The 55,980-nt window shown below is 34.2% G+C and overlaps 1 protein-coding gene across 1 annotated transcript; it reads left to right on the top strand.

Moving 5' to 3' along the window:
• Positions 1–25,739: 25,739 nt before the first annotated feature.
• LOC128982800 (uncharacterized) lies at positions 25,740–55,593 on the top strand. The gene is made up of 4 exons (XM_054401817.1): positions 25,740–25,827; positions 29,065–29,102; positions 49,994–50,291; positions 55,517–55,593. Coding segments are annotated over exons 1-3 (306 nt in total). The 5' UTR covers positions 25,740–25,826; the 3' UTR covers positions 50,261–50,291; positions 55,517–55,593.
• Positions 55,594–55,980: the final 387 nt, after the last annotated feature.

The raw sequence follows: 55,980 nt of genomic DNA, 5'->3' as shown, positions 1-55,980 counted from the left end.
AGTCATCGGTACAGGGCTTACAACAGTAAACAATAGCATATACAACAGGTTATTAAGTGATTATCAGAACGAGATTGAGCACAACTAGAATGCAGCAGTTTAAATTTAATTAATAATTTTAGAAAACCTGAAGTAATCTGATTCAGAATAATTAAGTATAGTTATGGTTTGGTTCCAACTACCAACTTTATGTTTACACAAAATATCACTATAAGATTAACGTATGTCACCTTCTTAAAATCTAATTTAAAAAATTAACTACGGATTTTTCAAAAATATTTGAAAAGGGAGTGTGGGATACGAAGTCTCCAGCTTCGGTATGAGTAGGAGGGGTTTGGTTCGCAAAATATCCACAAATATTCGGACTGCATGCTAGCTTTCCCTTTAAAAAGTTTGCAATTCATTTCTTTATGTCCACTGGCGAAAGAAGTTGCAATTCATTGATTAAAATGACCACTGGCATAGACCCAAACAAAACAACTAAATCCAGCTCAATAGCTAACAATATTTTCAGTCCAGCTAACTTAATTGGTAACACACGTAAAAACCAATAGATCACAAAATCACGTGTTATGTGAGATTCATTTCCCACAAAATTTAAAACACTGTTGCCTTTGTATTTTATTATGTACAACTCAAACATCAAGTTGTGTAGTTTATTTTATAGGTTAAGTAACCCTTTTTTTAATTAATCGCAATAAAATGTAAGCGCGAGAATACACAGTAAAAGAGCTTCCACAAAATTACTGTTTGCTTCAACAATAATATCAATACAGTTTACTGCAAATTGAATTCAGTTTTAGTTTACTCTTCAGTTCGAAAATTTATTCGGTCAAGTTTTTACCAACTGAGTTCAGGTGACTATCGATAGGCTACGCAACCATAACTTTACAGACATGGAGGATTAGTGCATTAGACTTGTATTACTCCATTTTAAGCTCAAACGTACACAATCCTATAAACAGTGACGGTGCGTAGATAGATTTTCTGCTTTAACGACGAAAATGTCCAAGATCGTGAATCCATTTATTGTTGTGCATGTAACTTCTGCAGATAAATTATATGGCTTATAAATTAAAAAAAAAACATTTCGTAAAACTAAATTTTTATTGTAATTTGAACACTCACAATAACATTAAGAATGTTCGAACGAACGTGAATGGAATAGTCTTCACTTTATATAATAGAAAATCTTTACATATTCTGATGAACTTGAAAAATATGGAGCATCGCAAAATCCGGTACTTCAGTATTAAACGGAGGCCACATTTTGTCAGCGCGCTGCGGCGGTTATGTTAGGTTGGGTTATCATAATAGAAAGTATCGTTCGATTCATAACGAAGCGAGGAAAGTCCTACACACATAATATTTACGATAACCCAACCTAACATAACCGCCGCAGCGCGCTGACAAAATGTGGCCTCCGTTTAATACTGAAGTACCCAAAATCCTATAACGTATACATTTTTATTTTATACGCTCATACACTTTGATAACCAATTTGCAATCAATAGTGATGTACAGGGAGACATTACAATCCATTACAGGAGACATATACAAGTCTTCAGACGACTATATAGCTTTAAAACGAAAGAGTTATTACAACCAAATTTGGCATGTCATAACTGGTGATAGTAAGCTACTTTTTTGTGTAAATGGTGATCGGATGTCACCCATGGGGGACGGCCCAAAGAGAGTAAGTTGAAAATCTTAAAAGGTACGATCAGGTTTTGTTGAACGAAAAACAATTACGCAAACCGGAACTCAAATAGACAATCGAGTCAAAAATGGCAGCTGTACAATGATTTCTTGAATCTGCCATTTTGAATATCCAAACGGCTGCCATTTTTACTCATTTGTTCATTTGAGCTCAAATTTGCGGCATTGTATTATGCTCATAAAGACCTTTAGTTTGATGTGCACCTTAAACATTAAGGTATAAACACCTATTATTAATACATATGCTTATGTTTATGATTTTCTTCCTTTTTTAGCAGGCTCCGCCCTGAGGAGGTAGTGTATATGTATTACCATTGAATATATAACCCTATAGTGTTATATATTCTATGGTATTACGAGCTCGAATATTGCAAATTCAATGAATCATTGAACAGCTGTCATTTTTGACTCGATTGTCCTTTTGAGGTGCGGTTTGTGGCTTTGTTTTAAGTTCAACAAGACCTTTGAACATATTAACCTATGCTTAACTTTACGATTTTCAGCTTACTCCCTAGGTGACATCCAATCACCATTACACAAAAAACTAGCTTTCTAATACCAGTAATGATATGTCAAATTTGGTTGGGATATCTCTTTTAGTTTTAAAGTTATACGTCCTAAGACTAAATTGTCAACCTGTATATGCCTAATTAGGAAACATGATACACTATTGCTACTGCAATAGTGTATCATGTTTCGGATCTAGGGTTTCCTAGTCATCATGTATCTTACTAGATACATAGATTTCATCACTACGCGGTGACAAGATTATTTCCTTAGGAAAACTAAAAAAAATAAATGTTATCAAATGGTTAACATTTATCATGCTGCGCAAAATCAAGTATGGATCAATAACGGTGCTAGAAATCTCACCAACTAACCTTAATATACCAACAAAATATATAGTAGTTGTGCTGTGCACATATGATTATATAAATTACCTAAAGAGGGATACAATGTTAAGATTCTGAGTTCGCAAGCTAACAAAGGCCACAACAATAACACATATCAAATTCTCTGGAATCATAAATGGTGTATACAAATTGCGCTTATACTGAATTAATTAGTAAATGTTTTTTTCTGAGTTTACATGTTTCATAAACATTTTTGCCTCTCAATGTAATTTATTTGGTTTGACAACGTTTAAAACAGTCTATAAATACGACGATCAACAATGTACAGAGGTAATTTAGGTCTGAACAGTCAATATATTTTCCATAAATAAACGTCAATTAATCATATGATATTCATTTTTAACAAGCTACAGTTTATTGAACAATTCTACAGTTTAAAACAGTGAAATAAATTGGAAATTGGTTTTCATTCTCGGAAAAAAGGCATGTCGATATAATGGAAAATTTAGTCTGTAAACTCAGGGATGATGTTTTGCAACGTGAATCGCTCATATAATATATTTTCTTTTTATTTAACAAAATCTAACGAATACCTTTTAATTTCACTTGCATCAAGTCACTAACCTTTGAAAACACGTGGGCATAAAAACGTATATAGGCCTGGGGTTTTTAGTCTATATTTGGCATTTAATAGTATATATTTACGATTGTAAGTATGTAATAGAAACAAATGGTGAATTTGGTGTAATGGCCATTATAGAGTGTAAATAGTCCAATTTGTTGACTTGAACCAGTCAACTTCCGGTGTCATGGTGGTGGATGACCCATGTGGGATGGGCCAAAAATTAGTTGTAGACAGTGGCGGATCTAGAACAGTCACAAGGGGGGGGGGGGTGAACCAGGGGTTCTGGGGGGTTCAGGGGTACCCCCCGAAAACTTTGTGTAAACTAAGTCTCCAAAATTGCAGTTTACAGCGATGTTGCAATGCAATGTGATGGTTTCTGTGATATCACAGATCCTGTTTGAATATAAATAAGTGTAAATATAACGCTATCAAGAAGTTGGAGGAGACTAGTGCGGTTTTGTGTGCTGTGCAGCCAGAAGTTTGAGAACCTCAAGAAGTCGTGGACAAACTGTGACGAGATCATCAATATACAGATAAAATGCTTGATTTATTGCAAATGCCGTGACAAGAAATTTAATGGGAGTGCTAATGATAATTGATCTGTGGAAAATTCTAATATTAAAAACCCTTTGAGAAACGAGGTTAATAAAACTGAAGATGACAATGACTTCACACATGACGTCGGACTTGGTAGTGAAGACGCGCATTTGCTCTCTCAGGTCGACAACGTGACGGACCTTAATGTACCCAAAATGGCGCTACAAAACCTGGTATGAGACGGCTGACATTCACTTCAATGAAGCAAAACCCTGGTATGAGACGGCTGATAAATTAAAACTGAATTAAGACAGACGCAGAGACTTATTTGTACTCTCAGTCATCAAGCCCAAACGTTGTATAGCCAGTGCAAATCTTCTTGGTTTTTCAATTGATCCAAAACTTGCTTGGGATAAACACATCCAATCAGTTTGTAAAAGACTGTCCATGGTCTTGGTCCATCTACTTCGGAAGTTGACTAGGCTTGTCAGTAAATCTTATTTGCTTGTAATATACCACGCTCTTTTCCATAGTAATTTAAGCTATGGTCTCCTACTCTGGGGCCATGCACCAACAGGTCAAGAAATTCTCAAATTACAGAAAAAAGCAGTACGTATTTTAACTTTTAGTAAAAGATTTGACCATTGTAAACCTCTGTTTTTCAGCAACGGAATTGTAACAATCTACAGTCAATACATTTTTGAGTCAGCTGCCCATGTGAAGGAAAATCTACACAAATTCTCTACAATAAATAATGTACATAGCCATAGTACAAGACATCGCTCTGACCTGGACATACCCTTCTGCAGGCTGTCAAAAACAAACAAACTCATCCCCAACGTTTGCCCTGAGGATTTACAATCATCTGCCTACTTCAATCAAAAATCAAGAAGAAATAGCCTTTCGTACTGCCCTGAAGAATTTATTGAGAGAAAAGCCATACAAGATTATCTAAATGAAAAATGTCAGTTAAGCCTACGGCAAAGTCATCCACCGCCAAAGTACTTATTAGCAAGTTTTCTAATTCCAATCTATGGAAGTTTTAGTGTATATACTGTGAATATTGTAAATTGACGCAACCTATCCGGCTCTGCTTGTCTCGGTCAAGGAGGAGGTAAATACAGTTACCCGCCTAATACAGTTATCTACTCTTTAATCTATGGTATTAACGCTCACCTATGCTACCTACAGTAAACTTTTATTTAAAGCTTTTCAAATAAAATGCTGCATTTTTCAATTAAATCCACGTTTCGTATTTACTATTGCTTGATAATGTTAACAGCCCTTAGCCCTGCGATGGAAGTGAGGTGGGATAGTGGTAGTGGAGTTACCGCACGATCATTCAACGGTTTCAACAATTGACCCAGCTGTCTCTACTAAGATTAGGAAATATAATTTCAGTGAGCAAATTCCTGGCCTAATATTAACTCTGTAATTTTCTTACAACTACATTTTGCACTTTAACACACAAATTAAATATTTATTGTAATATAGCATAACAACAAACATTTCCTCTATAAAAAATATCATGGCACCTTTGAACACCTGTGGAAAGGAGGGGGTGTAAAAGTGGTACATGACAGGATTTTTCAAATATTCAACAAATTCACTAATAATAAGTGGGTGAAGTTTCGTTGGTATACGACGATGCTGTAATTATAAGAAATCAGCACTACCAAATTTATATTCATATATAAATCCCAAAGTACCCATGAACTTTTGAGAAAACTACAAGTCACACCCCCATAAACCATATACTTAAGATGTTCGTAATGACGATAAACCTTGCGCAAAACTATCCATTATTTCACGAATTGCCCTTTAAGGTCGTAATTCCTTTCTAAAGGGAACTTTCTATGTACCTAATGTTAATACCTCAGCTGTACTTATTTGTTTGTTGTTCTTTCAAGGTGTGATTATTTGTTTGTATTACTGTATTCTGTTTTGTTTATTTCAGCTTAACACGTTCTCTACCGACCGTCACACTCCTCTGTAACTGAGGGATGAGTATAGTTGGTAGCTAATGTGTTAACTTAATCAATCAATATTTTTATTAATACTTTGAATTCAAACGGGGTGAAGCTCGTGGGTAACAGCTAGTAGCATATAAATAACGTTCTTTACAGAATGTTGTCACAACTACAGAAATATGTTAAAGTTGGTATGGTATTAACAAGATTTACCAATTAAGTGTCACTTTGTCTGTTTAGTTAAACAAATATTTAAGTTAGACAGTGTTTTATAAAAAAAATATTAACGAAAAACCTTTCAATGTAACTTTTAATATTAAATGCGACCATTGGTTTGATTCGAAATGCAAGGGATTTAATTTTAAAATAATACATTTATTATTGATGTAGGCAATATGACTCGATGTAATATGCTTACTCTATCATGAGAATTTGAATTCATTAGATATTTTTCAAATATAGTCTGTATTGGTGTAGTTAATATTTTCAATCAATCATGTCGTCACTAAGATGGCTGAACACCAATACCTATTGGTTCACCTTTTAGTTTAACGAGAAAACAAGAAACGTGTACGTAAACTTAAATGAAAAGCGGGAAAATGGTCTTGTGAACTTTGAGTGGTGGGTGACGTGGGAAAAGCTGATTTTTACCATCAGAACAATCGAGCACTAAATGAAGGTCGTCGAGAGATTAGGACCCTTCTAAAATTATTCGTCTATTGTGCAATCAGGTGTCAGCCATATAATATGATTACACACATATGATTATTATGTTGTGAATATGAATTGATTATTTGATTAGCTTTTTTAAATACATTCTGCATTGGCGTGCTTAAAATTTTTTAATCCATAACGTTGTTAACAAGATAGCTAAACACCAATCCCTACTTGTTTCAGCTTTATTTGAACGAGAAGGCGTAAATGGTACGTAAACTCCAATGAAACATACGCTTTGACCATCAGTATAATCGGGCACTATTGTTATTATAAATGGCGGTCGAGTCGCGAGGCGAGGGCCTTTGTAAATTTCTTTGCCCATCGGTGTAATCGGGTGTCAGCCAGAGGTAGAACGCGGGACTTCGGTCCCCGAGGCCCCGTGTTCAAATCCTGTCTATAATCAATGGGGTTATCTAAGTGATAATGCCGCAACCTTTAGTCCTAGCCTGGAGTAGTGTGAAAAACGACCCGGCCTGGAGCCTGGCGTTCTAGGATGTGAAGATAAGATTATTATTTAGGGACTATTGTTAATTATTTTTTAATATCATGCTTTGTAACTATTAACAAGTGCTGCTCTGTAAACTAGTTCTAAGCTTACGATGTCTTTAAAACTATGACATTTAATTGTTTGATTTATTTTATTTAATCTACATTTCAAACTTTCTCTGCTATAACCCCCTGAATCATCCAATTATTTGATATTATTATTTATGTTGTATATTGTTTAAAGTACTCATTTCAGTAATTTTAATTAAATTTAACTGAATAATATTAAAATGGAATTTATATTTGTATTTGGGGGGGGGCAGCGTCCGAGAGTCCTTATGGGCTAGCCGCCACTGCTACAGACAGACAAACACACTTAAAGGGACCATTAGCTTGCTATTGAGCTTGACCTTCGTAGATTTTACTCACGGTGAACACAAAACAAAAAGGAGATTACGAGTTGCTATAAAACTTCCAGCCTCTACAGCTGGACACGTGTGTCACGAACTTAATTAGTTTGTGAGGAGGTTCGACGTGAGTGCGACAAACAAGTAGTATCAGCAGCTCAACATAGAACCAGTTTCCGTTAGATGGAGCGAAATTTGATACGGAATCATGTTATTACAAAAACACCATACAACGTCTATGATGCTAAAATTAATCTTATTAGTCTTATTTATAAAATTTCTAGAAAATGTTCTATAATCCTCAATCAATTATCTTTGACAAATTCAGAGACCTAGACTCCAACCGTATAAAGTCAAATAAAAATATAATTTTATAAAAACCTTATTCAAGAAATATAGATTAATTTCATAATAAAATATCGAACAATAAGGATTTTTTTCTGAATGGACAAAAGCCTGTATTAAGGAAGCCCCTTGAATGCAGATAATACAGGATGTGTAATAATAGCTCTTTATGATTGTTGTAGCACAATTCTCCATCTAATTGGTCAAACACTTGTGCACAAAGCCGGGTTGGAAAGCAAATAAAAGTCTAAAAGCCCAAGTTTAAGGACCTAAAATCATCCCTAATCTGTTATAATGACAAATGTACACATAAAAAAAGCCAAAGTTTAAAATTCCTAAAGTAAAGTTTTATATAATTCCTGGCTGAATAATATAAACCTGTTGTATTACAATATAAGAAATATGATAATCCACACACAAAAAGAGATTTTGTGTTAGCTATGCCAATGTCATTTTTTACGTTTTGAAAGGGAACTTAACAAACCATATATGTAGCCAAACTATATTCTTATTTCAAACTGTAATAATTCAACCACAGCTATTTTCCTCGCCAGCCGAACCAGGAATAAGAGAGTTTTGAATAAATTGTATCTATCTTTTAGAAGAAGGAAATATTAAATTACGTGACTACAGCCTGGGTTCGGCCAAAGGCCCCACCAAATTGTGTGGGGTTTGTTTATACAAATATACAACGCATTGGGATCTGGCCAAAGAGTGCTACTGACAGATTTAACTGACACATCTGTTACCTCCAATTGAATAATATGTTAAATGTCCGGTTTATTTAGTGGCAGAAAACTCCAATCACATATACCCCCATTAATTTAATTAATTTAGCACATAGCAGTCAAATTTAATGGTTTTTTTTAGAATAGTAGCACCCTACTTAGGTTTTGAGAGTAAATAGAATAACTTCTTCATCAGAATTGTACGTGTTATACAATTATTTCCATTATAATAATACCCATCTAGAAATTGGAATGTCACCGGTTAAATCTAAATCCTGAGAAGAGTCAGTAGCATTTTGATAGTTCGATACCAGACCAACAGACCTTATTCCTTGAGCTTTTAAACCTGGTAAACGTATATTACTTAACGTATGTGTTTGATTAATCCTGTCTAAATTAATAGATGATCTTAGTCAGTAAAATACCCCCGCCGCAGCAAACCTGCCGACTAAGCGAATTTCCATTTGTCTGAATTGATTTTCAGTTAAATATATTTTAATAACATTAGGTTTAACGAGTACCTAGGTTTGCTGCTACAAGGAAACTAATAAAGTGTGTTTTTGAGTAAAATATTGATAGCTTAGTACAAAATAAATAAATTTGCCAAGTTTGATCAAAATATATTCATAAACAAGCAAACTACAACATTTGACAATATTCTCCATAAGAATAACATGGGAATTTAAAATTTAAAATTTTTTTAATTTTCTCCGTTACTAATAATTGAACAAAAATACTTTTATATACAAAATTATTTGTTTTTTTAAGCTCTTTAAAAAGGCCTAAAGAGAAATTGGGAAATTTTGTGTTTTGAGGGTCAAAAGTGAGAAAAACCTATTTTTACCCCATAAAACCCCCCGTAAAGCCCCGTTCTCATGGTCCGATCGTGCTGGTTCGCGAACTCATTCAAGTTTATCCCGCTTTACACCTTTAAACCAAATTTCATCAAAATCGGACAAAAATTACTCAAGTTATCGCGTTCACGGACGTATATATATATATATATATATATGTATATATATATATATATATACATATATAAAAATTTGAACGAATAGTGTTTTTGGCCTCTGGGGACATCAAAATGAAAAAGTAAATCGGTCCCGGGTCTAGGTCTTACCGTGCCACCTACGGTAATAGCTACTTCCCTATAGGGAAATTCGCTAAAAGCTATACGGATAATATCAATTCATTCCACCCTCACTCTGTATTCGTATTCAGTTTTAGATACGAACAAAAAGTACGTTAAGGTTTTCATAACGTGATTAAGTAACTCTTTATTGGCCAAAGTTTTATAAACATATTTGAACATCCCTTTGAAAAATGCGTAACATTTTCTGGAAAAACTAGTTTCTGAAATAGTATGAACCATATTGGGTGTTTTAGTGTAAAACTTACAACCACGTGTATTCAATGACATGCTGGGCGCTTTTTCTTTTAACTATAGATACGTACAGAAGGAGCTGCAAAAAATAAGGACACACTTTTCAACATAAAACTAAATAAAACCCTAATTCGTAGCCTTATTTCATACAGGATGTACCTATCAAAATAACTGATTTAGAAGTTAAGTAATCCTATAGACAACCAGCAAATATAGGTATTCTGAAAATTATTTGTCTTACATCCACCATTGCTTGGATGTTTTTTTATGCATTCTACCACGTCGGGCATCTTGCGTGGTATCGCAGACTCTCCCTGTATTCTGTCTCTTTGGAGGAGTACAGAGAACTGTTGGAGCGACAGAGAGACTTTTCATACGCAAATTTACGATGAAGACATGGATATAGGTACCAATTTTGAGTATGGACAAAATATTTTGTTCATTATGGTTATCATCAATTTATGATACAGTATGTATTCATTATGATAAAAATATTTTATAATTGCTAGATAAACATTCTAGAATACATGCGATATATTTTGAGGTTTATTTCAATATGAAACTAATATTATTTGTTCCTTAACTTAACATGAGACAACTTATTTTAACTTTTACTTAAAACTAGCTGTGTTCCCTTTCTACGGACGTTGAAACCTCAGAACAGCAGTTGGTTTGCATATTTAGTGTGCATTTTTCCAGATATGCAGGCAAAACTATTACAGGAATACACATAAACCTTCGAAAATACAGACAGTTTCAAGCCAAAACAAATGCTTAGCAATTAATATCATCCGGATATAAATCTTGTTAGTCTATATTTTATATCCAATGATAAAAAAATATAGATCTATGATGCATAACCCTAAAGTAAAATTGAAAACTACTTCCCACACTGAGTAAAGTAGTTAAAATACTACCTCACAATTGCACACTTTATTCCGGTTGACATAAATAAAGGTGTTCTTGTCTTTTCCGCAATACACGGAGAAATCAGCACTCTAATGCGTAAACACACACATACACACAAAAGACAGAATTTAATTAGGACATTTAATATGCTTTAACCAAAGTAAACTGAAGTATTTGCAATCTTAGTTAGTGTCATCAAATGTTATCATAACTTATTTACTTATTGTGCAGTGATAAAAACCGTCTGAAATAACGATTTATGTTGCCATAATCCTATGATGACTCGAAACAATGTCAAAATGACTGCGTACTATATGAAATAAAGAACTAAAAATGATTTAAATTGGTAATTTACAATAAACAGGCCACGAACTTTTGATAGGCTACGTAAACAACGTAAAGCGTAAATAATTCATGATGGTTTGCTCAAAAATGTTTTTGTCAAATGTGTTTTCATAGCATGAAATAACATTTTGGAATCCAGACAGAAAACGAAAAACTTATGCAGTAAGACATTGATTAAATTTAATATGACTGTAAGAAATAAGATGCAACAACAACGATAACTAAGTTGTAAATAGTGATGTGTTGCTACCTAAAAATTGTTCTCGCTGTCACCGGTTCCAAGGAAAAGTAACAGTACCAAAAACCAACGTCAAAATATGGTTTCGGACAATTGGGTAGGCCTGCGCACCCTTAGGAGATGAGCATAGACATATTGGCGGTGGTACAATGTAATGGCAGTCCAATAGCGGTGAGTAGAAACCGAAAGTAACACGTTGGAGTAAACTTCTGTTACGATCACAACGAAATCGTAATGATCTTCTGAGATCGCAGCAATATGTGTGATCAAACTGCTGTTATGATTTTTTTTTTACTTCACACAACAGTCATCGAAGCACTGTCAATCAGTGTAAACCTCGTTTGTAAGCTATTCAAAAATGTTTATCTTCAGGCCAGAGACATAATGTGTTTATGTTTATGATCCATACCGTTTCTACTTTAATATTCGTATATATTACCCAAGGTTGGTTTGGATTGTAATATTTTAGCTAAACCAATTGGTGAGATAAAAAAAAAATATTTTCTACCTAAAAGGAAATCGATTAAATTTAAAACGGATGTAAGAAAAAAAACAACACCAACGATAACTAAGATTTAAAGTAGTGGTGTGTTGTGTTGCAAAAGTGACACTCGCTAACACTGGTTCTTAGGAAAAGTACCGGTACTAAAAATCATGGTCGAAATGTGATTACTGTATGTGTAATCGTGTAGGCCTACGCACCAATATGATATGGCTAATAGGCTTGTTGGCCTAATGATGGCAGCGCCCTAGCGTTGAGCAGAAACTGAAAGTGACATATTCTAAAAGCGAGTTAAGCAGAAAAACACTGTAACGATCACAACGAAATCGTACAGGTCTTCCGGGATCGCAGCGCAGTTGTGATTATTTACATGATACAACTGCCATCAAAACCCAGTGAATGAGTGGAAACCTCGATTGTAGACTATTGATGACGATGATTTAAAAATGTAAATTTTCCAGTCTTATACAACACTGATTTATGGTATTATTCCCGGTTATCGTCACTTCCCCCCTTCACACTCACTACCGGTACCTCGGTTGTGTAGCATTAGTTTTTAAATTACTTTGTTATCATACTTCATAAAATTATAAGTAAGACAGAGGAAATGTTGAAAATGATAGTCTAGAAGTTCATTGTATGTAGTAATAATAAATAAATAAATGTAAATAAATAAAATAATTCTTGATTCGATATTTTTCGTACACATAGAGCTGAATATGAACATTTTGTATACTTTTTTTCATGATGTTTTTGAGAATCGAGTATATTTTACGTATATTAATTCATATTGAAACCTTATTAAGTATAATTAACGACCTTATTGAAGATTTATATTATTTCAACAATGTTGGGGATAGCATTTTATACAAAAAGTTACATTTACATTTAGAGTAATTTATAGGGTAGCTCAATGTAGATTTAGGGTAATTTAATTTTAGCCCACCTAATGGTAAAATCACCATAATGAGGTGACAACACTACTATAGGATTGAGAGTTTTAAGCCAATCATCGGTCTCAGGTAAGAGACACGACTCTCGGCTTTTTAAATAATAAAATATCAACGTGAGTCCAAAGCAAAGATAAAACAAAACAATTGGGATTGGGGAGGTCATGTACCAGCTACTACAAAATCAATGTGAGAGTCTGCAAGTAAAAACGCGTATTAAGCATACTAACACTGGTTTAAATGTAAAAAACGTGATTCGTTTTGAATATATGTTGGGTTATTTGTTTGGGAAGGTTCAGCTTTTTGTTTCACCTTATAGAATTGATAATATAGATAAATAAATCAAACGACGGTGGGTTAAAACTGGAAATTCAACTCAAGAGACACCTAGCGGCAGTTAGACGAACTGTTGCGAACGTCAAAGTGAGAGCGCACATTGTGGCGGAGGCGATGGGCGATGGCCGATAGCGGCTGGCGAGGCAATAACTGACTATATCAACTGTTCAACTGTTGTTGCCACTTTTAGGGTAATTACCCCTTTTAGGGAAATTTACTGGTCTTAGGGTAGAGTTTATGGTAATGGCGAATTTAGGGTAAAATCACAAGTTGCCAAAACAATGAAAATTCAACTAAAAACATTAAAAATTAGTTAAAAATCAAAGATTACTGTCATTAATAATCTATTTCTATGATGAATTTCCCGTATTATTCGAACTTAGCTATAGCTATAGTTTGCGAATTGTTATCGATTCGGTTGTATTCGATTCTACAACAGGTTTTAATACAACCTCTTATTATTCATAACTTCTTGCTATTTTTATCACGGTTTTAGGTCGATTACAATAAAGGCGGGATTATTTTACTATGATTGTGAATTACCATTGATGAAAGCATTATAAAATCATAAGATTGTTAAACTGTTCAAGGAAAAGTAGTTATAGATCGATACTTTTGACTACCAATGCGATACAAATGAAAAAAAATGACGATAGTTTTGATTTTATATTTTTTGTTTTGTGATGGTCGAATTAGAATATCGATTAAGTTTAGTTCGTTTTTAGGTCGTCTTCTAATTATTTTTACATGTTATACTCTTAGGCTACAGCCAAAAGATTTTAAGCAGTCAAGTCTCTAAACAACTTTAACTATTGCAGCATGCTGACCCGATGCCACAAAATGTTATGTACTTTTTGAATTCCTTTTAGTATTGGTGGGTGGGTTTAAGGGTAAATAGTACTTCCATTTATTGATTTCATCAATACTAACTTCTATCAACTTTATTTTAGGGCATAGTGGTTGAACTTTTTCAATCAGATCGTGAGCATTTGTAACATCAACATCCTGACCGTGAAGAACGACAGAATCGGCCGTTCTTTTTATTGTGCCACCGATTCCGTCCATCGGACCCTTATCATGTCCGGAAACAGAAATATTCCAGGTTTACATCTTAATGTTTGGGAAAAACTCAGGTAATTTATGAATTAAGAGAAACAAATTGCTCTTATTTTTGTACTGATGAGCTTGGCCAACGTGCTTAGATCAAGTATCAGTTTTGACGTGCATTTTACACACTTTCTAAACATACACTTCTGGTATTGTGTCCTGCAACAGGCCATGTTCAACAGTTTTGACTACGAATTACTTGGTAGAACTTTCAGGAAATATAGCTTGTCTATAACAAGTTTCATATTAGCATGTTCAATGCAAAGGCATGTCTCTCTATCTGATAGTCTTGGCTTAAAATGTGAAACGGCCTTAGTTTCCTAAATAAATCGTGCGAAATTTGAAATTTATAATCCCTCAAAAACTTGAGATGCAAGTTTTTCATTGTGTCCAATAAAACTCTTTTTTGGACTTAGATTTTTTTCTCGGGTGACTGTCTTTCTTGCCAGGACACACATTCGGCTGTTATCGTCCTGTTCTAAAAATACCCTCACAAGCATGGCGTGGTTCACTTTTTTCAAACAACATTCAATGTAAAAATATCAGTGACAGCTAGAAGTGAGAATCTTAATCCAAACAGCTGTTCGTTATTTCATAAATTACGTATGTGGTAAACATTGGGAGATAACTTGAAAAAATTGCACAAAATTGGGTTTTTGATTGTTTGTTATTTTATTTCTAATATTTTAATAGCCAAAGACACTTTCACCAATCCAGTGATACAGAAAAATGATTTTAATCTTGATCGGTACTCTAGTTTTCTAGGAGTAGGCCGCGTAAATTGACATTTTCGCGTTAAAGACAGAATGGCAGGGAGAGACAGACAGAAAGACAGACAGAGACAGACAGAAAGACAGGCAGACAGAAATTAATTGAGATAAGACTCGTTTCGGGTTTCTTAGGCTATGAAACGTAAAAATAACCAAAAAACTGCATAATTCTACGCAATGTACAGACAAAGCTGTAATTTTATTTATATAGATAAGAAATTGTCTCGATCCCAGTTTAATAAGTTAATTCAACTTAGATTATAGTTGCATGTAAGCTTTTTGCACGTTTAACAATATAATGTATATATTCCAAAGTTTACTTGTATTTGTTGTTCATATGGTACGATTTTTAACAATCTGCCATTAAATGACCAGTACGAAATCAAAATTGTGTTTTATGTGGTTTTGAGTACTACGATGTTAAAAGATATTTTAGAGCCTTTTCATAAACAAGGCATGTTGTATATAACTTTTAATTATTTGTTTGAAATTGCTGATTGTTATAATTTTCTTGGAATCTCGTAATGAACCTAAAAGTAACAGATATCTAATTATAACAGCTGAAGGGATACAATTGTATGTTACTAATACCCAAACCGAAATGTTTGGATATTTCATTTTCGGCCCAGCTTACATTTTAACTACATAATTATATATACTCTTATTATGATGATAATTTTCATTTTTTTCAGTCTGTTTTGAATACCGTGGTTTTTTCATAAATGCGATAAGCGTGTATATTAAAATAATTAAAATAACGTTAATTACCTAAATTTGTATATATAGTTTTACGTTACACATATTAATAAAATGTGAAATATAATGTTATTAATGTGATTCAGATAAGCTCTTCGAATGGACATGACGGTGGACAATATCACTATAATAATTAACATGTTGAGAATATTCCATCGATGTATATAACCTATACATCGATGGAATATCCTACCTCTTTAGACAGTAAACCCATAAAAAGTTGATTTAATGTTTCTAGATGGATAATTAAGGATAATGGATTCTAATGCAGCTAATGGATTAGTGAAGAAGAATGGATTCTAATGGATAACTAGATGGTTAATTCTCTCACTCTAAATCAGTCTTTGCTGTACAAGCTTTGTAATCTTGTGTATGATGCCGTATTAAAAATCATGACTAATATAGTTTAATGAATACGAGTAGTATTTGCAGAAATAGTTATGGGAAGATGTGTTAAATGCAACTAGTCCACGGAATTAAATCAATTGTAATGTTGTTATTGGTTGTTTAAATAAACTTACATGTTGGTTATTAGGCTTGCGTATTTTGAACTGAAAGGGAGAGTGATATCTACTAATAACCAATTCATAAATTTTTTGTCACTTAAATAAACTTAAACTTCCACCGTCAACTCTTATTTCGATTGTGTTTGTAATTTGTTGATTTAGAAGGGATGGCCAAAGTGGTACTAACGATTGACTAACTCTACAACAATGTAAAATTACATATACATTTTAGGTTAGGCCAGTGCTATTGGCCATTTGATTTATCGTTTCCTATAATTAAAACAGGAATTAACCAATAATACATTTAAGGTTTCAAAATATTCCGAAATTGTTTTACCTGGATATAACATCCAGATTTAATTTCTTTATAGAATAGTAGGTTTTGGATTCAATAGAATTATCTTATAATACAGAAGTTATATAACTTCTCCAATAGCTTTTTAGGGGTTTGTATTAGCCAATTTCCCATACAGGGAATAAGCTATTACCGCGGGTCTCATGGTTAGACCTACAGGACCGATTGCATTTTAATTTTGATTACCATAAAGACCAAAAGCGGCATTCATGACAACAAATATATATTTTTATTTATTTATGTGGCCGTTAGCTTGAAAACTCGAGCAAATGATCCGATTTGACGAAATTTGGCACAAATGTGTGAACCTACGTTTTCCTTACGAGTGCGCGAACAAGTATGATCGGACTATGGGAACTAGGTTGTATCGGGTGTATATGGTAAACATTAGGAGCACTGTACCCGTTTCACAATTTCAAGGACTTTACATTTACACTCTCATCACTGATTATAGTTGTACCGTAAGTTAAAATTATGGCTTCGAAATTCGCCTAGTCTGCAGGTTTGCTGCGGTGGTGGTATTATCTCTTATATAAATATGATCAATTACCCATTCCAACACTTTTCGATGTATCAACTACTGTGATTATAAAAAAAACTGTAAACTTCGAGTAAAATATGTTAGATTATAAGATCGATTTCGGTCTGAAACATTGGTTAACTCTGCATCAGGCAGCTACAAATCTCTGTACTGGCAGTCCATTTTTTATTGTATGTATATAGGTTACTTTAGAGCTGTATAAATTATTTTCTACCATATAAAAGTATATACTATTATATTTTTTTTCAGGACATTAAAGGAACAAATTTAAATCATTGAAAGATCGCAAATTTTGTTTTTAGAACTGTTTACTTGTAAGAACAAAAAAGGAAAATGGGCCTGTAACATTTTTCCAAAGTAGAGGCTTGGGAAAATACAAAATATGTTTTATTACAAACACAAGATATAAAAAAAAACTTTTAGAAAATGGTTCTATACATGACAAAAGTAAAAAATCATATTTATTATTATTTTAATAAAGAATGTTACGTCCCCCCACGCTAAACACACAGTAAAGCATTCTACGTTTTTACTCTCAACTTTCAAAATATTGTTACATCACGGTAACTAAACAAACCATAAATAAAAACAAATGTAAAAATCTCTTGTGTAAAAGCGTATATAATACAGTGATGTTTTCTTCAGCAGTTAAAGAAATTGATGTTCAAACGATTAGTGACTAGTCGTTTGCCAGTGGAGGAACCAGTTATATTGCTCGATCACATTAGAAATGATTGATAACTAAGTAAATTGTTCATCTTTTTGTAAGCACGACCACAGTGGCGTCATTTCACCAAATCCTTGGGGCGGGGCAAACACCGGGGGGAATGGGGGGTATGGAATACCCCCCAGCAAACAGGGGGTGTCCGGGGGTCCCCCCCGGAAAATTTTGCAGTTTTGAAACAAAAAAGAGGGGTTTAAGCTTATTTTAATTGTCAAAAGCACTTCAAATAAAAATAAAAAAAATTATGAGTAAAATTTATTTAAATTTAGGCAGAAAGTTAATGAAACTAAGAATTTTTGACAACAGACGGAAACACAATAATTTTATGTTGGTAAGTTAGTCATCTAAGAAACGTGATCAATAGTTCTATGATGTATTAATATTATGTTTGTTATTAGATTCATGACCAATTTCTCTTGTACAACATTTAGCAATGAATACGGTTGTGTATAGCCTATAGTTTATAACAGTTTATTTTGGTTTTTAAATAAAATACAAGTATATAAGAACTTAAAAGCAAATCAAATTGTATCACCAATAAAATAATTTGACACAAAAGTACAAAAGGTTCTATTTAACTATATTAAATTGGTAGTCTACAATGTTCAAAATAAATTACGTAAAATTTATACACATGTATAATTTTAATGTTTGAATAATTCATAAAAGTAAATGACAAAGCAATGCTTCTAAAAATCTAAATTTTTATGTATATATATATATATAAACTAGAAGTAAGTAGTTTATCGTACAGCACCAAACAGAAAAGTAAATGAATAACAAAACTACTAATCTATGTAAACTCAAAATGTGCTAAGACAATAAAACAATAATAATTTTTGTTTCAAATTACTGTACAAGAATATAAAAATTTTTGTCTGCTGTGCTTTTTAGGATTTGACAGGAGAAAATATTTGTATATTAGCTAGTATAGCATATTTTTTTCTCTAGCCCAGGATCCAGGGGGGGCAAATGCCCCCCTGTCCCCCCCAAATGACGCCCCTGCACGACCACCACGTCTCTAATTGGGTTTGACTTTAAGATTTCACGTTCAAGATCATTATATGAAATACGTCTATTTATCTAACTAATTTATGTCAACAAACTATATAGTGAAAAAAATTTAATTTTTGGGTTAAAAATGTGGTATGCGTATGGAATGTGGCAACATGGGGAGGTGTATGTGCGTAGGCCTGGTTGTTAACTTCGGCTCTTCATTCTAAAAGCATCAATTTGTGTGATGGTTTGGATGTAACCTGACATTTATATTTGACCCAAGAACTGTGTACCTACAACTGTGTGATCCCTCCAAATTTAGCTCATTTCTCCACAGGACCCCACTGCTTGCACTCATGGTCTGAATATTTATATTTTACTCATTTAAGATAAGATTTATTCAAAATGCATCTTAACACATTTATACATACATTAGTATATACATACACAAATAACCAACTTAATTACCTCCACGACCACGATCTTCTCACGTCAACTGCTGGCTAACTGGCAGGTGCCACCAGTGATTATGGCGATTATGTGTTTCTCTGCATTGTCGCAGTCTAAACAACGATAAAATGAATAACGAGCCACTCCCCACTCACTTCATCCCGCAGTTTTGCTTACGACTTTGCTCCGTTGATTGCACTCTTACAATAGGTGGAGTTCGCCGGTAGCAGGTACCGATTACCACAGAACACACTCAACGTCTTGGCGCCGCTAGGACAAAAGTAAGTTGAATAACTTGTTTACATATTTTATCGATAATTATTTATAACTAATTGTTAAAAGTCCATTGACATATAATTACAGATGTTTTGAGTGCAATAAGTTTTATGAATTTTTATTTAGAGTTTTACAATTTTTTGGAAGGACTCGTATATGAAGAGAATAAATAAGGGTTTGTTTTATAAAAATAAATTTTTACACATAATAATGTTTACATATTTTATTACGTATCACAAATATATTCGCTTAGTTATTTATATAAACACATGCATATTGTTGAGTAAATTTCCAGTATGATTGAACAATGGGAACCGGGGTTTATGGGGGTTTTATGGGATAAAAATTTGGTTTTCCATTTTCAACCCTAAACACATTAAATTTTTCAATTTTTCTTTTCAAACCATTTTTTTACGCCTAAAGAAGGAATAATTTATCATATTTAAGCGTTTTTCTATGCATAATATTGCGTTCATAGTAAAAACACCATAAAATTTAAATTTCCATGCTTTTTGTATGGGTATTTAAATTAAATTTGGCAATTTTGTTAATTTAATACTAAGCAACAACATTTCAATAAAAACACACCGCATTACCTTCACTGTAGAAGCAAACCTAAGAACTAATTAGAATTAATGTTATTTAAAGGAAATAAATCTGGCAATATTAAGGAAATATTTTAGTATAAATCCAGTAGGTAATTGGTAATATGCTTAGTCTTCAGATTTTCTGTGGTGGGGATATTCGTACAGTTTCCCCATAATCTTGTTCTTACTGCTAGCCATTTTAGCTAAACTGACCTACATTTTGTATCGTGTACTTTTTGTTTTAACGTGCTAAAGGATCATCTTCAAATGGCCCAAAATCGTTTGTTCCAACACTTTAATACTACAACACTTTAGTACGAGTTCGTTTGGTCCAACGGTATAAACTATTGCGTCCCTCACATTGAAGGCGTTCAAATATCCGCCGACGTATACAATAATAATATTAATACCGTACAATTTTTGCTTTAAACATGCCGACTTTCTATGTTTTAAACGTTAAAGACACCATGTTTTGTAGTATTCAAACCACTAAAGCGTACATAAGAAGACTTAAAGCTCAATAGTGTATCATACGGTTGGAAATCCTATAAATTAACAGTTTTATCACATTTGGCAAGCTTCTAATATACAGAGAGTAGAAATTCAGTGGACCAACGTGTTTTAAATGTTTATCATACACCTTAATGTTTATTGTTGTATCTATTTACAATGGAGTGTTTACTATTGATCCCCCATCGTGGTCTATAATTCTTAATCAACAGTTTAAAATAAAACATGAAAATTACATTAATTAGCCTACTCATATTTTCTAGACGTCCACAATTTCCTGGTAAAATTTGGTCTTACAGAATTATATATAAGGATCTTATTTTCTTATGTTAAAATTGATGTTCTTCTGTATAATGTCATGTTTAGCAATATAACGTTCCATTACAAATAATTGTATAGTCTTAATAATACAGTAACTCTTTTAATGATTTCTTATTGCATTATGTTATATCTATTGTACTGGTTGGTGTCTGCCTTTTTTACTAGATGATATCGTTGATATTCTTGGGACTATTTCTACTTCAAACTTATCACTTATGCTTATGATTGTTCCTACGATGTTTTTATAGTCAGTCTGGTTCCGTTGCACAGCTTGGGTGGACCTAAGTTTCACATTAGTATTATTAACATTCCTTCTTTTAGTGACAGTATTGTGGTCGGTTTATGACAAATTTCGAGGCATTTGTATATCTGAGATAGCGCGCACAATTATTTTTCACGATTTATGTTACATTGTGTGTGTATAGAACAAAGGATAACAATATTAAAGAATTACCATCCCTTTCATTGATTATAATACTGTAATCAAAAAAACAGTATTAAAAAAAACAGTCTCGGGGAACAAACTATTTATTGTAGTTTATTAGTAATTTCTCACTGGTTTATATCAATAATGGTATTGAATACAATATCATTTGAAAGATTATTAAATGGCCAAGTTTTTTATGCATTTCAACATTGCATAGATGCTGGGTTATGTATGAAAATGGGCTCATGAAAATTATTGTAACTAATTAATTTAATACAATTTTTACTTTATTTTGGATATAACGTGGACTATGTTATGGTATAATTGTTGAATGAAACCTTTGATTTATAGAAAATTTAATATTCTTTCCAATGATTTTAACTATAACTCTCTAAAGTAATTGGTTAAGTTTTTATAACATAAATTGTGGAGCAAAGTCTAATAAAATAAGAAAAACACAAAATCCCCTATTACAGCCAAACGGTTGAAAATCGGACATGGGTCATAAGAACTTTTTTGTTCCTTTTAGTGAGTATAAACTACTGGCGAAGTTAACACGATCAGTAGAAACTCATCCTGTATAGTCATAAGAATGCAATAACATGATATTACTGTATATTAATTTAACCTATTCTTATGTTACACAATAATGGTGGCAAAGATAACGTGTACAACTGTACATACTGTGTAAAAATTTGCTAGGTTTTCCTAAACCATAGTTCAATCAAATTAAATTTGATACCTTCGAACTTATGTTTAGTTTAAACTTAATCTCTAGAGATATACTGCTTTATTATGAAATTATATGTTTAATATGAAGTTCGACGTCTGTAAATTTAAATAATTCAAATCAAATTCGCTACTATTACACCTATCCGGTTATAAAATGATAATTTTTAAATGGGGCATTTTTATGCTAGGTGAAAGAGTCCAGGGTCTTTGCTGTACAAGCTTTGTAATCTTGTGTATGATGCCGTATTAAAAATCATGACTAATATAGTTTAATGAATACGAGTAGTATTTGCAGAAATAGTTATGGGAAGATGTGTTAAATGCAACTAGTCCACGGAATTAAATCAATTGTAATGTTGTTATTGGTTGTTTAAATAAACTTACATGTTGGTTATTAGGCTTGCGTATTTTGAACTGAAAGGGAGAGTGATATCTACTAATAACCAATTCATAAATTTTTTGTCACTTAAATAAACTTAAACTTCCACCGTCAACTCTTATTTCGATTGTGTTTGTAATTTGTTGATTTAGAAGGGATGGCCAAAGTGGTACTAACGATTGACTAACTCTACAACAATGTAAAATTACATATACATTTTAGGTTAGGCCAGTGCTATTGGCCATTTGATTTATCGTTTCCTATAATTAAAACAGGAATTAACCAATAATACATTTAAGGTTTCAAAATATTCCGAAATTGTTTTACCTGGATATAACATCCAGATTTAATTTCTTTATAGAATAGTAGGTTTTGGATTCAATAGAATTATCTTATAATACAGAAGTTATATAACTTCTCCAATAGCTTTTTAGGGGTTTGTATTAGCCAATTTCCCATACAGGGAATAAGCTATTACCGCGGGTCTCATGGTTAGACCTACAGGACCGATTGCATTTTAATTTTGATTACCATAAAGACCAAAAGCGGCATTCATGACAACAAATATATATTTTTATTTATTTATGTGGCCGTTAGCTTGAAAACTCGAGCAAATGATCCGATTTGACGAAATTTGGCACAAATGTGTGAACCTACGTTTTCCTTACGAGTGCGCGAACAAGTATGATCGGACTATGGGAACTAGGTTGTATCGGGTGTATATGGTAAACATTAGGAGCACTGTACCCGTTTCACAATTTCAAGGACTTTACATTTACACTCTCATCACTGATTATAGTTGTACCGTAAGTTAAAATTATGGCTTCGAAATTCGCCTAGTCTGCAGGTTTGCTGCGGTGGTGGTATTATCTCTTATATAAATATGATCAATTACCCATTCCAACACTTTTCGATGTATCAACTACTGTGATTATAAAAAAAACTGTAAACTTCGAGTAAAATATGTTAGATTATAAGATCGATTTCGGTCTGAAACATTGGTTAACTCTGCATCAGGCAGCTACAAATCTCTGTACTGGCAGTCCATTTTTTATTGTATGTATATAGGTTACTTTAGAGCTGTATAAATTATTTTCTACCATATAAAAGTATATACTATTATATTTTTTTTCAGGACATTAAAGGAACAAATTTAAATCATTGAAAGATCGCAAATTTTGTTTTTAGAACTGTTTACTTGTAAGAACAAAAAAGGAAAATGGGCCTGTAACATTTTTCCAAAGTAGAGGCTTGGGAAAATACAAAATATGTTTTATTACAAACACAAGATATAAAAAAAAAACTTTTAGAAAATGGTTCTATACATGACAAAAGTAAAAAATCATATTTATTATTATTTTAATAAAGAATGTTACGTCCCCCCACGCTAAACACACAGTAAAGCATTCTACGTTTTTACTCTCAACTTTCAAAATATTGTTACATCACGGTAACTAAACAAACCATAAATAAAAACAAATGTAAAAATCTCTTGTGTAAAAGCGTATATAATACAGTGATGTTTTCTTCAGCAGTTAAAGAAATTGATGTTCAAACGATTAGTGACTAGTCGTTTGCCAGTGGAGGAACCAGTTATATTGCTCGATCACATTAGAAATGATTGATAACTAAGTAAATTGTTCATCTTTTTGTAAGCACGACCACAGTGGCGTCATTTCACCAAATCCTTGGGGCGGGGCAAACACCGGGGGGAATGGGGGGTATGGAATACCCCCCAGCAAACAGGGGGTGTCCGGGGGTCCCCCCCGGAAAATTTTGCAGTTTTGAAACAAAAAAGAGGGGTTTAAGCTTATTTTAATTGTCAAAAGCACTTCAAATAAAAATAAAAAAAATTATGAGTAAAATTTATTTAAATTTAGGCAGAAAGTTAATGAAACTAAGAATTTTTGACAACAGACGGAAACACAATAATTTTATGTTGGTAAGTTAGTCATCTAAGAAACGTGATCAATAGTTCTATGATGTATTAATATTATGTTTGTTATTAGATTCATGACCAATTTCTCTTGTACAACATTTAGCAATGAATACGGTTGTGTATAGCCTATAGTTTATAACAGTTTATTTTGGTTTTTAAATAAAATACAAGTATATAAGAACTTAAAAGCAAATCAAATTGTATCACCAATAAAATAATTTGACACAAAAGTACAAAAGGTTCTATTTAACTATATTAAATTGGTAGTCTACAATGTTCAAAATAAATTACGTAAAATTTATACACATGTATAATTTTAATGTTTGAATAATTCATAAAAGTAAATGACAAAGCAATGCTTCTAAAAATCTAAATTTTTATGTATATATATATATATAAACTAGAAGTAAGTAGTTTATCGTACAGCACCAAACAGAAAAGTAAATGAATAACAAAACTACTAATCTATGTAAACTCAAAATGTGCTAAGACAATAAAACAATAATAATTTTTGTTTCAAATTACTGTACAAGAATATAAAAATTTTTGTCTGCTGTGCTTTTTAGGATTTGACAGGAGAAAATATTTGTATATTAGCTAGTATAGCATATTTTTTTCTCTAGCCCAGGATCCAGGGGGGGCAAATGCCCCCCTGTCCCCCCCAAATGACGCCCCTGCACGACCACCACGTCTCTAATTGGGTTTGACTTTAAGATTTCACGTTCAAGATCATTATATGAAATACGTCTATTTATCTAACTAATTTATGTCAACAAACTATATAGTGAAAAAAATTTAATTTTTGGGTTAAAAATGTGGTATGCGTATGGAATGTGGCAACATGGGGAGGTGTATGTGCGTAGGCCTGGTTGTTAACTTCGGCTCTTCATTCTAAAAGCATCAATTTGTGTGATGGTTTGGATGTAACCTGACATTTATATTTGACCCAAGAACTGTGTACCTACAACTGTGTGATCCCTCCAAATTTAGCTCATTTCTCCACAGGACCCCACTGCTTGCACTCATGGTCTGAATATTTATATTTTACTCATTTAAGATAAGATTTATTCAAAATGCATCTTAACACATTTATACATACATTAGTATATACATACACAAATAACCAACTTAATTACCTCCACGACCACGATCTTCTCACGTCAACTGCTGGCTAACTGGCAGGTGCCACCAGTGATTATGGCGATTATGTGTTTCTCTGCATTGTCGCAGTCTAAACAACGATAAAATGAATAACGAGCCACTCCCCACTCACTTCATCCCGCAGTTTTGCTTACGACTTTGCTCCGTTGATTGCACTCTTACAATAGGTGGAGTTCGCCGGTAGCAGGTACCGATTACCACAGAACACACTCAACGTCTTGGCGCCGCTAGGACAAAAGTAAGTTGAATAACTTGTTTACATATTTTATCGATAATTATTTATAACTAATTGTTAAAAGTCCATTGACATATAATTACAGATGTTTTGAGTGCAATAAGTTTTATGAATTTTTATTTAGAGTTTTACAATTTTTTGGAAGGACTCGTATATGAAGAGAATAAATAAGGGTTTGTTTTATAAAAATAAATTTTTACACATAATAATGTTTACATATTTTATTACGTATCACAAATATATTCGCTTAGTTATTTATATAAACACATGCATATTGTTGAGTAAATTTCCAGTATGATTGAACAATGGGAACCGGGGTTTATGGGGGTTTTATGGGATAAAAATTTGGTTTTCCATTTTCAACCCTAAACACATTAAATTTTTCAATTTTTCTTTTCAAACCATTTTTTTACGCCTAAAGAAGGAATAATTTATCATATTTAAGCGTTTTTCTATGCATAATATTGCGTTCATAGTAAAAACACCATAAAATTTAAATTTCCATGCTTTTTGTATGGGTATTTAAATTAAATTTGGCAATTTTGTTAATTTAATACTAAGCAACAACATTTCAATAAAAACACACCGCATTACCTTCACTGTAGAAGCAAACCTAAGAACTAATTAGAATTAATGTTATTTAAAGGAAATAAATCTGGCAATATTAAGGAAATATTTTAGTATAAATCCAGTAGGTAATTGGAAATACGCTTAGTCTTCAGATTTTCTGTGGCGGGGATATTCGTACAGTTTCCCCATAATCTTGTTCTTACTGCTAGCCTTTTTAGCAAAATTGACCTACATTCCAAAATCGTTTGGTCCAACGTTTATATTGCCGTTAGTTTGGTCCAAAATCGTTTGGTCAAACAGTTAAAAATTCGTTCGTTTGGCCCAAAATCGTTTGGTCCAACAGTTAAAAATTCGTTCGTTTGGTCCAAAATCGTTTTATCCAACACTTTAATACGAGTTCGTTTGGTCCAACAGTATAAACTATTGCGTCACTCACATTGAAGGCGTTCAAATATCCGCCGTCGTATACAATAATAATATTGATACTGTACAATTTGTGCTTTAAACATGCCGACTTTCTATGTTTTAAACGTTAAAGACACCATGTTTTGTAGTATTCAAACCACTAAAGCGTACATAAGCAGACTTAAAGCTCAATAGTGTATCATACGGTTGGAAATCTTATAAATCAACAGTTTTATCACATTTGGCAACCTTCTAATATACAGATTGTATACAAATTCAGTGGACCAACGTGTTTTAAATGTTTATCATACACCTTAATCTTTACTAATGTATCTATTTACAATGGAGTGTTTACTATTGATCCTCCATCGTGGTCTATAATTCTTAATCAACAGTTTAAAATAGAACATGAAAATTACATTAATTAGCCTACTCATATTTTCTAGACGTCCACAATTTCATGGTAAAAATTTGGTCTTACAGAATTATATATAAGGATCTTATTTTCTTATGTTAAAATTGATGTTCTTCTGTATAATGTCATGTTTAGCAATATAACGTTCCATTACGAATAATTGTATAGTCTTAATAATACAGTAACTCTTTTAATGATTTCTTATTGCATTATGTTATGTCTATTGTACTGGTTGGTGTCTGCCTTTTTTACTAGATGATATCGTTGATATTCTTGGGACTATTTCTACTTCAAACGTATCACTTATGATTGTTCCTTCGATGTTTTTTATAGTCAGTCTGGTTCCGTTGCACAGCTTGGGTGGACCTAAGTTTCACATTAGTATTATTGGCATTCCTTCTTTTAGTGACAGTAATGTGGTCGGTTTATGACAAATTTCGAGGCATTTGTACATCTGAGATAGCGCGCACAATTATTTTTCACGATTTATGTTACATTGTGTGTGTATAGAACAAAGGATAACAATATTAAAGAATTACCATCCCTTTCATTGATTATAATACTGTAATCAAAAAACAGTATTAAAAAAAAACAGTGTCGGGGAACAAACTATTTATTGTAGTTTATTAGTAATTTCTCACAGGTTTATATCAATAATAGTATTGAATACAATATCATTTGAAAGATTATTAAATGGCCAAGTTTTTTATGCATTTCAACATTGCATAGATGCAGGGTTATGTATGAAAATGGGCTCATGAAAATTATTGTAACTAATTAATTTAATGCAATTTTTACTTTATTTTGGATATAACGTGGACTATGTTATGGTATAATTGTTGAATGAAACCTTTGATTTATAGAAAATTTAATATTCTTTCCAATAATTTTAACTATAACTCTCTAAAGTAATTGGTTAAATTTTTATAACATAAATTGTGGAGCAAAGTCTAATAAAATAAGAAAAACACAAAATCCCCTATTACAGCCAAACGGTTGAAAATCGGACATGGATTTATATGAACTTTTTTGTTCCTTTTAGTGAGTAGAACCTACTGGTGAAGTTAACACGATCAGTAGAACTCGTCCTGTATACTCATAAGAATGCAATAACATGATATTACTGTATAATAATTTAACCTATTCTTATGTTACTCAATAATGGTGACCAAGATAATGTGTACAACTGTACATACTGTGTAAAGATATGGTAGGTTTTCCTAAACCATAGTTCAATCAAATTAAATTTGATACCATCGAACTTAGGTTTAGTTTAAACTTAATTTCTAGAGATATACTGCTTTATTATGAAATTATATGTTTAATATGAAGTTCGACGTCTGTAAATTTAACTAATTCAAATCAAATTCGCTACTATTACACCTGTCTGGTTATAAATAATAATTTTTAAATGGGGCATTTTTATGCTAGGTGAAAGAGTCCAGGGACAGTTAAATATTTCAAAAGGTAATACAGATGGAGCTACAAAACTTGGCCCAAATTAACTTGTCGTTAGAATCATTTTAACACATTGTTCAGTAATGCGCTACCTCTACAGGGAGGGGGGGGGGGGTTGGCCCGCTAGGAGTTTAAACGTATGGTAAGCATATGTTGCATATGCACATCAAAGTATCACTGGTTATTGTTTTTAAACTGTTTTTATACCCAGTAACTTTGTACCTAAGCTCGATATTTGTTATTTTTTGAAATATTTAACTGTACTGGAACTTTTTTTGCACCCTGTATAAATCGTAAACACATGTATACTAAAGATTACTTGTATTAACATATTCATTGTAGTTGTATGTTACTTCTGCGTTCTAAAACGAAACTGTTTTGTCTGTTTCTAGTGGAGCATTCTTCAACAACGTCAACAACTGACAAAACAGTAAGTTAAAAATCATATCTTGCATAAACTAATTACCTATGATGATTCTTGTTAATAATAAATTTGTAATCTTGCATGAGCCTTCTACGTATGATACATTAGTAACTTAAAATATGAATGTTTACTATGTTTAATGATTTGTTTAGCTGTTTTTACTAATCCTGTACACTTATTTAGTGGTGTCTATTTACATAGTCAGTTTTTTTTATTAACAACTTTCTTAAAACATGAATTGTGTAAAAGCCTATAAATACTTTATTCACTGACTAGCCTATATGGGCTGTGGTAGTGGAATTCTACCGCCGGAAATTTACCCCCTTGGTCAGCTACGATACTCTTTAAATATAATTCTCATTGGTATTAAATAACGTGATAATGTATACTACGGAATAGGGTGTTTGTATTGATGATTAAAGGCATTATACACTATGTCGTAGTGGATTGTACCAAGGCCCCACTAGAAAAAACGGGCCATGCTGCAGCACGGGCAGCGCAACACTACGTCACAGTGGTGGATAGTTGTACTAAACTCTTACCATTAAAATCTTACAGACAGCCAGCTTGTTTATTTACCTAAAACATATGGAAATGGTGATGGCAATGAATTTATCAATGAAATCTATCCACTAGTGTGACGTCATGGATCCTGCAGCATGACCTGTTTTTCTTGTGGGGCCTTGATTGTACCCTTGTTTATACCTAAACTGTTGTTTTGTTACCTGTTATACTTCTTACCAGGGACAATTTATCTTTCATTTACTTTTCATTTTAGTAGGTAAAAAATAGATCTTCATCTTACTTCAACATTTATATATTAAAAATTAAATCCACTTCAACATAGTTACAACTAAAATTCCTAATCATTAATCTGTTCAAATATTTCTTATTCAAATATTTTATTAATCGTTACCAAAAACCCCCGAAATGGCGATAAGCCCTGAATTTACTGTATGAACAACTGACTGTAAAGAGACAGCAGCGTGGCAGACTGCCTTATATAACCTCGGTATAAACAAATCTGTACAAGAAACTAAACATCTGATTGGTTGCTGAGCGTTGCTTTGTCTTTTACAACTTTGACTGAGCAAAACAGGAAAACTTGAAAGCTTTTTGTACAAATGGTACAGGATGATTGATTCTAACAATCCAATCATGGTAGATAATAGTATATTTTTAATGATAATCTTGTAATGCGTTGATTGTAGTATCAATAATTTTATCGTATCATTATTAGTGATGCTTGCAGAATTATCTTTATTTATCTTATTTTGTACTGATATAGTTGTAATAATTCAATTTATTGTTGTGATGTACATCGATTACATTAATTATTGTTAATGAGTTAATTAATAACGTTCAGGCCATATTTTAACTAAAAGCGTGATTGTATTTTTACGGAATAATTAACTATTTTTTTAGGGAAACAAGTACCTAGGTATGCTGCTACAGGGAGGGTAAATGTGTATTTTTAACAAAATATTAAAAGCTTAGCATAAAATAAATAAATTTACCAAGTTTGATAAAAATATATACATAAACAAGACTACAACTGTTAACTTATTCCCCATAAGAATAACAAAGGAATTTTAAATTTACAATTTTTTGAATAGTCTCCGTAGCCAATAACCGTACAAAAACTCTTCAAGATACTAAATTATTTGTTTTCTTGTGCTTTTTAAAACGGTTTGAAGAGAAATTCGAAAATTTATGATTTAAGGGTCAACATTGAGAAACCCCAATTTTAACCCTCATAAAACCCCTCATAAACCTCCGTTCCCATGGTCCGATCATGCTGGTTCGCGAACTCGTTCAAGTTTATCGCATCTTACACCTTCAAGCCAAATTTTATCAAAATCGGACAAAAATTACCCAATTTATCGCGTTTATGGACGTAGGGTTAGTTAAAGGTAACGGCTCGTACTAAAAAAACTAAACTCGGCACACCTTTATGGCATGTGATGAAGTACTTTTTGGGCATAACCACCACTTCGTGTACATCCCCAAAATGGGGGATTTTGGGGGAAACTCAAAAGTTTCAAACGGTAAGCCCCATAGAGTGACCTCTCAATTTGAAGGGCGTGATAAAAGAAAACTAACAATGCAAACTAGAGGTCTCTATTTTAACACAGTAAAATATGGCAGTCAATTTAATATAAAATTGCAAGTTAATTCTGATTTCTAAAGATTTCAATCAGCTGCATTTTTTAATGGATTGAGATAGAGACCTCTAGTTTGAGTTGTTAGTTTTCTTTTCTCAGGAACTTCAAAATGAGGGGTCACTCGATGGGTATTGCCGTTTGAAATTTTTGAGTTTCCCCCAAAATCCCCCATTTTGGGGATGTACACCAAGTGATGGTTATGCCCAAAAAGTACTTCATAACATGCCATAAAGGTGTGCAGAGTTTATTTTTTCTAGTATGAGCCGTTACAAAATTTACAGGGGGTCTCCAGACTTGGAAAGCTGTAAGTTAATTTAACTTCTGAGAATTTCAATCGGCTGCCATTTTTTACTGGATTGTGATAGATACCTCTAGTTTGCGTTGTTGGTTTTCTTTTGCCAGGTCCCCCAAAAAGTAGAGTTTAGTTTTTCTAGTGTGGGCCGTTAAAAATTAACAGGGGGTCTCCAGACTTTTTACTAACACTGTATAGGCCCTAAACGTCCGTGAACGCGATAACTTAAATAATTTTTGCCCGATTTCGATAATATTTGGCTTGAAGGTGTAAGGCAAATTTGCACGAATAGTGGTTTTGGCCTCTAGGGACATCAAAATGAAAAAGTATATCGGTCCCGGGCCCAGGTCTTACCATGCCACCTACGGTAATACAGTAGCTACTTCTTTATAGGGAAATGTGCTAAAACTCCAAATAAACACTCTGAATACTCTAAGATGACTGTGGTTTTCGAGTTTGCGAGACAAAAACGGCATTGCTTTTACTTTATGCTTCAAATGTCTATTTCTTATAATACGATAGAGTCTATAGCATATGATTTACACGAGTGTGAAGAGGTTAGTTTTTATTACGAATCACATTTAGAATAAGTCTAAATAAAACTATTAATTTGGAACTCTTAGTTAAACTATTAAAACATATACCTTACAGCTACTTGTTTTACGTGTAAATCATCTTCATTTTAATTTTTTCCACTTTTAATTAAGCTGTAAAACCAATTTCTCTTCGGTAGACCTCTCTTCATTCTTAGTTTAAGGTACGTTTTGCTTGGAGCGACAGTCGCACCTGTCGCTCCAAGCAAAACGTACCTTTACTTAACAAACGTTTCCATACAGACGAACAGTCTATATTGAAAATAAATATTTAAAATAAATTTCAATAACAATCTCATATGTCGCTATACAATTTAACATCAGCTGTTGACCAGCATTGTTGCGAGTTGCGAATGTGTTCTCTGGTTGCAGCATGTTAGTCATTGGCATCGCGGAACGGATATTAGAACAGACACGGTATGGATCATAATAATAAAAGAATGACGTCACTGGATAGAATCTATACTAATAATCCCTACATGTGTTTTGGAAATTTTTCACAGTTGCATTGAAATAATAATACAAACATGTTTATTTCCGGGTTATTATTGTTTATGTTTATGGCCCATACCGTTTCTATTTTAGAATCATCGAACAACCCGCCCATTCCGCATCGTTAAAACAACGTTCATTTAACATCACTGAAAACTACAAAACGTCCTTCTCTGTTCCTTTTGAGTTTTAATACAATATTGGCCTAGTCTAGTATATATTGTTTTGAGGTAAAAGACTCTACGTTTTTTGAATAGTTGTAATACACCCCAAGTGGATTTTATAAACGATGCTAAATAGAATTCGTAGGGTTATCCTTTTATTTTGTACTATATTTAGTAATTTGCCTTTGTACTGTAGATGATTTGTTACAAGCATATGTTACAATTTATTTATTTATACTTTCTTAAAACTGCCATAGCTACTTGCTATAAGACTAATGTTAAAAACGTTAAAATTTCATTTTTAGTTTTTAACGAAAGACATTTTTCCCAGAACAGCCACTGATAGCCACTATCATGCGTATTGTTTTAGCCTAAAACTATGACATTTCTAACAATTTACAGGAAATCATAGGAGCCGGTTTTTTAATCATTGTGTGCAAACGTTACTCATATTATAGTATAGATTTAATAAACCTTTAATTTGATACCAAACTTCATTTTCAAAGAGTTGTTTATCCTCCGGATTACTGTATTATACATAAATGGTTTACAATACCTGCATATAGTAATCCTTTGTTTTGTTGTTGTTTCTGCAACTATTAAAAAAAAACTAGCTAGAACGAAAACATAGAATACATAAAAATACACAAAAGAAACATTGACAAAAAGGAACGTGACCGATCTGAAGTAAAGTCTAGACAGTACTAGAAATTGATAAGAACCATTATGTATTCGTTTCTCGTTCGTGTGTCGTATATGTTTTATTTATATACTCTGTTGACGACCTTCAAATGCAGTGATCACCTGACAGCTTGAGGCCTGATGATGGTTCAGACGAACCGAAACTAGTTGCAGAAATAGCAACTAACGATTAACTATATGCAGCTATCGTAAACCATTTTAAGTTGATACCAAACTTGAAGTAAGCTTATGTTGAAGAATATTGGCCAACTCCTGGGTGGAACGTCACCCAAGCTTTGAAAATCTGCGACCTGAAGTTATCATAAATTATAACTATAATGTTCATGTAAAGATCTGTTTGCCTATATTTTATTAGTTTTGGAATAACAAATGCTTCAATCTAAAATCTTCAACAAATTTTAACATTATCTCGAATATTATAGAATCGCCCTACTAAAATGACTGCGATAGACTCTAAATTTAAATAAATTAGTAACAAAAATGGAAAATTGTGTAGCTAATGAGGTATATTGGCGTGTGAAGATGTATACGTGTATAAGCTGCTTTGCATCCTTGAGCATTTACATGGTTTTAGGCTAGACTTATCTTGGTAAAAATCGAGCAGTACGCACATCTAAGCTATCATGTATTCCATAAAGCAGCATCTATAAAATAGAGTAAAATGTACCAACCATCAGAAGCAGTCACTATTCCAATGAGGTTCGATTTTGATTCTGGTTGTTGCTACCTTTTGCTGTTTACATCTAGCCAGGGGATATATATTCTTAGGGGCGCACTACTTTCTTGCGAGAATTAAACTAATTATTTCACAATAACTCAAGTAGTTTTGGTACGATTTTGATGAAACTTGGTATGAGGCGTGTAGGGTGGCATCAATTTGAATGAGCTCGCGAACCAGCAAAATCGGGTTATAGGGACGGGGTGTTATGAAATTTAAAATTTTTTTTACATTAAAAACATAAAAGTACACCACTTTTATTACTACCATCGTGTAGAACTAAAAGATATAAACAATTCTGGACATTGAAGCATTGTTGTATCATTAAACAACATTTTGTTAAAGAGAAAAATCCAAAAACTGTATGTTAGAAATTCCCCTGCTATTTTGATGGAAACAAACTGTTGTAGTTTGCTTATTAATAAATATTGTTTAAATCGAATTTGGAAAATTAATTTAACAACACATGTTAGGGATTGTCAGACAAGGTAAGTTTAACCATTATAACTTATAAGAAAGCGTTAAAATTTAAATAATGGTTTTAAAGGTAAGAACAAATATATATGTACATCAAATTGAATATCTTGTTGAACTAAAAACAATGCCACAGACCGGACCCCAAATGGACAATCAGATAAGAAATGACAGCTGTTCAGAGATTCGTTGAATTTGCAATGCTATTAAAAATACACTACACCTCTTCTATTCGGGGCCCGCCGCTAGAAAACGCAAGAAAATTATAAACGTAAGCATAGATTGAGAAACACCTTCATTTAAAGGTCTTTATTATTAGAATACAAAGCTGCAAGTTTTCGCTCAAAAGAGCAACTGAGTAAAAAGTGGCAGCCGTTTAAATTTTCAAAATGGCGGATTCAAGAAATCTGAACGGCTGCCATTTTCGACGTGGTTGTCTATTTTAGGACCGGTTTGCGGCATTGTTTTTAGTTCAACAAGACCTTCAATTTGATGTACATATCGACTTATGCCTACCTTTAAGATTTTCAACTTACTCCCTATGGGTCGTCCCCCATAGGTGACATCCAATCACCATTTACACAAAAAAGTAGCTCACTATTACCAATAATGACATGCCAAATTTAATTGTGATATTTATTCTCGTTTTAAAGTTATAAGGTTGAATTAATTATCACTCTGTATACTCTATTTGAGCTTTTGAAAACAGCATGTTAAGTGTATTTTAAAATAAATTTCCATAGCTTTAACAACATTCATAGTTCATTCATAGTCTATTCATAGTTGGTTATTTATAGTTTGTTATTTATAGTTGTTATTTATCTTTTATGTCTTGTTATTGAAGTCTTGTTTTCCAGTTTTTAACTACTTTTGTACTGGCCTGTGATAATCGCAAAGACACTATGTTTTTCCTCTGCTTCTTCTTTCTGTAAGACAATTGTATTTTTCTTGTAAAAATGGTGCAACCGTTTATAAATAAATAAGTAAACACCAAACTCATAGCTAACCATGCAGCAACCCATATCAGCTGATCGGCAATGAAGTAAAAAGGGATACCAACATAGCTTGCTTTGTCATCAAAATGAGTCTCGCTGTACTTTTAATTTGGGTTGCGATAAAAACAACACCCTGTATCCAATAAAATAATTTTAAATTGTGAATGTAAAACATATATACTGAAATGAAAACACTTGGCAATATCTATCATTAATATACAGAACAATTAACAAAACACAATTGGGACACAAATATAGGCATACAATTTATTTATGGTGGCAACTAAGACTTGACCAATTCAGTTGTTTGTGTAAGTGCATATGCATAAATCCACACAAGTAAGAATCGATACAATCACCACTTACACTAATTGCAGCTTAAAGAGCCGTTTAAGGAATTGCGGTAATTTTCTAAGTGCCTAATTTATTACACAGGAGTTTCTCTTTTGATAGCTTAAGTGATTTAAGCACAAAGCAAAAATGTGGCGAATTTTTTTATCAACGAAGCCAGGTGATTCATTCTGATAATACTGTACAGCCACGGTAGGTAATCAGGTAGGTCGTGTTAATCCGTTTTGATCAGCTGTAACGTGTACACGATAGCGCTAACAGCTGCGATATTCGTGTTTTAATTTAACTGCAAATGGAAACGCCTAGCATGATGAATAATAAAACAAAATAACAATCTGTACAGTTGTACAGTTGTGAATAGTTGATAAATCACGATTTCTAGTTGTGTCCTACAGGTAAACTTTTTATAAAAAAACAAAATGGATAGTATCTTGGTAAAAAGGGATATTGAAAAATATTTTATACTGTACTTAATTTTCTTTCCATTCCGACCCATAAAACTTAACCCTAATATTTTTGAGCTTAAGCTATTTACGGGACATCCTGTATACAGATTATTAATAACTAGTTAGCAAGTATAATTATGTTTTGCTTACACAACGTAGTGAATTGTCAGTCTCATTGTTGTATATTTGAAAGTTACAACTAACAGCTGTGAGATCACAAGTGATAATACGTTGCACGTTTAGCACTGCCGGGTAGCACGAGTAGTATTTTTTGAACTTTTTGCTACGTACGCAAAAAAAACAAAGTTTTCGCACGTTTGTAGATAGTCACTATTAGGGTCCTTTACAGTAGGCCACCATGGTGGCGTCACCACTAAATACCTTGAGATGTACAACAGCACACTGGGCCTCTTTGGTGGCGTGGTCACGCTCCTGTCCTGGAAGCACGTACTAAATTGCAGTGACCACTGACCAGAGCCTTGTATTAATGTCTTAATTTGCCATGTATGTAGAGTAGCTGTGGTGTGCATGGACAAAGCATGAATCATGAATCACAAATAGTTAGTTGCATTTTGATTGCTTCTCCTACTGGATTGCCCAGCCTTCATATTAGGTACAAAGCTGGACTTTGTATATACCTCTGTGGAGGAGATATTTAATTTTTTACTTTCTCTCCCTATACATAGTATATGGAGAAAGTATGGTTTAATTTTTATGAAAAGGCCTATACAAAAGCAAAAACGTTTTATTGAAAGGTATGTACAATTTAACATTATATTGGACGCTTATCTGAAAACCCTGTATTATACCATAGACAAAAATAATTAAATATAGACCGTAAGCTGTCCTGCGGTCACCATAGGTTCTGGCGCACACCGCTTGGAGTGCCATGTAGTTACGGCATACGCGCTACGTAACTACACGGCGCTCCCAGCGGTGTGCGCCAGAACTTATGGTAACCATGGTAAACACAGCACGGCTGACAGTCTATATTTAATTCTTTTTGTCTATGATTACATATTGCTAAATTGTTAAGGTTTACTGTATACATAAATATGTTTTATTTTTTTAACTAAATTGAGCATGTATGAGAGTAGGCAACTCTGGCACGTCAACATCACTATACATGGTTAATATATTAAAAATACTTGTAATTAGGCATTTCGTTAGTTTTAGACTGAGAAACAAACTAGTTTTACAACTCCACTTATGGTGTCCACTTTATATCCATGACACGATGTGGTCCGAAACGCATGTCGGACGTGTAACCTTTATAGAATATTCCTCGTGAAGTTATTAATATTATACGATATATGCAAGGGTGACTCAAAACAATTTTGTTGACATAAAGTGTGTGGTACTGACGCGATGAGTATAATGTCACAGTATCGAACCAAATATGACAGATATTGTTTGTAAGGTCCACACGATCGCTGGATTTGACGCAGTCACCTTACCCATGATTGGAACATAGTCTGCTAAAATCCTGGAATTTACACCATATAAAAGCCAGTAAAATATCAGATTTTAACAGCAAATGTGAACATTTTTATTCGAATGAGTCCCTCTAGTCGAAGGACTTTATACATTGCCTAAACTGAACCAGACAATGTATGAAATAAAGCTACTTATATACTTTGACTAGCATTCTACAGAACGCCTGCATTGCAAGCAAAGTATAACATAGATCGTGGAACTTATTTTAGACTTTTGTTTCCTTGTTAGCATTAGCCATTCTAATGCGTAACATACTAGTAACTATTATTTATTAGTTACTAGTAAATAATAGTAACTAAAGTAAACAGAAAAGGAAGCATTAAAATTAAAACAGCTGTTAGCTTTCATGAAAATGCATCGTAACTTTGGTAAAGTCGTTTATATGTTACTGTCAAAGTACATATATTATAAGCATTGTTTAGAACTGCTATATTCTATACCTACAATGCCTGAAGCTTTTATAAAAAGTATGAAAAAGAATTATAACAATAGGATTGTATACACTTTGACTAGGAAATGTGTATAATGTCAAGGCATTCAATAGAATTTCCATAGTTTTTTTTTTTTTTCAGGGAAAGTATGCAATACAAATATTTGTTAAAAAGATATATTTAACAGGATTGATTTATTTTATGTATGGTTAGGTTGGATTGACTAATTTGAGTTAATTCCTTTTCCCTCCTCTTCTTCAAGATATGGGTCGCCGGAATTGTACCCCCCTGGAATTGTACCCCCCTGCGATCGTTGACGTCATTTTGACGTCACGCCTAGGGGGGGGGGGTACAATTCCACGGGGTAGCGGATTTTTATCCCCCTGGAATTTTACCCCCTGGGCAAACGTGACGTCACAAACCAGGGGGTAAAATTTCGGCTGCGAACTTTTGAGTTTCGCGACATCAGCTCGATGGATTAAACGTGGAATTAAACGTATATTTTCACGGTTGTGAATTTAATCAGAACACATCAAATTATAAAAACCTAGAATGTACGGCCCGGAATTTTACCCCCCTGGAATTGTACCCCCCGGAATTGTACCCCCTGCCAACATCAAAATATTTACGTACGGGGTGGAATTGTACCCCCCTGGAATTGTACTCCCCATCAGAAAGCCAAATGTGTACGGGGTGGAATTGTACTCCCCGGAATTGTACCCCCCTCTTGGACAGCTAGCTCGGCTTGTGTACGGGCTGGAATTGTACCCCCACCCACTCGATAAACTTAATTGGTTTTATGAAAATGAAGTAGTAGAGAATGAAACATTAAAACATAATTAAATATGCAACTCTATAAACCAAATTATGTTTTTTTAATAATATTTACAAACTTTTACTGAATTTACAATCCGCCTATTTTACATTTTTCTTTATTACAGTAACCTCTAATTTTCCCCTCTTAATCATGCATTTAGTATGTTACAGCACATAAGTGCAGCTACCGTGGTCAGAAATTGAGCTTGAGGATGTATAATTAATTGTAGCGTAATATTCGCCAATGGTTTTCCGTAAAAGGACGGATGTTAAGCAAAATGAGCCGTCGTAAATAATACTTAATTTCTGGAATTATAGGTCAATAAGCAATTTAGTCACAGACTGTATTTTTTACTGTAAATTATATAATTAAATAACAAATTATTAACAGCTATTACTGGCAAAGGTGGACAAAATACTTGTTGTAAAATTTAGTTGTAGGTATCTGGTACAAAGTATTTCACAGTTTGTCAAAGTTTTAAACTATGTGAATTTAAGCTAACCCATGAACAGTTAGTACTTGGGAAGGTTAAGAAAATATTAATGAATAACGTACAAAGAAGTCTGTTAGGCCTATCGCACGTAACTCGGAATGGCCTTAATTTGCAGTTTCTTAGAATATCCTTTCACAACAAGCAATTCATTAGGTGTCGGGTAACTTGGTTCAGTTCACTTTCGCGTGATTCCTCTCTAAAATCCAACATAACTATTGTTTTGATTTTACTTGGTAATCACAATAGACAAGCTCCTGGGTGAAATGGAGGGAGGGGGTACAATTCCGGGACGTACATCTTCTTCTGCGGTCACCAGGGGGTACAATTCCAGGGGGGTACAATTCCGGTCCTATAAGAAGGACTAGACTGAAGGGGGTACAATTCCAGAGGGGTACAATTCCGCCCCGTACACTGGCCAAATAAAAGTGAGTTCTAACTGAGGGGGTACAATTCCAGGGGGGTACAATTCCGGTCCGTACAATTTTTTAGATGGCAGTGGATTAAATTAAACCACTCGTGCATAACAATATCAAAGTTTTATGAGGGGGGTACAATTCCAGCCCGGACACGCCGTTTTGGTCGAGAAAATGAGACGTCATCGTGACGTCACTAACCTGCAGGGGGTACAATTCCGCCACCCCAAAGATATATATACGCTGCCAACTGTCCATGACGGTCAAGAGTGCAACTGCACTATATAGTCACTACTAATACTAATGACTAATGACTAATTAAATGTAAACCTGTTCAAACATAAGCATTTTGGAGGATTCCAAAACAGGTACAGATTAATGTGTCTTCTCCGAATAAATTAAATGATGTTTCCTTTAATCATGTGGCATGAACAATGTTTACCAATTATGCCAGGGCAGATTAATGTTACCTCTTCAGGTACAGCCATCAGAATGTCAGAATCATTCACTTCCTCCTTCGACTGAGTGTTAGTCTCACCTCTCTCTGATAAAGTCCACTAGTGTCTGTCGTACAATCACATAGTCCATTACTAGCATCTCATTTCACTTATATTACCTTACACTGTAATTTGTAGAAACTAAAAATAAATTTTTTATTACGATTTAACCTAAATTAGTTTAAAACAGAATTTATTGTGCTGTGTAGCCCTAGCAACAATGAAGTTAGTTACTCCGAGAAACTTTCACAAGTAAAAAATAAAATAGGTTAACTTACTAATAAAATTGTCTCAGCGTCAAGAGCAGTAATAGCTGCTAAATAAGCAAAATGTCAAGACCTAATTTGGAATTAACATGAATTGATTTCAGTTTCAGAGGTAGAAAAATAGTAAGTACCTATGTGTAAAATACAGAATAGGCTAGAGGGTAAAGTCAGGGGTGGGGTGGATCCAAAAACTAATTGTTTGGAGAGCAACTGAAAGATCTGTGGGTCTAAACATTACTTTAAAGGGTTTTCTTTGACACACTATATAGATAGATAGATAGATAACAGTGCTTTATTTCCTGAATAGTGTACAAATTTACAAATTGTATTCTTTTTATGCACAAAAGACAATAGTCATTTGACCGTCTGTCTGGTTGGCAAAGTCCACTTCCACTTCCACTACCTAATTACAATCAACACTGCACTCATATACAAAATAAATAAAACGAACATAAAAGCACACACATTCATTCCTATTTTTGAACCACACCAAGGAATCTAATCTAAAGCCTACACATACCTCGACACATACTAACACACATGCACATCATACCTAGGCTATACTGTAAGTAAATACATACATACACACAATACTTTTATCAAGGATACAGATATATATTCTAACATACAGTTTTTTTTAGTTAAACCAAGAATTTCCTTATTCAGTAAACAGTTAAATAATAAATCTTTGAGATAAAAAATATCATGATCCTTCCTAAAAGCTAACTATTCATTTCTAATTTGTTACTTTATAAAAGAAATATTTTTTCCTTGCAATGTAAGAATTCTGAAACATAAAAATACTGCTCTAATAACACGAAAGAAAAAAAAAACATAGCATATGATTATTGGGATTTATCATCAAATAGCCTAATATCTTTGAATAGTAAATGCTAGTATACTGTATAATGTTTTAAACTGCTTAATTCATGGGTGCTTTTTGTCACATGCCTTTCAGAAGATTACCGGTACCTACCTTTAGAACAGAATATTCCCATCAAGTTATGATTTTTTTTATTAAATTCATTTACTAGCCCTCGCCTACGGACCCAGGCTAGTTTAATAAAGTTACCCAAACCTCGCCAATCCCTCCCATTTAGATGAGATAAGAATTCGTGATAAAAAATAGTTAATTTATGTAAATGAAATTTTCTAAGATCTTTAAACACGGGTCACCTTGCCACAAAGTGAAAAACAGTTCCATTTTTATTCAGGTTACACAAAGAACAATAAATTTTATCGACCACCCAGGGTTTATAATTTAAATCTAACAACTCCCCTCTACATTTCATAATCCATAATATTGTGACGACCCCCCTTTACCCCCCTTGGACACACTATAGCAATATAATTTATCAAAAACATGCAGATCGTTTAAATTAACATGATAAGGTCATGCCAGTCTTCACTAAGATCTGTGTTTTGTGACCTCGCAACACTTTGTTCTTGATCAAACATTCTTGACGCCAAAAACTATATTCTTGCAGCTATATTATCAATTGGCTAAACAGTGGCGTCATTTCACCAAATCCTTGAGGGGGGCAAACACCGGGGGGGGTCTGAGAGACCCCCCTGAAAGTTTTGCAGTTTTGGAACAAAAAATAGGGGTTTAAGCTTATTTTAATTGTTAAAAGCAATAAAAACAAAATTAAGGCAGTAAAGTAACCACAGGTGTCGCCGCACAAATTAAATAATAAGCAGTAAACCCCTGATAGCTGATGTCTACACTATAAAGAACAATTGGTTCTACCATTATGATTTCAACCAATACGTGTACTACTGTATAAGTGTGAACTATTATTATAGATTGTATGTTTTATTAGAGACACTTAAAAATAATATACCTATTTTTGTTTCAAATTACTGTACAAGAATAGCCAGATTTTTGTCTGCTGTGCTTTTTAGGACTTGACAGGAGAAAATATGTGTATATTAGCTAGAACAGCATATTTTTTCTCTAGCCCAGGAACCAGAAGGGGAAATGCCCCCTCCCCCCCCCCAGAATGACGCCCCTGCTCCCTATAATGTAATGCATCCACTAATAAAGGTTAAGTAGACACGCCGGCGCTCGTCAAACGAAGTGATTTACACTACGCAGTACTGTATTTGCATTGTTATGTGAACGTGTCTATACGCACAGACAATGAGGGTAGGTGGGAGTTAGCTTCGTCGACAGCATAGCTTTGTTGTAATAATCGAGCACTTAATTTAAATGAATGACGGTGACAGTTTTGCCATATAGACGTTGTCATCTTACTCTAAAGGTGAGCTAAAATTATCCCAAGTTACCTTAAGTTACCTGATAGCCTACATGTACTCTAAATAGTAATGCATGCTTTTACTGCTATATAACATTGTTAAGTAATAAAAATCATCCATAGGATATGTAATTATAATATATTATTTAAAAGAGCAAGAGTCTCATTAGCAGTAAATAAACGTCAAATACGACTTTATACTCAAAAGCACGACCGAATGGCGAAGGCGAATACTGGAAACATTTGCTATGTGCTGTCAGTTTGTTTAGTCTTAGTTCGCCAAATCACTGCTAGTTGCGCTAGCGTCACTTATAGTTCGTCAGATCACCGAGAGATGGCTACGAAATCGACTTCCTCTAAAACCTTAGTAAAGTTGAATGTTTTTAAATAATTTAAATCTTATAAAGGTTGACAAACAAATCTGACTTCAAATTTAAGAAATACAATTTATCCATTCAAAAAATATTAAATTTTCTTACGTTTTAAAGTCGTTTTAGTTAGTAAAAAATCCTCTAAATAAGTTGTCTCCCGCAGTGATTGTAGGAGAGCTGGAGGTAGTCTACTGCAAATTATCTCTGCCTCTACATCCTTCAAAGTCGGACAAAACACGAAACGAAGCATTTTTTAAAAAGCCGAGAGTCGTGTCTCTTACCTGAGACCGATGATTGGCTTATAACACGTTCAAATCATGCTCTGTAAGAGGGAACTCAACTCTGTAAGGGTCAACTAGTTCAACTGTAAGGGTAACTGTAAGGGTCGACTAGTTCTGTTGACAAACTAGTTCCAGTCGGTCCAGGTTCATGAGAGTCGCTGCATAGGAATTCTACCTTAAGAGCATGAAATAATGAAGATATTTTAATCAATTTCAATGGCTTTTATGAATATAAACTTTAGAACAAAAGTCGTACATTTGTTTATTGTTATATGTTCTTAATATTTAATATGGAACTCTCCCAAGACTCAAATACCATACTTAAAATATATTTAAAATGTTTAGAGAAATATGGGAAATGGAATATCCTTCAAAATTCTTTCAATAGAAATATAAAATAGATTTGATCCTTGTTTACATATATTTTTTAATTGTGTTCTTCTTTCACAGTTTTTATAGCAGTATCTTTTTCAGTAGTTTTTTTCATTTCAACATTATATTTTTTTAGTTTTAAGCGAAAATGTTTAATGTTGATACAATTAAATTGTATTGTGTATTTGCCTATAGCAATTGAATGATCTAATGATATAAGAAAAAAATTATTGCTTCAGGCGTTAAAATATAGAGTCTTTAAGCCAATAAAATGATAACTGAAACCTAATATAAATATCTCACTAGGCTTTCCAATTTAAAGGGTGTCTTTAATATCTGCTTCTTAGAAAGTGTAAATAAAATGTCGTCAGATAATAACTGTCGGATAACCAGAATGTCGTCCATCTATCAACAGCACATTAATTCTAAAATAAAAGATTTTTTGCAACCTTTATTAAGTTATGGACGGTTCATCCTGTAGAAGTATTTTTTATTTAAAAACAACTGTAAGCTTGAAAGCCATATTATTTAGTTTTATGAAATCCATGAAGTAGGTGAGTCTTACAAATATTTTTAATACTGTAGGTTGTAGTTTTAGAAAAAGAAACACCTAGTAAATGCCCTCTCGGCAAAAAGACTTATAAGTAAGTGTTGTATTCACCCGATTGGTTTTTTACATAAATATTTCCTTTAACCTGTATGATTTATTCCCAACTAAACTAACCTTAAGTTTCATGTGTTCTTAGGTTTGCGACAGAAAAAAGTTAATTGTTAGCCTATTAGATAAGTATGAAATCAATAAATTTGATCATAATGTATCCATAAACAAGAAAAGTATACAAATGACTTAACCCTTCATAATAATAACATAACAATTTTAAATGTACGTGTTTTTCCTTTTGCGTAACTAATGAGTGAAATAATTGTATACTAAATTATTATTTTTTAGTTCTACAAACAAAAGCGGTACCGGTAATGAAAATTGACCGTTTTTATGTTTTAAGGGTAATATGTGAAAAATTAAAAAAAAAAAATTAAGGGGTAATATGTGAAAAAACTCGTGTAATATCATTCCTGTTACGCACCAGTACACATCATGTGTCGTGTGATCTTGCTGTTACGCGAACTCATGCAACTTTATCCAGCCTATGACATAAAAGTTGGACCACACAAGTTATAGTGTTGTGGACACACGAATATAAACATTTTAACGAATAGTTTTTGACGTTTGGGACTTTTTAATCAAGTAAAATATCTACAAATAAACAATTACCTTATCTAAAAATAAACAATTACCTTAGCACTTATTGAATAGTACCACTGGGTTGAAAGTAGTTTGCCCCAAAGATGGATGGATAGCTGCTACACGTCGGAAACGTCCGCCCTCTACTAACATTGAATATATGAATATATAGTCTTGAGTGTAGGACAGTCTGCCAAACAGTGGTTCTTGAGAAACCAACCCTCCACAACAAACGGTAGGGCACATGTATAGCTCTGAGTCTGTTCTCCCCGGAAATTCCCTATAGGTTATTTTAAAAGATGTTGTATGGGATTGGAAGTAGAGAAGGGGTTATAAAAGGTGTGCGACATAGCAAGCTTCAAAGCAAAGATAAACCCAACAAATAGTTAATATTAAATCATTTTATTTTAATCAATCATAAATCTATGTTATTTGGCAAAATAACCTGACGAATATTTATTATTAAAAACCTGTACATTTGATGTCCTCGACTTTGGCCCTGACTATTTTACTCTAGTTCACTTGTGTTTTTATAAAAAATTAAGTTCCATAACTGTTTTTATGTTATTTTTAAAGGCATATTTCTCTCTTCTATGCCAGCGTGTTGTTGTGAAGCATGGTTAAAACGTTGTACTTCTCCAAGTACAATTAGTTTATTAACATAAGTTTTTTACTTAGAAAATCACTATCAAATATCGTATTGAAATAAGCATAAAACCTAACTTAATTTGTTTAAGGTATTTGCATATTTTTGAATCTTGAAATAAAACGAGGCTTATTTATGGCGGATATTCACAATCCATTGTCACCTCCTGAGTCGTAAATGCTTAAGATTATAGTAGTTTTCTAGTAATAGTATTTTTTATTTCGTAGAAGGCTCCAATGTTATTGCCCCTGCTTCCTGCATCTACGACCTTGTCTCCCACCCCACGAATAATTCTGGGCGATTCCTGGGTTTATTGGGTAAAACGCAAGCTGATGTGATAGGTACCTGCTCCCTAGAAAACCTACCCTCCGCAACATACAATAGGAAGCAGCGTTGGCAGAGTGTCGTTTCCCACTACACCGGACACCGGGTACGATACGAGCGGCGAGCGGCATGAGCGGCATTTTTCCAAGGTGGCAAGCGTTAGGCCGGTTTCACACGAGCCACAAAACGCCCGACAATCGCGAAACGCTGCTTCTGACAGTTGTGGCGCGCTTGTGGCGCGAGAATCGCTGGCTGACGCAAAAAAGGATAGCCCCATTCACTTAACATAGGAACGCGGCGTGCCTTTCACACGAAGTGGCGTCTTTTCGCGTTTGGCGCTAGAACGCGCTGCAATCGCATGCAGTGGCTCTGTTCTCGACAATTTTGGCGTTTGTAGCTGGTTATTGCCACTCAGACAGTCAAAACAACCAGTCACCCTGTATTGTTTCGAATTTTTATTTCACATTAAGTTATATCTGACTTTGACACAGACTGTTTTATCGTAAAAGTAGGGTGTAGGCCAGTGTTGTGGGTACAAGAATGTAAAGATTACTCAAATAATTACTCTATGACGTCGTACCGCACGAAGAAGCATTATAAAAAATAAATCTTCTTCATCGTCCATTGTAGCACTGAACTGCACTCGTAGTTTTTCCAAGCGGACTGGTGTTTTGGTTTATTTCAGGGAGGTGCGGTATGAAATGGCGATAAACTGATGGAAATCGCGGAATCATGCTTTTGCCGTCTGAAAGGTCCCACGCGATTGAGCGCTGCAAGTGGCGCGTTTCTGCCAACGATTGTGGCACGTTTGTGGCTCGTGTGAAACCGGCCTTACGTCTGAGCGGCGAGCTGTGGTAAGCGACGCCGCTCAGCGCTACTCATGGTTCCAAGACCAAACCGATTTTCGCAAAAACACCGCTCGCCGCTCAGGGTAGTCATGTATCAGTTCAGCCAAAAATGTCAGAGGAACAGCAGCAAACATGCGAGCCTCCAGCCAAACTCAAGAAGACAGAGGTGGAGTTGAGTGATTCTCAATTATAAGTGTTAATAAGTGAGTAGCAGTTCAGAATGTTTGTGGAATGACCAGCACTAGTTTTACAAACACAAGTCACCAGAAAACTATGGGACGAAGTGGGAGTTAAGTTTGTCTTAAAAAAGAGAATCGTCAGATAACAACAATAGTTGAAATACGTCTTACGGGCCATCACAGATTGCCATCTTCGACTAAACTGTCTCCTACAACGAGGGAAATTCGATGAGCGTTAAATGCGCCGCTTGTATCGTAGCCACCACCGCCGCCGTGCCGCTCAGGTTTCCGTTCGCCGCTTGCATCGTGCACGATGCCCTCTTTCAACGACGCGGTTATCACCCAAAGACCTAGATTTTACAATCTCTGTGACCGTGAAAGCCTATCATCTAAATTAACTTACCACTTGTTTATCGAAATATTAATTATGTAGCTCTAAAATCACTGAAAATCAGCATAATAAATTCGGTCATTTAGTAATTGTAATAAATAATATTAATATGTATGTATAAGTATAAGATAGTTAAATAAATTAGTTTAGAGTGTATTAGATACGGTATGAAATATTTAATGGATCGACTACCATTCCCATGCTTCAAAACTTAACTATCAATAAACCATATACGTGTTGGGTAGGGTTTTATTGTGATCATGTTTCCAGCACTTGACTCGATGCGGAGTCGTTTAAAAAGCTTCCATATACTATACAGTATAACACAATACACTTCGAGGCTGCACTTTTCTGCAGCTTATAGGTGCGCCGTCGTTGGCGTCACTTGGTATAAATATGCTCTCATTTATAAAGCCCAATGCATATACGCGCCGCAGCCCGCAGAGTATACGAGGAAGACGTATCCCTTTGTCACATACAGCGGGCAAACATGCACATTTGGATTTTCATTTTACATTGGAGTCGTTTCTGCTTGCAAATAGTAAGGAGAAATAACTGCTCCCGCCACCGCCAGCATCGACATCGTTTGCGAACAGACGTCTACATTTTGGTCGTCAACCCTTATGGTTGTGTTGTAGTCACGGGGGGCAGCTACGGGTCGCAGGAATTATATCCCCCTGGAATTTTACCGTACCCCCCTGAGCAGAGCTGACGGTAGTCTATAGTGATCTGAGTGCTCTCAAGTTTTGTTTGCGGTCAGAATTTTACCCTCTCGGATACTGGAGTTTAATAAAAATAAACAGAGCGTGATGGATTAGATTAGCAATAAAAGCCGGAATTTTACCCCCTGTTCATATACCTAGGGTTTAGGCAACTGAAGATGTACGGCTTTAAGGATTTCCCCCCGGATTTTTTCGTCCAGGGTCTTTTCCCCGGAACTTTACCCCCTGGCCAGATATAGAAATTAGCTATTATAATTATTTTTTATAATGATAATATTTTGGAGAGAAACACGTTTAGGTAGTTAATAGTGGTAAATAATAGTTAGCTGATTATACGTCTTTCTACAACAGACCATTTATGTACAAGTAATATTATTCTCACCAAATTCTATATATAGATAGGGGTAAAAATTCAGGGGAAATTCGGGCAACATTTGGAGCCAAACTCGCGAAGGGGGTAAAAGTCCGGGGGTGAAATTCCGGCCCGTAAACTCTAGGTTTTATAATTTAAATCGTTATGAATAAATTCGCTACCGTGAAAAGATACTTTTAATTCTTCCTTTAATTCAGTCAAATCATGTTGGGCAACGCAAAAGTTGGCGCTCGGAACTTTACCCCCTAGTTTGTAACGTCCGTTTTGCTGAGGGGGTGAAATAGGGGGACTCGCGTTCGCGAGGGTTAGCGACACAAGGTCATCTCAAGTGGCGGGAGCAGCAGCAGACGACCATAGTCGAGACCATGTGTACTGGTGGTTTGTTGTCATAGCACACGCTCGCAAACATAACCTAACAAATTGGCGACAATAGAGGGCAAACGGAATTGAAAACTATTTCTAATAAACAGGATTGCAAATCATTGAGTACCTATTATACTGGTGTTCCTATAACTTTATTTGTGTTGTTTGACATATATTTTAACGATGGGGAATCCTCGTTCTGAAAATACCTTTACGGTGAGCATGAGCATTGTGGTAACAGGGTACCGGTAAACTCAAAGAAAAAAAGCAATGAGTTGTGGTTATTACCAGCTCCATTATTTGATCAGTGTCAGTGTCAATATAATATTGTGCTTCGGTATAATATATATGGATTTGAGCGAAAACTGTAGTGTTTTTGTGCCTGGGGACATCAAAAAGAAAAAAGTTATCAGTCCCAGTTACCATGTCATTTCGCCACTGACAGAATTTGTGGCAAAAGAAGAGTTGAGAAGACTTGACTTGTTCTTTTTGTGTGTAGGCCATAGTATAAAGATTTTCGGAATTCTTTTGCCAGAGTGAACTTCACCCCATTTCGGTATCGGTTACCCTAAAAAATCCTTAAAATAGCCTACTTAATAATGTAGTAAATAAATAGTAGGTAGTAAATCTGCGATTGATTGCATTGAATTTTTTCCTCAGCAACCATTAGAATAAACAAGGAAAGCACATTTCTTATCACATAATTTGTTCTTTTTACAGAGAAAAAGAAGTGCATTGAGGAGATGGGCAATCGACGAAGAACTGAAAAGGCTAGCTGAGGAGAGACTGATGATTAGAAGGGCTTTGGTCTTGGTCCGAGAAAGCATTGCAAGAAGAGAGGCAGAACTTTTGCTAATTCGAAGACAATTAAATGCACTGAAGGGGGTGTATTCGAATGAGAGTCTGCCAGGAAAATGTGACCAAAATGGGACGGCGGGGGCCTCAAGCTGTGTGCCTCCTGAGAACACTGCTCATCCTTGCACTTAGAGGGCCCCGCTCCAATAGGAAACAGACTGAGGTAGGAAGTATCTTTGACTATTGCTAGCACTAGACATTCTATCCCCAGACGTCAGTTTTTGAATCAAAATTAGTTTAGAAGAGAAGTAATTTACTTTAGTTTATTTAGAGAAGTAAATTACTTATTTATGACTTACCAAATAATCCATTCTTATTTTAACTATGTCAAACTAATAGGACAAACTGTACAGTAGCATTAGAAAGACAGCCTTTTCCATATAGTACCTACCGGTAATCTGAAATATAGGAATACAGTACTGGTACTTCGTTAGAAACACACAAAGTTGAATTTTGACAATGTAATATCATTACTATACTAGGAATTTATCATCAAACACACACAATTGCAATCAAACTATTCAATCGATTAATTGTGTACAATCACGCTTTAAAATGTTAATCAGATAGTTATTAAATAACTAGACTTGCTTGGTAAACTATTATATTTTATTGTAGTGTTAAGAATGGGAACGGAAGTCACTAGATTCATTGAAATGATCGGTTCAACTCACAATATGTTTTAAAGTTTAGTGCCATCTATATTTTTACCCGGTCAGAGGTTGTAATCCAACAACTGTTATTCCAGGTAAGAGGGTCTAGTTCTACACTGCCAGTGGCGGATTATGACCTCAGCGGCCCCTAGGCAAATGTAAACTTGGGCCCCCCCATGGGCGTCATTTCAGACTTTTAACTGGGGTGTGGCAAGAGCTACCGGGAGATCTGGGGGGTTATGGAATACCCCCAGGTGGATGGGGGTTTCGGGGGCCCTCCCCCAGGAAATTTTAAGAAACATGCTTTAAATTTGTTAGTTTTTTAAGCTTTTTCAAACTATTTTTACATTTTTAAAATTTTTCTGTCTGCAACCCCCTGAGACCTGCAGACCTAGGCAGTTACCTATTGTGCCTAATGGATAATCCGCCACTGTAGACTGCCTGAATATTCTGTCAACACCATGGGCACCCACAGGGTAATATAAAAACTAAATAAAAAATTAATCAAGGTTTTACTCAGATTAATGCATCAATAATAAATCCTTGAAATAATGTACAAGGGTTGGTCGTACAAAGACTACATCACACCATCACAGTCAAGCTAGCTCGTTCAAATGCAATACCAACATTGTGATCCTTCATCCACTACGGTACCATTCTAACAGGTTCCCACCCCTACTAGATGGTCCTCTCGTCAAAGTATTCAAAAATGTTGTGAAAAAGAATTTACGCCCCCACCAAATATAAATCACATTCTCATTCTATGATTATTTTCCTGTGGTCTCAGTCATCAACCGCTATTGAAGTCCATCGCCAGCTGATGGACTTGAATGGAGTAAAGTAGTTGGAGTTAGGAAATGTGTGCATGAGGTGGAGGGAGTACAGGGGTAGTTTTAAACATGTGTACAGTATTTTCATGGTGTAGGCCAACTTCTGTCATTCATTCGTCTCATTTAAATTGGCGACCAAAAAAAGAGGATTTTTTTTAAGAGGTTGGAAGCCTTGAGGTTTAACCTTGATTTTGCCCGTTGTATAACATATTCAGCAAAGCAAGAGGTAAGCCGGTAGAGTAGGAACTGATCAAATGTTTATGGCAGTGACCATGATCCGAACCCTCGACATTGCTGCCTCGGGCCCAAAATCTGTGATGCCCGACCTAACTTGAAAACTCATTACCCTGAATCGTAAATCCAGATCATGGTGTGTGATTTTCGATTTAACAGGGAACATCTCTTTAAGACTATCAAAGTTCCCTCAAATTCAATCAATGTTTGAATGGAAACTGATGAATACCTGCTGATACCCCCTTGAGCAGATGTCTACGACCTTCTACAAGTCCCCTGCGTTCCTGCTGAGCCACTTATGCACATTTTCTACTAAAGCACTTTTCTGCATACAATCTATAACTGGCAAAATTGATCAAAAGAGGTTTACCACCAACCTAGCCTATAGTAACCTAAAACATGATTCATACTTGGCGGAAGCGTCAATTTCTTTCACAATGTCTTTGAATACTGTGACAAGACTAATTACATAGGAGTGGAGACCAGCTGGAATACTAGAGGATGAATAAATAAACAAAATTATAGTCTGAGATTTTAACTGTGTTCCGCTTGGCTGCGATGGGAGCTCAATGGAGACTTTAATTTTGGACAATCCTCATTTAATCATAATTAAAGTAACTTAGATAACTAAACATTATCAAAAAGAGTTAAAATAATAAAACTGGAACTTAAATAAATAATAAACTCTGTTAGAAAGATAGCCTGTTAGAGAGGTGTTAGATGATGGCCATAGCGGCCTTTGCCATATATCTCCAATACAAATAGACAGTTAAACAACATGGAGAACAGTGGCGGTTCCAGAGAGGGGGCCATAGGGGCCATGCCCCCCCCCCCCCCCGAGAATCAGGTTTTTTTAAGCTTTATAATCTGAAAAAATGACTTCAAAATTGCCGCGCACATCCCCGTTTCCCACCATCCTATGCCTTCCTCACGTCAGTGTGTCAGTCATACAGTACATCCTACTACCCGCTATAAAAAATGCGGCTCAGTAGTCAGTGGAGTTGGTTTTGTTACGGTTTTTTTATTAGTAACACAGTTTTACAAGATTCAACCTATGTGCATCCCTCCACTTAAGCACAAACACATGACAAAATTATAATGGTAAGTAATGGAAGCGTTTAAGGCTTAAGCTTTGCTTATCTGTTTTCTAAGTTAGGTTAGTCTAGACTCATGATTGAACAACCGCCATTACAGTACTACGAGTGCAACGTTGCCGATGTCTACCTGACTACCACACTGTCGTTTCTACAGAGTATTCACTCACGTAGACATGTGCGTTCAAGTGTATACATCATCAACGTCTCAGTGTCGCACGCTCCCCCGCCTGGCTGGGAAATATAGTGCAGATACCATCTATATTATAACTTAATAAGGAGTATGTTTAATGTAATACTCCCCTGGATACTGGCGCGCTGTGTGGTAGAAAAACGGGCCGTGCCCACCATTCAAAATGGTGGGATACTGAGACCGGCGCCACCAGCGGGTCGTATGGACCTCTCTCTTTTACACAAACATACCTTTGCTACACTTATTTTTTAACATAAAGATTTCAAATTTATATATTTTTAGACAGTGCTTATTTTTGTGTAGTTAGTTTGAACCTTAACACATTTTTTTATAGTTTATTTAGGCAAATTAAGATTGATGGTTGATTTTTAACAGCACTAAAAACGTCAAAAATGTAGTAAGCGAGGAACTTTTTTATTTTCTGAAACAATCATTGTTAAAGGAATACAATGCGCGTCGACATTATGAAATAAAACATTTAAAAATAAATAGGTGAAATTACAGGGCTGGTAAGAACAGAAAAAGGTTATCAATGGTTTAAGGAAGTTTTGCATTTAAACTCTCCCTTTCAGATTACATTTACAAGAGATTGAACTTTTTCTTCGTCAGAGTGCTTAAAATGTCGACTTTGTAAGTATAACTTTTCCAAAATTTCCCGGACCCCCCGGAAGTTGAGGCAATGCTGGCCTAGAATTAGAATAACCCCACACCCTCGATAGAATGGCCCCCTCCGAAAACTAGCCCTGGACCTGCCATTGATGAAGAATAAACCTGTGTGTAGTAGAATATTTCATCACAAGGGGTTAAAGTGAATCATTTTTGAACTCACTTTAAATTATACCACAGATTTTTTACCTTAAGGGTATTTCCAAAGTATTCTCTATAACAAGAAAAGGTAACTTAGCCCCCTATAATTAACTGAACTCATTGAAGTTAAAACATTGGTTGTATATTAGTAAGAAGTATTACAAAATATTGTTCATGTTGTCTACAAAACTGTCCAAAAATAATGGTAGTTGATTTTCACTACAGTCTTTAATAGCATTTGAAAGTTGAGTATTGAAACTACAGTCAAAATTCCAAACCAGTTAGGGTTAGATTATTATAACCATGTAGTTCAAATTATTGATTTGTTTGGATTTTAAAACTTATCCTTGAAATGATGTTTATGCTAGATGTGCTTATGGCATATTAGAAAGTTGAAATCAAAAGAAAAGAAAAACAATTTTTTCTGTATCTACATTATACAGGGTGACCGTTAAGTCTTAGGACGACTTTATAACTTTTAAACGACAAACGATATCACAACCAAATTTGGTATACCGTTACTGGAAATTGTAAGCTACTTTTCTGTGTACATGGTGGTCGGATATCACCTTTGGGGGACGGCCCGTCGGGGGTCAGAGGAAAATCTTTAATGACAGCCTATGTTGAGTTGCACATCATTTTAAAGGTCTACTTTAACTGAAAACAATGCCGCAAACCGCTCTTCAAAAGGTTGATCTTGCGCAAAATGGCAGATGTTGAAAGATTTTCAAAATTAGCCAATTTCTTTAAATTAGAACACTTTTTTAAATCTTTAAACAACTGTCATTTTTTAACGGATGGTCCTGTTGAAGTACGGTTTGCGGCATTCTTCTTTGCTTAAAATTCCCTTTAAAATGATCCCCATAACTTCACATTCAGTGATCCAAATAACTCTTCAGGGCGACGGCCCACAACGAGTCGGAAGTAAATCTTGAAAGGAAGCAGAGGTTGATATGCACATCAAATTAAAGGTATTTATTAGTAGGATACAATGCCGCAAACCGTACTTCAAAAGGACCATCCGTTAAAAAATGACAGTTGTTTAAAGATTAAAAAAAGTGTTTTAATTTAAAGAAATTGGCTAATTTTGAAAATCTTTGAACATCTGCCATTTTGCACAGGATCAACCTTTTGAAGTGCGGTTTGCGGCATTGTTTTCAGTTGAAGTAGACCTTTAAAATGATGTACAACTCAACATAGGCTGTCATTAAATTTTCTTCTACCCCCGACGGGCCGTCTCCCAAAGGTGATATCCGACCACCATGTACACAGAAAAGTAGCTTACAATTTCCAGTAACGGTATACCAAATTTGGTTGTGATATCGTTTGTCGTTTAAAAGTTATAAAGTCGTCCTAAGACTCAATGGTCACCCTGTATATTATAAGCAGTACTTTTCATTTAAAAAATAGTGGAATGTGATTGTGAACATTTTCATCTTTAATAAATAAACACACACGCATTACATGAACTACAAATCTAATCAGTGAAACCTTATTTGAAAAGCTAGTCTGGATTTTGAGTTTAAGTCAACATTTAATAAAAACAATTCTAGAGATAAAACGATGTTTTGTTTCAGATGATCACCTCATCCAGGAGCCAAGAAAGTATCAACCTACAGTATTAACGGCAGTTCCTCTATAGCTTGCTGAGAGAGAAAAATAGTTTGTACAATGGATCAAATTATTTTCAAATAAAAACCTTTGATATTATGTGTTTTAGTTTCTATCCATTACATTTTGGGCAGCTTTGAAATTAAAATGTTTTATAAAAATTACTTTACAAATCTCAAATACCCCCGTCGAAGCCAACCTGCCAAATAAGCGAATTTCCATTTGTCTGAATTGATTTCCCATTAAAACAATTTAAATAACATTAGCTTTAACGAGTACCTAGGTTTGCTGCTACAAGGTAACTAATAAAGTGTATTTATTAGTAAAATATTAATTGCTTAGTATAAAATAAATAAATTTGCCAAGTTTGATCAAAATATATCCATAAACAAGCAAACTACAACATTTTACAATATTCTCCATAAGAATA

Source organism: Macrosteles quadrilineatus, unplaced genomic scaffold (assembly GCF_028750875.1).
Source record: "Macrosteles quadrilineatus isolate MER2022 unplaced genomic scaffold, UCM_ALF_1.0 Scaffold_1__1_contigs__length_201487025, whole genome shotgun sequence".
NCBI classification, from domain to species: domain Eukaryota; kingdom Metazoa; phylum Arthropoda; class Insecta; order Hemiptera; family Cicadellidae; genus Macrosteles; species Macrosteles quadrilineatus.
This window is presented reverse-complemented; position numbering and strand designations above follow the sequence as displayed.

What these genes read in the sequence shown, in the direction of transcription:
- LOC128982800 (XM_054401817.1), top strand. An exon ending in CGTCAACAACTGACAAAACA is followed by an intron (nt 29,103 to 49,993) that starts GTAAGTTAAAAA and finishes TTCTTTTTACAG; the next exon opens with AGAAAAAGAAGTGCATTGAG.